The sequence below is a fragment of the Elaeis guineensis genome, chromosome 6 (assembly GCF_000442705.2).
Source record: "Elaeis guineensis isolate ETL-2024a chromosome 6, EG11, whole genome shotgun sequence".
Taxonomy (NCBI): Eukaryota; Viridiplantae; Streptophyta; class Magnoliopsida; order Arecales; family Arecaceae; genus Elaeis; species Elaeis guineensis.
In genome coordinates, this window is record NC_025998.2 from 37254452 (window position 1) to 37326540 (window position 72089).

A 72089-nucleotide genomic window follows, 5' to 3' on the forward strand; every position below is an offset into this window, starting at 1 on the left:
ACCCTTTTAGAACTTATGTAAAATAAGAATTTTAAAGTTTGACCTTGACGAGGGGAGGAGAGCAAAAGAGAAAACAGAAATTCCTTAATATCAAATTTGCTAAAAAGAAATTCTTTGGTCTCAAAAGTCAAAACGTACAGTATTTTTCCCTTTTTTTTTTTTTTGGGGGGGTGGTGAGCAAAAACATAAGTCAAAGTATTTGCCAAAAAAAAAAAAAGAAGAAGAAGAAGAATGACGTTGTTGTTGAATTCAACAAATTTACTAATATTTTTTTTTATTTTTTTATAGGAATATGGAGGAAGCAGGGACTCTCCCCAAAATTTATTTCAAAAAGATGTTTATAAGGAGCATAGCAAAAGAAATTGTTTCGGCTAAGAGCTCATAACTAGCTATGTGAGGTATTGTCTGCTTTGACTTATGAGCCTCACAGTTTTGTTCTTCAATATATGCCTCATATGGGAAGAATGGTTGCTTCCTATATAAGCTAAAGTCTCCATCGACTCACAACCAATGTGGGACTAATGATGCTCTCCCTTTTATACGACAATATAGCCCTCCAGTTAAAAAAGAGTTTGTGCATGGATGTAAGGAGAGCTCTACGGTTACAGAGGTGATCCCCTACCTGGCATGTCACTATTGCGGTTAAAGACTTATAGCTCGGCACATGTAGTATTGTCCACTCTGATCTATGGACCTCACGATTTTATCATTCAAAAGATATCTCACGTAAGAAGGATGGTGCCTTCCTGTATAAGTTAGAGTTTTCTTTGACTCACAATTAATATAAAACTAATGATGCCCTCTCTTCTATACCATCATAGAAATCATTTGAAAACTTAAGAAAGAATGGGTTCTTCAGAGTCTCTGCTTCGGTTGAAGAACCTAAAGTCGCTTAGCAATGAATAGATGACCCTATTTTATTTTCTGTGCAGACGACTTCCCATCGGCAAAAATCTGATAAGTGCCTTACATTGAGTGGAGTTAATGGAGCCTCGTTTCTATTCAAAGATACGAAAATTGCATTCTAGCCATATGTGCTAACATACAGCCAAGGCCAATTGATCCCATTCATTTCTCAACTCTTTCTTGATTTTCCTTGATCTCCAAGTTGTCCACACTCCTTGATATCTTTGGGCCAACCAGCAATGCTGAGGTAGAGTTTCAAAGGTAACCACATGCTCTTAGCAAATAGACATCGAACAAGAAGATGAGAAATAGTTCTAGTATTGGCACCACAAACCAACAACTAGAATTTGAGGCCCACCCCTTTTTTTCCAAAATATCTTGGGTGTTCAACCTATTTTTTAAAGCCAACCACATAAAAACTCTAATTTTTTCTGACACACCAGCATTCCAAACAGCTTTGTGGAATGGCCAAAGGAGGCTACTATGGTTGATGAACCTGTAGCAGTTGATTGTAAAGTTTTCATGACTTGGGAGTTTCTAGATCGGTCCGTCCGTAATTCTTGAAGGTTTGAGAGGTTCAATAGTACGAAGAAGGGTCTCCACTAGTCGAGATTCAAGATGGATCAAAGGGCCAAAAAACTCCAGAGACCAAAGTCTTTCTCCTTCGGTTCCATGATGAGGTAATTGAGATATTGGTTCTAACCACTCTTGCATAGATCTCTTGAAAAAGTAGTGCCAAAGGAAAAAAAAAAGGAATCAGGCTAGTCCACGCCTCCTCCTAAAAATGAGTATTGTCACCCTTTCCTAATTTGAAAGCTGTGCAATTCCAAAATGCATTCAAGTCTTTACCAATGCCTTTCCAAATAGGAGAGAAGGTAGATAGAGATTTTCTTACCTAAATTACAATCTTCTTCTAGAGTAGTAAGCACTTCTAATCTAATCAGGAGAAGGTGAAGTATGACCTGCAATTAATTTCCAAGCCCATTTTGCCAAAAGAGAGTATAATTTAAACTGCTGATGTTTTTAATGCTAAGGTCTCCCTCCTCTTCTTCACATTCTCCTAATTCACCTAATAGTTGAACCGTCAGCAGAATTCTTGTCTTTCTTTTTGAGAAAAATGAAGGAAGTAAGATGCTTCCATCGGTTACAGTATATTAATTAGTATAGAATGGTTGCTAATAAGCAAGGAGGCACATATTCTGAGGTGGGATCTCCACCATGGGTAATGTGATCCAATCTTTTTATAGAAGACTCATCCCACAAGCCTCTGAAAAACCAGTGCTAGAAGAAAAAAATACAGGCAGGCCAGTTTCAGACCTGCTGAAGGTCGTTTACAGACCTTACAAACTAATCCACTGAGGCTCTCCTGCTCATAAAGTATTCTTTCGAGTGTTGCTTACGATGAATAGGCAATCAATGGTGATTGTTCCTGTTTAGTTAACTGCTGAGGAGTATGATAATCCCCACTCGAGTAAAAGCTTCAAATAGAGGGTATTAGCAGAATTTTCACATGCGATATAATGTTTCGAATGTTGGAGAACAGTAGGAACAACTCAAATTTTGTGGTGGTGCATTTTACACAATCCTGTCTGGTTGCGAAGAGTGACATTTTATCTGCTATTTCCCACTCTAAAGAATGAGTTGGAGGAAAGCTCTAGCAGATTCCTTCTGGATAGAGATTCGAGGTCCTTTGTGTTGGAGGAGATATTCAGAAGAGTTGCCTAATTTTTCTATTTTTTGCTCCTACTGTCCAATCTTTATGCAGAGTGATGATTATTTTTTTGACTTCAGAGTGAGCTTTGGCCTCGAACGCAACAATTCTTTTGTTGCACTTATTCCATAAGTACCAACAGAAGATGGCAATTAGACAGTCCCTTGCTTGTTTTTCTTCTTGATTGGTCCCATAAGATCTCCATCGACCCCAAAGATCTTTGAAATTATCTGGTAGGCGGCCACGATTACAACCATGGGAGATTGACTCCTAAAGGTTTTGCAAAGATGTGCATGATGTGAATAGATGATCTATTATCTCTGGATGATTGCTGCACAACAGACAAAATTTTGATCCTTGAACTCTTTTTTTTCTTAGATTATCTTCAGTGAGGATTTTGTTGTGCTAACATAACCAAATGCAAGTTTTAATCTTTTTCGATTAGGGCAGTTTCCAGACTATGAGGCTGATAGGAGAGACAATTTCTCCATGTTTCAAAAAGTGATAGAAACACTTCGCTTGTCGACCATCTCTATGCCCTTGTGTCACTGTTGCCCATGATTATAATTTTGTTGAGGTATGAACATAGTGTTTATATTTCTACCAATGCTGAAGAATTCATTGGGGTCTTGAAGTTTGCAGATGGATTATGCTTTGAATGGAAGGCTCGCAAGCTTATATCTCTGCTAGTTTGGAGTAGAAATAAGAGAGGGAATAGTTTGTGTAGGATGTTGCCATTAGTCCAGTTATGAAATCAGAAAGAGATTTGATTCCCATCTCCTATGATTGAGTAGGAGCTTTGCTGAAAGATTTTAAAAACCTTTAGAATGTCTTTCCAAATTGGAGATGTGACTTGGAGGAGGTGTTGCATTGGTTCCGAAGGAAATTTTCTAGAGTAGTAAATTTGATTTATCAAGCTTTTCCATTGCCTGTCATGCTCAATGAAGAACTTCCACCACTATGTGGTTAGGAGGGCTTCGTTCATTGTTTTGATGTTAACAATTCCAAGACCACCATATTTTTTGGGTCTGCAGATACTACTCCAACTGGCCAGGTATTTTAACTTACTTATTGGATCAAGCAAAAATCGACAGTCTCCCCATATGAAGTCTCTATAGATCTTGTTAATATTGTGGATAGTTAGTTGGAAATTTTTAGAACCATCATTCAGTACACAGAGATTGCTCTCAACACCGAATTTACTAAAGTAATATGGCCCACCAATGTAAGAGAGTTTTTCTTCCAACCACTTAGTTTCTTAATGATTTTCTCATAGAGAAAATTTTATTAACTGGCTGGAAGAGGAGAATGATGCAGTGGCAAACCTAGATATTTTATGGGTAACTGGATGGTTTGACATTTCAGTATTTTTGATAGATTCTTCATTTTCGAGTCGAATAGATTGATCCCAACCAGCTGTGTTTTGTTGAAGTTGACCTTTAATCTGATCAGGAGCTCGAATGATAGAAGGATGGAATTTAGAATGTTTGCATTCCTTGAGGTCGTATCGCAGAATAAGATAGTGTCATCAGCAAATTGCAAGCATTGGCAGTGTTTTATTACCTCTAGATTGCCAATTCTATTTATGAGCTTGGACGATTGCGCTTGTTTCATTACCCTGGCAAGATGGTTAGCCACTAAAATAAAAAAGATTGGAGAAAGGGGGTTACCTTGTTTTAGACCCTTCTTATTGGAGAACCGGTTCTCTGGCTGCCCATTAAGGAGTATTGCAGATTTGGTTAGGATTGACGATATCCACGGGCACCATTTTGAGTCGAAGCCATGGTGTATCAGGAGGTTATGTAAAAAGCTTCAGGATACGCTATTGAATACTTTCTCAAAGTCAACCTTGCAAATAAAGCCTTTATTCCTTTTTCTTTTGCAAAAAGAAATGATTTTTGTGATAGAGACAAAACTTTCATGTATTAATCTGCCCAAAATGAAGGCACTTTGGGAAGAGGAGACTAACTTTTCTATCTTCTGTTTGAGTCGTTTACGGGCACTTTGGAGATTATTTTGATGATCCCATTTTCTAGATTAATAGGTCTGAAATCATCGACCGTCAAGCACTCTGTTTTCCTAGAAATCAATGTAATATAAGTTTGATTCAATCTGAAGACTTTAGTGCTTTGACTGTGGAAGCTGTCGAAGAGTCTGAGGAGATCAAGTTTTAGAGTTTCCCAGAACTTTTGATTGAATGATACAGGAAAGCCTTTCGGTCCGGACGATTTGTGTTTGGCTAGGTCAAAAACAACTTTCTTGATTTCTTCCTTTGAGAAGGGGTCTTCGAGATTTTTTAGTTCGGAGGTATTATCTTGATAGAGTTTATTCCAGTCAGCTTGAATGGTTTCAGGATGCTCTATTCCCAGCTTCCTGCTATAAAAGGTAAGGAAGGCATTCTAAATTTATTCTTGATTAGTAAGTGCAGTTCCCTCGCACTGGATTTCAGAGAGCAGAATCCTTGCCTTTCATAAAAAAGATCTTCTCAAGTGGTTAATTCTTTGAACCACCCTCGGGGAAGTTTGAACACAAACATAAAATAAGAATAGTAAGAGTAGAGTTTATCAAGGTTACTCTACCACCCATGTTGAGAAATTTACCCTTCTAAGAGGCCAAATTGAAACTAATTCTTTCAAATAAGTGGCACTCAAACATGTCTAGACTTTTTTGTCGCAAAGGGGAAGCTCGAGATAAGTGAAAGGAGAAGAACCTCATTTGCAATTCATCAATGCCGCCAAATGATTTGCTTTTTTCTTGTCCAGACCACATTTATTCAAATGAGTAAGATCTTTTGAAGTTGATCTTCAAGCCTGAGGCTAACTCAAAACTAAGTAAAGCATCTTTAATTGCAACAGTATCTTTTCTCCTTTTGGCACAAAAAGAAGTGTGTTATTTGCAAAATAAAAACTTCTGACTCATTGAACTGGCATACTTTAGAATTTTGGGTAACACATCGAGAATAAAGAGGCTCGAGGAAAGAGGATCATCTTGTCTAAGCCCCATTTATAGTTAATCCAGTTATTCAGTTCCTCGCTCGCAAGCATAGTAGTGGAAGCAGTGGTTAGAAGCCGCTCCACCTAAGAAATCTATTTAATAGGAAGACCTCTACTGCTAAGCATATCAAGAAGAAAACTCCAATTCACTTTATCAAATGCCTTTTCAAAATTAAGCTTGCACAAGATACCCGACACTTTGCCCTTTTGTAATATGCAATTATTTCATGGGCACACAAAAAATTTTCAATGATATGTCTTCCTTTAATGAAAACAGACTGAGAATCATCTACTAGTTGAGGAAAAATTTTCTCTAGCTAGCTTATAAGGATTTTGGAAATGATTTTGTGATGTTATTCAGCAAACTAGTTACTTTGAAGTCATGAATAGAAAGCAGCCCCTCCTTATTGGGAATAAGTATGATATACACAAAGTTGAATCTAGAGACAACAAGAATACTTTTGTGGAAGTCTTTAAGAAGTGGAAGGAGATCATCCTTGAACAGACACCAATACCTTTGAAAGAAAAATAAGAAGTCATTTAGACTGGAGGCTCTACTACTACTTACGGCGCTACATCTAGGGGTAGCAAATGGATCGGGTCGGTCATAAACAGGTCGGGTCATAAGCGGATTGGGTCAGAAAATGATCAATCCAAATCCGACATGTTTATTAAATGGGTCAAAAATTCAAATCTGAACCCGATTATTTATTCAACAGATAACTCGATCCGATTCGTTTAACCCGTTTATTAAATAGGTCAAATTAGATTAAACAGATTAAACAAGTTAAACGGATCAAGTTAAATGGGTCAGAAACAAGTTAAATAGATTAAACGAGTCTTAAATAGGTGAAACAGATGAAACAGATCGGGTTAAATGGGTCAGAAATAGGTTAAATAGGTTAAATGGATTATCTGACTCAACTTAATCTAAATATTAAACGGACTACATGTATTTTCTCGATGGTGAAGGGATCAACAAGAGTACGGCTATAACATAAACGGGCCTATTCACGAACAGGTCCAAGGTTGGCTCATTTAATTAAGTCTGATTTATTTTTTAAACATTAAATAAACAAATCCAAATAAATTTTTAGGCTCGTTTAATAAACGAGCCAGGTTGAGCAGTTCGTGAACTACTCGACGGCCCCGAGGCCCGTTTATTTTTATAGCCTTTGAAGGAAACGACATCGCTTTATACTTAGGGGGCATTTGGTAGCATATAATCCTGATAGGATTACATATAATTTTGTAATAGATAATCAGATTACACTGTTTGTTTTATTACCTTCATAGTAATGCTGCATTATATGTAATGCAGCATTACCTTAAAAAGAGATAATATGATTGCTTAGGGGGAGGTGGCTATGTGATTATATGTAATCTGATAATCCTGTAATCTTACAACAAGATAACTTCAAGACCAAAATACCTCCATTAAAATAAATCAAAATATATCAAAATAAATTATGGATAGTCCCAGTTGGTGAAAATAGAAAAGAAAATATAATGGATGATGTCACGAAAAATAGTTGGTCTTAAAATTAAGTTATCTCTCTAGAAAATAGACAATAATTAATAAGCAAGGATGATGATATTTTGAAAAAATTAACTTATATTTCATGTAATCTAAATTATATATTAAATATTATAATATAAATTTTTTTTAATTTTATCAGATAATCATATTTTTTCTGCAATTATATTACTATAATAATATTATATATGTAATGTACCAAACGTCATCTTAAAATAAAAACTTTTGGCCTTCCTATTCATGCCGTTCGTCTTCACTTTTAAAATCCAGTCTCCTGGCCTCTTCCTCCGCGAGGTTCCTTTTTCTTACCAACGAGTATTTCTTTTTTTTTAATTGAACATCGATCCATTTGAGGAGAGAGTCATCGAGGGTCACAAAACATGCAAAGAAGTCTCGTTAGGCACATCATAGAGCTTCTGTCTATTCAGCTGTACGGAGCCTTCATAATTTGTTTGACTTCATCTAATCTCTAGATCATGAAGACTTACTGTACCATATATGTTATATATAAGAATATGGCTACTTGGTAATCTTTTTCTTTTTCGTTCATGTCTTAACACAAATCCATATATGTTATATATAACTATAAGAATGTAAGGTTGCTTCACTGCTTTTCTGATTTCCTTCAATTTATTTGAGGTATTTTTAAATAAAAATGTGCTAACAAGACTTTTTTGTCCGTACAAAATTTGATTTTCTTTTTTTTTCAATTTGGGGCCTTGTTTCTTATTATTGGGTATAAAATACCCTCGGCCGAAGTTCTTCATGGGATTGACCCTTGCAGGTCTCCTCCGACTTTCGACTACTGATGGCGAACTCCCATCGCTCCGCCCAGACTCATACGGGAGCCGGACCCCGTCTTCAACTTCAACTGCTGGTAAACTCCATCCGGACTCCTACGGGAGCCGGGCCCCGTCCTCAACTTCAACTGCTGGTAAACTCCGCCCGGACTCCTACGGGAGCCGGGCTTCGTTCTCAACTTCAACTGCTGGTAAGCTTCGTCCGGACTCCTACGGGAGCCGGACTTCGCACCTGACTTTAATTGCAGGAAGACTCCGTCCAGACTCCTACGGGAGCCGGGCTCCGTCCTCAACTTCAACTGCTGGTAAGCTTCGTATGGACTCCTACGGGAGTCGGACTTCGCACCTTACTTTAATTGCAGGAAGACTCCGCCCGGACTCCTACAGGAGCCAGGCTCCGTCCTCAACTTCAACTGCTGGTAAGCATCGTCCGGACTCCTACGGGAGCCGGACTTCGCACCTGACATTAATTGCAGGAAGACTCCGCCCGGACTCCTACGGGAGCCGGGCTCCGTCCTCAACTTCAACTGCTGGTAAGCTTCGTCTGGACTTCTACGGGAGCCGGACTTTGCACCTGACATTAATTACAGGAAGACTCCGCCCAGACTCCTACGGGAGCCGGGCTCCGTCCTCAACTTCAACAGCTGGTAAGCTTCGCCCGGACTCCTACGGGAGCCAGACTTCGCACCTGACTTTAATTGCAGGAAGACTCCGCCCGGACTCCTACGGGAGCCGGGCTCCGTCCTCAACTTCAACCGCTGGTAAGCTTCATCCGGACTCCTACGGGAGCCGGACTTCACACCTGACTTTAATTGCAGGAAGACTCCGCCCGGACTCCTACGGGAGCCGGGCTCCTTCCTCAACTTCAACTGCTGGTAAGCTTCATTCGGACTCCTACGGGAGCCAGACTTCACACCTGACTTTAATTGCAGGAAGACTCCGCCAGGACTCCTATGGGAGCCGGGCTCCGTCCTCAACTTCAACTGCTGGTAAGCTTCGTCCAGACTCCTACGGAAGCCGGACTTCGCACCTGACTTTAATTGCAGGAAGACTCCATCCGGACTCCTACGGGAGCCGGGCTCCATCCTCAACTTCAACTGCTAGTAAGCTTCGCCCGGACTCCTACGGGAGCCGGACTTCGCACCTGACTTTAATTGCAGGAAGACTCTGCCCGGACTCCAACGAGAACCAGGCTCCATCCTCAACTTCAACCGCTGGTAAGCTTCGTCCGGACACCTACGGGAGTCGGACTTCGCACCTGACTTTAATTGCAGGAAGACTCCGCCAGGACTCCTACGGGAGTCGGACTCCGTCCTCAACTTCAACTGCTGGTAAGCTTCGTCCGGACTCCTACGGGAGCTGGACTTCGCATCTGACTTTAATTGCAGGAAGACTCCACCCGGACTCCTACGGGAGCCGGGCTCCGTCCTCAACTTCAACTGCTGGTAAGCTTCGTCCGGACTCCTACGGGAGCCGGACTTCGCACCTGACTTTAATTGCAGGAAGACTCCGTCCGAACTCCTACGGGAGCCGGGCTCCATCCTCAACTTCAACTATTGGTAAGCTTCGTCCGGACTCCTACAGGAGCCGGACTTCACACCTGACTTTAATTGCAGGAAGACTCCGTCCGGACTCCTACGGGAGCTGGGCTCCGTCCTCAACTTCAACTGCTGGTAAGCTTCGTCCGGACTCCTACAGGAGCCGAACTTCGCACCTGGCTTTAATTGCAGGAAGATTCTGCCCGGACTCCTACGGGAGCCGGGCTCCGTCCTCAACTCCAACTGCTGGTAAGCTTCGTCCGGACTCCTACGGGAGCCGGACTTCACACCTGACTTTAATTGCAGGAAGACTCTGCCCGGACTCCTACGAGAGCTAGGCTCCGTCCTCAACTTCGACTGTTGGGAGCCGAACTTCATCCCTGATCTTGATTACAGGTGGATCTTGTTCGAGCTCCTGCGGGAGCTAGACTCCACCCCTGGCTGTGACTGAAGGAAGACTCCGTCCGAACTCCTGCGAAAGCCGGATTTCGAGCTCCTCTCAGACAGATTGCTAACTACCTCTCTCCGCCAGATGCTCCAGCCGGACTTTCGCCGGCGAACCTTCACCCCCTGGCGCGGCGCAGTAACAGCTGCGATTCTGCTCCACTCTCTGTGGTAGATTCCACGCACCTCCATCACTCCACGATTCTGCTCCACCTCCTGCGATGGATTCCACGCGGCTCCATCACTCCCTGGCAGGCCGTAATAATGGCCACGATCCTGCTCCACTCCCTGCGACGGATACCGCACGATTCTTCCATTCTCTGGCAAGTCGCGACAACGGACGCCGCTCCGCTCCTCATGGCAGACTCCACACGGCACGCCCCGGTGATAGCCACGGGTCCACCCCACTACTCTCCGCAACAAACTCCTCCTGACTCTGGGCGGCCCACTACCAAACGGTTACAGGCATCGCTATCAGTTTGTTGCCCCCTCCGCCTATAAAAGGGAGAACCCCAGATACGTTATTCTATAAGCTCTATTTTCTATCCCAAAACTCTGCTAAAATTTCTGTTCGAGTACTCCATTCTTGTTGAGGCAGAGAACTGACTTGAGCGTCGGAGGGTCTTGCCGGAGCAACCCCACCTCCGGTTTAGACTTCTCTTGCAGGTCCCGGTGGCGACCGCGACTCCCTCGACTCCAGCTTCTCCGGCGCAGGTGGATTTTTGCACTAACAGGATTGGCGCTAGAGGAAGGGGCCTTGAACCTTCGCGGTGCCCTTGTTCTTAAAGGAGAGCTCAACGGGATTGCCTCCGGGTGTCTTTGCCATGCTCCCCTCCCCTCCGATAGTCCCCCACTTGGTCTTCGCCCGATGCCTCCCCGCAAGGCATCCACACGACGATCCACGGCCTTCGTGGCCAGATCTCAGGCTCCGGCCTCACCTCCAGTTTCCCAACCTCCTCCTCCTCCGGCGACGGCGGTCGGTGTAGAGCAATTTGATCTGCTGGCGCAGTAGGTCAGAGGCCTCACTGAAGCTGTACAGGCCATACATCAGCAGCAGCAGCCGCAGGCATCAGTGCGCCTGAAAAGGGTGTCACCGGAACGCCAGAATCCGATAGTGGGGCGGGCCATTTGGGCCAGCCGCCCCGTCTTTCCCGGGAAGATGAACCCGAGGGTGGAGAGCCCTCAATCAGATCATGACTCCACCCATGGAAGATCCCTGCCCCCATTCTGCCAGAGGACCCTCGAGACCCGGAGTCGAGAGGATTTCCTGGATCGGAGACTCCAGGAGATGAACCGGCGGATCGAAGAACTCCGCCACGCTCCCCCCGCTTACGGTGAGGATATTTGCACTGACCCTCCCTTTTCTCAAATGATCATGCAGGAACCGATCCTGCCAAACTTCAAACTCCCCAGTTCGAAAGCTACGACGAGACTTCAGACCCAGTTGATCATCTGGAAGCCTTCCGGACGATGATGTTGCTTCATGGCACACCTGACGGCATCCTGTGCCGAGCCTTCCCCTCCACCTTGAAGGGAGCGGCGAGAAATTGGTACTCGGTGCTGAAGTCGGGTACCATCTTTTCCTTCGATCAGATGAGCCACCAATTTGTGGCTCATTTTATCAGCAGCCGACGCCCCCGGAAGGGCTCGGAGTTCCTCATTAATATCAGGCAGAGGGAGGGGGAGTCCATTCAGGCCTACATCAACCGCTTCAATGTCGCAGTGCTGGAGGTCCGGAATTTGGACCAATCAGTCGTAATGGCCGCTCTGAAGGGCGGCCTTCAGAAGAATGACCTTTTGTTCTCCCTGGAGAAGAAGTACCCCAGAGATTTTGCTGATTTGTTGGCTCAGGCTGAAGGGTACGCACGAGCAAAAAAAACCTTCAAAATGAAGGATGAGGAGACCGCGAGAGAGCGGCAGGCAGGAGACTCGAGTAAGCCCGCAGTCGAAAAAAGGTCGAGAGAAGCTCGGCCGCATTCTCGATCCCCTCTTGGGCACAAGCGTGCCCATACTCCTCCCCGGGTACGTAGGCAGAGAAGTCCGGATCGTGGGGTTCGGCGGGGTTCTCCACCGGGAAGATTCCGCAACTACGCCCCCCTCAATGCCTCGAAGACCCAGGTACTGATGGAGGTCAGGGAGCAGCTCCCTAGGCCAGAGAGGATGCGCACACACCCCGGGAAGCGCAACCCCAACAAGTTCTGTCTCTACCACCACGACCACGGCCACGACACGGAGGAATACATTCAGCTCCGAGACGAGATCGAGGAGCTCATCCGGCGAGGTCGACTCGACAGGTTCATCCGACGTCGGCTTGAGGGTAGAGAAGATCGGCCAAGGACCCTGCCGCAACCTGAACCGCCAAGGAGGGAGGAGCAGCTTGGGGATCGGCCTCCAATCGGGACCATCGACTCCATCACCGGAGGACCTCAAGGAGGAGCAGACCTTCCACGACCATGGAACTGGGAAACCTGTAAATGTATCGCTTACGACTTTGCCCTGAATCTAAATTCCTTTCGACTTTGCATGTTCTTCCCATTTGGCATGGATTCGTTACGACTGGGGATAACCCCTTCAAACAGTTAAAACAAGGTTATGTTAGGAACAGGAGGAGAACCTCATTCTAACATAAATAAAATGAAGGCCCGGTTCTTTTAGACCGGATGGGGGGAGAAGCCTTACAACGCCCGAATGCGCCCCCACAACCATGTCAGGAACAGGAGGAGAACCTCGTCCTGGCATGAGCAAAGTCAAAGGTCCGGTTCTTTTAGACTGGATGGGGGGAGAGGCCTTACAACGCCCGAATGCACCCCCACAGCCATGTCAGGAACAGGAGGAGAACCTCATCCTGACATGAGCAAAGTCAAAGGCCCGGTTCTTTTAGACTGGATGGGGGGAGAGGCCTTACAATGCCCTAATGCACCCCCACAGCCATATCAGGAACAGGAGGAGAACCTCGTCCTAACATGAGCAAAGTCGAAGGCCCGGTTCTTTTAGATCGGATGGGGAGAGAGACCCTTGCGATGGCCCTTATATGCCCCCGCGGCCCCGTTGGGAACAGGAGGAGAACCTCGTCCTAACCTGAGCTGAGATCGACTACGTCAGGAACGGAAGGAGAACCTCGTCCTGACGGTGACGAAACCCGACCGGCCAACAAGATCGGATGAAGGGGAAAGGCCCCTCAACGGCACCTTCACACTTCTATGCAACCCCACAAAAAGCAAGGGGAGGGCCCTCACTCCAAAAAGAGGAGGAAAATTAAAAAAGAAAAGCGACGAACTACGTCGGAAACAGATGAAGGACAAACCACACCAAAGACCTAGGGAATCTCGTCTCAACAAAGACGGAAAGTTCCTACCAAACACCCCCGGCCTCTCAGAAGACTCTCGACACAGGTCAGGAAAACAGCGATGCCTCCGAGGTAATGCAGAGTTCGGACCATCAAGCTCGAGCCTACGACCATGAATGACGAGGAAAGCAAATCAGCGTATCGACGACTGGACACCTCCAAACGACGTCAACGTCGGACAAGTCGAACGATAAGAGAAATTCGGCGGACGACAATTTAATACAATATGCGAAGAGGTAACACAAAATCTCCTTTCATTCTATTTACGAAATATACACCACGAAGCCCAGAAGGCCAAAGAAAGAAAAGCAAAATGACAAAAGCGAGACAAAACAACAAAAGGGAAAATGTATACATGAAAAGACAGAAGGCCAAAAAGAGCCCTAGGAAAGCTCTGCTCCTTCTGACCTAAAATTATCTGCTCCACCCCTTATCCAGGACTGCCTCAGATTTTCAACTTCTTCTTCTAGCTCTCTCTTTTTCAGCAGCGCATCCTGGAGCGCCCGACGAAGTCGCTGGCTTTCATTCTCCGCCTCTCGATGCCTCTTTCTCAGGACCTTAGATTTCGCCTCCGCGTCCGTGACGGCCTGCTGCTCGTATGCCAGCTGGATCTTCAATTGCTGCAGCTCAGCCGTCCTTTCCCTGAGGGTGACAGAAAGCCCTTCGACGGCTCCTCTTAGGGATTGGAGTTCATTAGAGTCCCGAGAAGAAGCAAACTGAGCCCGGTCAGCCAGCTGCCTCTGAAGACGGGCGACTTCGTCGGCCGCAACCCTGAGTCTCCTTTTATATTCATCCACCTGCCTGTGCCGTACCTGGGCCAGCGTACCAGCAAAAATTTTGAAGGTTCCCTTTGTATCGTCCCGATTTGAAAAGACTCCAGCACGCGTGCATTTAATGTCGAAATATCTGAGGGCAGTCGTGCACAGGATTCAAGGGGACAACTTCGGCTGTGCAAACCTCTCTGTACTTCCTTCATTCGAAATTCAAACTCGGAAGTAGGGGGACTGGTGTTGGGTATAAAATACCCTCGGCCGAAGTTCTTGACGGGATTGACCCTTGCAGGTCTCCTCCAACTTTCGACTACTGATGGCAAACTCCCATCACTCCGCTCGGACTCCTACGGGAGCCGGGCTCTGTCTTCAACTTCAACTGCTGGTAAACTCTGCCTGGACTCCTACGAGAGCCGAGCTCCGTCCTCAACTTCAACTTCTGGTAAACTCCGCCTGGACTCCTACGGGAGCCGGGCTCCGTCTTCAACTTCAACTGCTGGTAAACTCCGCCCAGACTCCTACGGGAGTCGGGCTCCGTCCTCAACTTCAACTGCTGGTAAGCTTCGTCTGGACTCCTACGGGAGCCGGACTTCGCACCTGACTTTAATTGCAGGAAGACTCCGCCCGGACTCCTACGGGAGTCGGGCTCCGTCCTCAACTTCAACTGCTGGTAAGCTTCGTCCGGACTCCTACGGGAGCCGGACTTCGCACCTGACTTTAATTGCAGGAAGACTCCATCCGGACTCCTACGGGAGCCGGGCTCCGTCCTCAACTTCAACTGCTGGTAAGCTTTGCCCGGACTCCTACGGAAGTCGGACTTCGCACCTGACTTTAATTGCAGAAAGACTCCGCTCGGACTCCTACGGGAACCGGGCTCCGTCCTCAACTTCAACTGCTGGTAAGCTTCGTCCGGACTCCTACGGGAGCCGGACTTCGCACCTGACTTTAATTACAAGAAGACTCCACCCGGACTCCTACGGGAGCCGGACTCCATCCTCAACTTCAACTGCTGGTAAGCTTCGTCCGGACTCCTACGGGAGCCGGACTTCGCACCTGACTTTAATTGCAGGAAGACTCCGCCCGGACTCCTACGGGAGCCGGGCTCCGTCCTCAACTTCAACTGCTAGTAAGCTTCGTCCGGACTCCTACGGAAGCTGGACTTCACACCTGACTTTAATTGCAGGAAGACTCCACCCGGACTCCTACGGGAGCCGGGCTCCGTCCTTAACTTTAACTGCTGGTAAGCTTCGTCCGGACTCCTACGGGAGCCGGACTTCGTGCCTGACTTTAATTGCAGGAAGACTCCGCCCAGACTCCTACGGGAGCCGGGCTCCGTCCTCAACTTCAACCGCTGGTAAGCTTCGTCCGGACTCCTACGGGAGCCGGACTTCGCACCTGACTTTAATTGCAGGAAGACTCCGCCCGGACTCCTACGGGAGCCGGGTTCCGTCCTCAACTTCAACTGCTGGTAAGCTTCGTCCGGATTCCTACGGGAGCCGGACTTCGCACCTGACTTTAATTGCAGGAAGACTCCGCTTGGACTCCTACGGGAGCCGGGCTCCGTCCTCAACTTCAACTGCTGGTAAGCTTCGTCCGAACTCCTACGGGAGCCGGACTTCGCACCTGACTTTAATTGCAGGAAGACTCCGCCCGGACTCCTACGGGAGCCGGGCTCCGTCCTCAACTTCAACTGCTGGTAAGCTTCGTCCGGACTCCTACGGGAGCCAGACTTCGCACTTGACTTTAATTGCAGGAAGACTCCGCCCGGACTCTTACAGGAGCCGGGCTCCGTCCTCAACTTCAATTCCTGGTAAGCTTCGTCCGGACTCCTACGGGAGCCGAACTTCGCACCTGGCTTTAATTGCAGGAAGACTCCGCCCGGACTCCTACGGGAGCCGGGCTCCATCCTCAACTCCAACTGCTGGTAAGCTTCGTTTGGACACCTACGGGAGCCGGACTTCGCACCTGACTTTAATTGCAGGAAGACTCCGCCCGGACTCCTACGGGAGCCGGACTCCATCCTCAACTTCGACTGCTGGGAGCCGGACTTCATCCCTGATCTTGATTACAGGTGGATCTCGCCCGAGCTCCTGCGGGAGCCGGACTCCACCCCCGGCTGTGACTGAAGGAAGACTCCGTCCGAACTCCTGCGAAAGCCGGATTCTGAGCTCCTCTCAGACAGATTGCTAACTACCTCTCTCCGCCAGACGCTCCAGCCGGACTTCCGCCGACGAACCTTCACCCCCTGGCGCACCGCAGTAACAGACGCGATTCTGCTCCACTCCCTGCGGCAGATTCCGCGTGCCTCCATCACTCCATGATTCTGCTCCACCTCCTGCGACGGATTTCACGCGGCTCCATCACTCCCTGGAAGGCCGTAATAATGGCCACGGTCCTGCTCCACTCCTTGCGACGGATACCGCGCGATTCTTCCATTCTCTGGTAAGTCGCGACAACGGACGCCGCTCCGCTCTTCGTGGCAGACTCCACGCGGCACGCCCCAGTGATAGCCATGGGTCCACCCCACTACTCTCCGCAACAAACTCCTCCTGACTCTGGGCGGCCCACTACCAAACGGTTACAGGCATCGCTATCAGTTTGTTGCCCCCTCCGTCTATAAAAGGGGGAACCCCAGATACGTTATTCTATAAGCTCTATTTTCTATCCCAAAACTCTGCTAAAATTTCTGTTCGAGCACTCCATTCTTGTTGAGGCAGAGAACTGACTTGAGCGTCGGAGGGTCTTGTCGGAGCAACCCCACCTCCGGTTTAGACTTCTCTTGTAGGTCCCGATGGCGACCGCGACTCCCTCGACTCCAGCTTCTCCGGCGCAGGCGGATTTTTGCACCAACACTTATCTTTGTGTGAATTACTGAATTTGGTGTTTTATGATGGTTAAAACTTAATATTATATATGCTTAACTATATCTTATCTGTGAATTAATCATGACTCCTGAGTTGTGACTTGTGATTGTGATTGGGAATTGCGATATTAGCTAGTGGCATCTTAACTCCTAAGTCCTACTTATCCATATAATATGTCGTAAGTGATTCCTCTAGTCCTCTTGACTCCTTTTGGTACATCGCTGTGATTTTGATTTTACTAAAAGTGGTTATGTGATTTTGTAGGTTTATGTCATTTGAGGATTCATCTCCTACGGCAATGAGTAAAGAACCGATAGACATTGAAAAGAAAATTGACATGAATGATGACATGTCTAAGGAGGAGATCAATCTTGGTTCAGAAGATGGAGGGATAGAGGGAGCATCTACAGCCACAACCACAGAAGCAGATCCTCTGGATAAGCCTAAAAGGAAGCGAAAGAAGACTTGTCCGGTTTGGGAGGAGATGGTGGAAGTGCAAGGCATGAATGGCGAGAAGAGGATCCAATGCAAACACTACAAGGAGACTTTTTCAACTAAGGATTCAACAACAACCCACCTCAACAGGCATCTAAAAAAGGGCCCTGAGAGAGGAATGAGTAAGCAGAAAAATTTACAGTTGAAGAAAGTTGATGAATCTCAAGGTCAGCTCACAAACTTTACATAGGATAGTGATAAAGTTGAGACTGCTGCAGCTGACATAATCTTATATCATGAGTATCCCTTCAATATGATGGAGCATGTTTATTTTATCAAGTTTTTGAAAGAAATTAGCCCTCATTATGAGAAGATTTCTAGGGCTGCTGTGAAAAATGAATGCATGAACATTTATCATATGGAGAAGAAAAAGTTACATAACTTGTTGAAAGGGATTAGAAAGATTTGTATGACAATAGATTTGTGGAAAGTGGGCAAAAGGTTCAATACATGGTGGTGACGGGGCATTTTGTTGATTCTGAGTATGGATTACAAAAGTGGGTTCTTAAATTTTGTAATATACCACCTCTATACACGGGACTAGCTATTAGTGATGCATTGATTGCATGCTTTAGAGAATGAGGGATAGAGAATAAGGTGTTTAGTGTAACAATGGACAATGCATCATATAATGACACGGCTATTGGCAATTTGAAAGTGTATTTTGAACGTAGAAAGTTGCCTTTGTATCTTGGTAGGTCGCTTTTTCATGTGCGTTGTTGTGCACATATCTTGAATTTGATAGTTCAGTTTGAGTTGAGTGAAATAACATATAGTGGATAAAACAAGGGATGGATTGACGTATCTATCTGCTTCTGAGTTTCGGTTGCTCAATTTCAATGCGATTAGGAGACAACTGAATTTGCCATCAAAGCAACTAATTTTAGATTGTCCCACGAGGTGGAATGGGACATATAGGATGCGATGGAGTTTCAGTTTGTCTTTCCTATGTATCAACAAAGGGATATGGGATTTGACTTTGTTCCTTTAGATTCAGATTGGGTCAAAGTGTCTAAAATCCGGGAGTTTTTGGTTGTGTTTGATGTGTTAACAAGCTTGATATCCGGCACTGAATACCCTACATGTAATTTGTTTCTTGTGCATTTATGGAAGTTGAAGGGGCTCATAAATAAACATATTGTGAGTGATGTAGACTATATGTCTTCTTTGGCCAAGAAAATGAATGAAAATTTGAGAAGTATTGGGGTGGTTGCAACTTGCTCTTGACTTTAATATTGGATCTTAGGTATAAGATGTCTGTGGTCGAATTTTGTTATCCCAAAATTTGTAGTGATCCGGAAAAGAATATTAAGTCAGTTGAGACATCTTTATACTCACCCTTTAATGAGTATGTTAAAGAATACAATGAGTCTTTATCACATTCACATTCCAGCAGTGTGCCCTCATCCTCAAGTGTTAATATGGGGTTTGAGTTTGACAATGAAGCAATAACACCAGAGGAAGATGATTTTGTGGCTTGTCTAAGGACAAGGGATGTTGAAGGGGCTACAAAATCTGAACTGGATAGGTATTTGGATGAAGCAGAGCATGCTTGTGAACCTGGGGCTAAATTTGATGCTTTGAAGTGGTGGCAAGTATGTAGTTTCAAATTTCCAGTATTATCTAAGATGGCTAAAGGCATACTTTCTGTTCCTATGACTACTGTTGCTTCCGCGTCTACATTCAGTGCTGGAGGTCGAGTTATAGATGCATACATTGTGCATCTTTTAGAAAGGATACAATCCAAGCTCTTGTTTATGGATCTGATTGGGTGCGTGCTCGCCATAGGAAACAAAAGAAAAATGAAGATAGGTTTTTGTTAACTACATTGTTTCTTTCATTTTTATCATAAAAGCAAGCCTTTATACTAATCTTATTTGGCTTTGCAGGTTGAGGCTGAGGCTGATGAAGCAATAGCACCACATGAGGAGATTAAATTGCCAGATTGACCAGTTTGAGGTAATCGTTTTTCAAGCTAAACATTAGTATATTTTGTATGTTTTTATTTTGCTGGATGCACCTCCAAATTGCTTGCTTTTTTGTTTAACATGGCTGCGTTATGAAAAATTCTGTTGGAGGATTTCTGGTTTTAAGTTGTGCTGAATTTCTGGTTTTTCATGTGCAGACTTGAACATGGATGGAAATGTAGTGCTGTTTGCTTTAGTGTATTTTTTCTTTTCAATGACTTTTTAATTTCGGATGAAGTATAACTGTAGTACTCGATATTTTCAAATTATTTCATATTGGTCCATAACATTTGAATTTTATCCCTTCAGGACATTTTTAAAAAAAAATGATGTTTCTATTTAAAGGCTCGTTTAAAGGTTCATTTAAAGGTTTATTTAAATGTTTATTTAAAGATCCATTTAAAGGTTCATTTAAAGGTTCGTTTAAACGAACCAGATTTATTAAATGAATCTAATCATCTATTCTATTTAAATAAATGAACTCAGCCAACAATTCAAAGCCGGGTTCGTTTAGCCCGTTTATTAAACGAGCCGAACCTTGCCAAGGGGATCCGACTCGATCTGATTCATTTACAGCCCTAAACAAGAGTATGAAAATCTGAATTTTATTTTTCATAAAGAAGATTCCAATCAATTGAGACCTTAGATTTCCTCAGTGAAGAGAATAGCTTCTTGAAGAAGCCCAAGAGATAATACGGTATGCACCTTGGAGAAGTGATCTCTATACCGTCCACAGAAAGTAAAGAAATAGAATTTCTCCTTTATCTAGAGCAAGCAATGTTATGAAAAAGAGGTCGCATTTCTATCTCCTTCTTATAGCCAGGCAATTCTAGATCTTTGTCTCCAGTAGAGCTCTTCTTTCACTAAAATGTCCCTAAGAGACTGCTTTATATTGTTTCACGTAGCAAACTCCACCGGCTACAGGTCGGCAATTTTTTTTTTCTTTTTGTCCAAGATATCAATGTCATGAAGCAAGCTATCCTTTTGATTCTTGTTTGTAATCCTCTTGGCAGTGGCCCATTTCTTGAAGGCAGCCCTCAAATTTCTTAGGTTCTCCACCCAACATGACGTTGTATTTGGTGTGCTTCTAAACTGGCACCAAGTTCCCAATACTAGCTCATCAATGTCTAGTTCATTTATCCACCAACTCTCAAATCTAAAGACCCTGCTGATTTTGAACTTTAAGCTACACTCTAGAGCAATAGGAGTGTAACTAGAAGCATGGCTAATCAGTGCTTTTTGCAGGGAAGCAGGAAAGAGGTCCTCTCAATCCAAGAAGATGAGAAACTAGTCCGAACAAGCATAAGAAGGATGTTCATGCCTGTTGCTCTAAGTAAATTTTCTCCTTTTAAGTTTTGTTGGGATAATTCAGCTGACTCTCCGATTTCAACTCTCAATCGGTCTCATAAGCACAAATTGCCGACCATCAATCGGCTTGCCGATCAACAGTCGGCTATCCTCAGCCATCAACAAACTCCAACTATGACAGATTTCAGACTGATGACCATCGGCATATCAAAGTTACCGACCGATACTCATTCAGATTTCCACAACTACCGACATACGATAGACATATTTTAATTACCAACATATAGTCGGCTTATCAGAAACTGCCAGCGCAGAAGATACATATGGCTAGAACATGATTAATGACGGGTATAACCATCCATCCCACGATCATATAATACCGGAACAAGCGGCACCCACATGTCTAACCGTTATAGACGGTTACCAACTACTCGTCTATAAAAAGAAATAGATGAACAGCATTTGGTAAGGTCTCTTGAAAGCTGAAATTCTGCCTCTTTGAATATTCATCTACTGTTCGCCACTCCCCACTGACTTAAGCATCGGAGGATCTCCGTCTGATATAATTCCAATCAGTATAGATTTCATTTTGCAGGTGCTCTTCACCGATGACAGGTGCAATAGGGGATTGACCGCAACAGATTGACGCGCAGGTAGGGGAAGAATATGAACAATCATGACAAAGACTAGAGCTCAAAATTCTACAGGATCTGCGAGACAGTCTTTCCATCGAAAAGATCCCCCTCCTCCTCCATTGGCAGAGCCCAGCTCTTCGCATCCTGTAATCACTACGGACGCACAAATTGCTGCTCTAATGCAGCAAATGAAGGTGTTAACAGAGGCAATACACAGCCTCCAATAATAACAACAGACACAGCAACAGCAGCAACCACCGATGGAGGAGCCAGTGGCTCATTCAGTGCCATCCAGGCATAGCCGCCGTCATCCACAGTGCTCTCCTTTTTCATCTCCAGAACGACGATCGTCTCGACATTCTCATCGAGTCAAGCAATCGCATTCTCAAAATTTCCATCATGTCGCTCATCCTTCACAGCGATCTCCCTCTCCTTCCCGTGTACATAGTATCAAGAAGGAAAAGAGGCCGTATGTACCTTCTACTTCTCCATCCTCGAGTTCTTCAGGGGATTCTATCCCTGAATTTTTTCAGCAACGGCGGCTCGACGACTATGAGCGCAAGTTCAAGAAGATCGACCGTCAACTCGTCTGACTTTAAGTGGAAGGTCAGAAGTCCTCCAATGACTATGACTTCCACACTGTCCAACCTCTCTCTCAGCATATCCTGGACAAGCCGATCTCGTCTCGATTTAAGATGCTGCAGATGAAGCTATATGATGGCTCTACTGACTCAATTGATCATTTGGAGAGCTATAAGGCTTCATGATGATCCAAGAGGCAACCGACACCCTCTTATGTATTGATTTTTCGATAATAATTCAAAAAGCTACTCGAGTCTAGTATTTTGGGCTTCAGCTAGAAAGCATAAATTTCTTCGAGCAGCTCGAGCATTCCTTCGTGGTCTATTTCAGCACTAGTCGAAAGGTATCACAGATATCAGATAGTCTCTTCTCCATCAAGCAAGGCAAGACAGAAATATTGAAAGATTTTGTGGCTCGCTTTAACATGGACACACTTGAGGTCAGAGATCTCAATGAAGATATAGCCATCTCGACCATGAAGAGAGGTCTGAGGGGATCCAGATTCACCTACTCTCTGGATAAGACTCGCCTCCAGACCTATACTGAACTATTAGAGCGCGCATACAAGTATATTCGCATGGATGAGAGCACTTCTGATAAACACCAAACAAAAGAAAAAGATCAAAAAAAAAATAAAAGAAAAATGAAGCTCCGACCAAACCAAGTCGGTCAACGACTAAAAGCAAGCTTCACCCTGCCAACAGAGCCCAAAGCCGAACACTATGACAACAGGTATGACTCTTATACTCCTCTTTCTGCTCCCTGTGCGCAGATCTTACTGGAGATCGAGGGAGAAGAGTATCTTCGACATCCCCCGCCAATAAAAATGCCATCGAAAAGTCGCGACAATAAGAAGTATTGTTAGTTTCATCGTGACCACGATCACGATACCGAACAATGTATTCAACTCAGGGATGAAATAGAGGCCCTGATTCAATGTGGCTATCTCAAAAAATTTTGACGAGATTGTCCGACTCAACCTCCCACCATCAGCCTCAGCCACAAGCTGAAGAAATGATCAACAATCGACCAATGACGGGAGTGATCAATATGATCTCTGAACGATCGAAGGACTGGAGGGCAACTTTCGAAAAAGAGTTGACAAAGAAACGATGACTTGATAATGTAATTTTTTTTTCGCAAGATGATGTCTGGAGAATACAAACTCTCCATGATAATGCTGTCATTATCTCAATGATGATAGTAAACTATGATGTAAAAAAAAATTCTGATCGATAATAGAAGCTCTACTGATGTTCTCTTTTACTCAATTTTTTTTCGAATGCGACTACTGACTGACCGACTCAGAAGAGTCTCAACACCATTAGTCGATTTTATTGGAGATACAGTAATCGTGGAAGGAGAAATTACTCTCCCACTAACTATGAGAATAGATCCACAACAAAATATTGTTCTTCTGACATTCATAGTCATTCGAGTTCCATCAGCTTACAATGCCATACTCAAATGACCTGGACTTAATGTCCTGAGAGCAGTAGTCACAATATATTATTTATTGGTCTGATTTTCAACAAAAAATAGAGTCAAAAAAATACGTAGAGATCAATAACTTATCCGACGTTGTTTTATGGTCTCTACAAAGAATAATCAATCTAAAAATTTTTTGTCTGTCGATAAATTGGACTAAAGAGAAAATGAAGAAAGGAGTGAACCAGCTGAGCAACTGATTTCCATCTTGTTAAAAGAAGAAGATCTTGAGAAGACGGTCCAAATTGGATCACAATTGTCTAATCCGAAGCGACAGCAACTGGTGAATCTACTAAGAACAAACGTCGATATTTTTGCTTGATCGACAACTGATATGCCAGAAATTCTTCTGAAAGTAATAACCCACCGACTAAACATTGATCCTAAAGTTAGACCGATGAGACAAAAGAAAAGATCTTTTGCTCCTGAAAGATAGAAGGTCATCGATGAAGAAGTCGACAAACTCCTTGCGGCTGGCTTCATCAAAGAAGCTAATATTACCGATTGACTCACCAATATAGTAATGATAAGAAAAGCTAATGAAAAATAAAGAATCTACATCGACTATACAAATCTAAATGAAGTTTGTTCGAAAGATAGGTTTTCTTATCAAAAATCAATCAACTAATTGATGTGACTTGGGGACATCGACTTTTGAGCTTTATGGATGCCTTTATGGGCTACAATCAGATTCAGATGGTATCCGAAGATGAGGAGTACACTGCCTTCATAATCGACAAAGGCATCTATTATTACAAAGTAATGCCATTCGATTTAAAGAATGTCGGAGCCACTTATCAACGGCTAGTTAATAAACTGTTCAAAGTACAAATTGGACGAAATATGAAAGTCTACATTGATGATATACTAGTGAAAAGCTCTCAAACTTCTGATCATGTTCGAAACTTGGAAGAAGCCTTCGATACACGTCGACGGCATTAAATGAAATTGAATTCAACTAAATGTGTATTCGGAGTAACTTTCAAAAAATTCTTTGGATTTCTTGTATGACAACGAGAAATTGAAACTAATTCCGAGAAAATAAAGGCTATTATCAACATGAAATATTCAAGCTCCAAGAAAGAGATACAATAACTCACTAAAAAGATCGCCGCACTCAGTCGATTCATCTCAAGATCAGCAGAAAGATGTTTACCTTTCTTTAAGATCTTGAGACAGGCAAAAGATTTTTCATGATCGGATGAATGCCGATAGTCCTTCGAGGATTTGAAAAAATATTTAACATCTCTACCATTACTAACAAAATCGAAGGTAGAAAAAATTTTGTATCTCTATCTGATGACTTCGACAAAGACAGTTAGTTCGGTACTTATTTAGGAGGATGAAAATTGAATTCAACGATCGATTTATTACACCAGCAAGGTGCTTTACAATGTTGAAATAAGATATTCAAGAGTGAAAAAAATGATCTACACTCTGATCATATTATCACAACGACTTCATCCGTTCTTCCAAGCACATCCAATAGTCATCTTGACAGATCAGCCGTTGAAAGCAATTCTATACTGACTTGATACTTCAGGTCGAATGATAAAATAGATAATAAAACTCAATGAGTTTGATATTCAATATCATCTACGACTGTCAATGAAGGCACAAATTTTGATCGACTTTGTCGCTGAATGCACCATATCCGATGATAATCCTGAGGATAAACTTGATGACAAATCGAAGCAGATTAAAATTTTTGAGACTAACTTAGCATTGGTGTGGTTGCTACATATTAATGGAGCATCCAATGCACAAGGCAATGGAGCCGGTCTTATCCTCATCAATTCTGAAGGGATGGTAACTGAATATGCCCTTCGATTTAATTTTAAAGCCTCGAATAACCAAGCCGAGTATGAAACTCTTCTAGCCAGCTTGAAGATTGCTAAAGAACTTGATATTGACAACTTAAAGATCTTCATCGACTCATAATTGATCACCAGGAATTCAAGAACGGGTTTGAAGTTCGAGACTCCATTATGATGAAGTACCTTCAGAAAGTGAAAGATCTTGCATCGACTTTGAAATATTTTGAGATCTTTCACATTCTAAGAGCGGATAATGTTTGAGCTGATGCATTTTTTTGACTCACAACCACTTCATTCAGCTTGTTTGGTCAAACGTTCATCAAATATCTCGAACAATCGAGTATTGATAAAGTCAAAAAAGTACTGCAAATCAATGACGAACCAAGCTGGATGAATCTGATCTCTAGTATTTGACTAATGAAATTCTACCTGCAAATCCTTCAGAAGCCAAATGATTACGATGGATGGCTTCATAATATAATTTGATGAATGGATAACTTTATAAAAGGTCATTCTCTCTTTTTTTACTAAAGTGCTTGAGACCAACGAATGCCGACTATGCACTCTGAGAAGTTCATGAAGGAATTTGTAAAAATCACTTAGAAGATAAATCATTGGCTTATAAAGTTTTACGATAAGGATATTATTGGCCCACCATGAAGAAAAATATAACTGAACTTATCCGAAGATGTGAATCATGTCAGAAATATGCTAACATACAATATCAACCGGCCAGCCAACTGATATCAATTATTGCACCATGACCCTTCATACAATAGAGAATCGACAAACTAGGACCTTTCTCCCCAGCATCTGGTCAAAAAAAATTTATAGTGGTTGCCATTGATTACTTCACCAAATAAGTGAAAGCTGAGCCTTTGACATAAATCACCGAAAGTAAGATGGAAGACTTCATTCAGAAATCAATCATATGCAAGTTCGGTCTACCACATACCATCATCACTGATAATGGTCGATAATTCAACAATCAGAACTTTAAAGAGTTTTGTGAGAAATTTTATATTACGCACAAGTTCATCTCAGTCGGTCATCTACAGTCTAACGATAAAGTAGAGATAACAAACTGAACAATTCTACATGGTCTCAAGACTAGACTGAAGGAAGCTAAAGGCCTCTGGGTGAAAGAATTATATTCGATCTTATGGACATATTAGACAACTCTTCATATACCGACAAGAGAGTCGCCATTCAACCTAGCCTACGAAATTGAGATGATGATTTCACTTGAGATCGGATTGCCATCCGTAAGAGTTGAACAGTATAATGAGCCGAGTAATTCTAAATGTCGAAGAGCCAACCTAGACTTACTTCTGAAAGTCCGACAGCAAACTCAAATTTGGATGGCAGCATATCGACAAAGAATAGTTCGGTATTATAATGCAAAAGTCAAATCGAAGATCTTTCATCCAAGAGATCTGGTCCTAAGAAAAGCAGAAATTTCAAAACCTCTGGACCAAAAAAAATTATCTTCAAACTGGGAAGGACCCTACAGAGTAACCGAGATACTTCGACCTGGTGTATATCGACTAGAAACTCTCGATGGAACGACTATTCATCGAACTTAGAATGTCGATAATTTGAAGATGCACTATCAATAAAGTTGTTCACATGTATACTATTCGGAATGAAACATTGGGGTTCTAAATCTTGAAATCTTCAATCAACTATAAGTTATCTACAAAATAGTATCAAACTGACAAGTAATCGGTTAACTTGTACCGACTGTATCTCGATTTTCACTATAAACATCGACTTAAGTCGAATGATGACATTGAACCAATAAATAATCAGTCAGTTTGTACTGACTATATCTCGACTTTTCTACCGACTATATCCTAATTTTTTACTATAGAAATCGACTTAAGTCGAACGACAATATCAACAAATAATCGATCAGCTCATACCGACTATATCTCAATTTTTCATTATAAAAATCGACTTAACTACTCATACCAACTTAGCTTTAGCTAAGCGAAACATTATGCCAACTCGACCCCGATCGAATGATAAATATACTGATTTGACTACGATCAGTTGAAGGATATTCAGCTTATCACCGTCTATCAAATATCTATAAAGTATATAAGCTAAGTCGGCTAATACTGAACTAACAGATAAACTTTACTACATAATTGGTCGACATTCAATTCTCCGATGGATGATCGATAATCCGATTGTTAATCAATGACATTAACACTATAAGTTTGAAAAGGGATTCCATACTTCAGAAAATTTCTTTTCATTTATTGAAGAAAGATTACAAAATTGGACCCAATGTCCGAATATAAAATTAGGTTTAGTTCGATTATAAAAAGAAAAAAAGTATTACACCGATCACCGGTCAGCTTCTTCTTCACCTTGCTCCGGTACAACTTCGATGGTTGGAATAGGTTCTGATGCAGTCGGTGCATCTTCTCGATCGACGTGGTGGTCTTCTCAGCAACCTCTTCTCTCAAACTAGGGTGGACGATGCTACTCAGGTTCAAGTTCGGATATAATTTTCTGACTGCATCTCTATCGTCCTCGTATCCAACACAGTAGGAGGTGAATCCGCCCTCAAGAATTTTATCCTTGAATTCTTGTGATTCTTTGAAATTCTTGATGCCAAGACTCAGAGTACCTTTCGCCAACTCAGCTTCTTCCTTGACAGAGGCCGACTTTGCATCGACCAGTGCCAACCTCTCCATGGTGGCCTGATGCCTTCCGCACTCCATCTCAAGCACTTCTATGCATCCATCTCTCTTTCTCTAGAGCCGATTGATAGAATGTTTCTTGCTTTTGATCCGAGATTCAAGAGACACGATGATCTGTTGAGCTGATCCTAATTCGGCTTTGGAGGATTGTAGTTCGATCGTTACATGGGAAATCTCTTCCTGGAGCATCTTCTCCCATTCAGCTACCTGTGGTTGTTTGACAATAGTAGCTTTCTCGACGTTGGTGACCGCCATCTTGTCCATCCACCCCCGATGGAGCTCAATGATTTTTTGATATCTGCTCTCTGGAGCATACATATTGTGTGCCCACTGAAAGAAAAGGATAAATCAAGTCGGATAAAAAAAAAATATATCATTAACTTATCCCAAGCATCATCGGGTAAAATGAAGAAAATATTTTGGACCCTGTCCGATTTCTCCTGTTCTCCCTATCAATCAGGAGAAGTACAGCTTCGATGAATCATCTGGCTAATGATGGATTGAACAAGACTGACTCACCGACAGAGATTCGGATATCGAAAAGAGTGAGAAAATCTGTCGATGATCCATTATCGATAGAAGTAGCCAGTGCTTTTTCCCGCTCCGCAGTCGACTGTCGTTCACTTGAAATCATCACAAAATCGATGCTTGACTGCATCCGAGACTGAACTACTTACGGAATGGCTCACGCAGTAGTAGATAGTTCTGGTTCGACTGCAAATTTGACCCGAACCCCCGCAGATAGTGCCGCTGATGGTTCTGGTGCGGCATCTTCACCTCTTGCCATCTTAACTCCGACCAATGGCACCTCAGCAGAAAGAAGTATTATCAGAGCTGACAATACAATAACCGGCTCACTACTGAGAACTGTTACTGATGAAATGTCGACCTCCCTCATTGGTACCGACTCAATCTCACCCCAACTTCTCTTCAGCGATCCAGACGGTCCAGCATCAGTCACTGCTCTCTTCTTAGCAGTATGTAGTCGGATGTCGGCAGCTGAGGTGTGCACTATAGACCACATAGTTACAATCAAAAGACAAAGTTCAGTACAAAGTTCAGAAGCAAAAAAAAAAAAAAACGATCGATTATGCTATACCTAAAGAGGTTATCGAACCAAGTCTGGCATCATAGAGAGCCTACTCTATCATCAGCTCTCGTTGCACCAGGACTTCCATATCTTTTGGTCGGAGAAAATTTTCACGATCGATGATGTCAACCCGACTATGCTTATTGGGACCGATTCTCAGATCACCCCAACATGAAGGAAAGCCCTAAGGAGATGAAGAAGAAATGAAGAAAAATTGGTTCTTCCATCTATGAATGGACGATGAAAGATTGAAAATGAAAGAAAGACCCTTCCTCAGATTGAAAAATCACCAATCCTTGACTTTAGGGTAAGGACAAAGAACAAAAAAAGCTCAGAAAAGAGAAGGACGAGGATTGGTCGGGATCAGACGACACAACAGAGCAAAGCTAATAATCAATTGAATAGAATTCAGAGCCAGCTGAGCGGGACAAAGATGGTAATAATCAAAAAAATTTCAAACAAATTTCAAAATTGAAAATCGAAGACCGATCCGAAGGTACTCGACATAAAAGACAACCTGATCCGAAGAAGAGGAGTTCATCTGATCATTCGGACCAGGGATAAAGAGCTGATATTGCTTCGAGATACGGTACTGTTCTCGGAGCCGATCGACATTAGATCTGGACAAGGAATAAACCTCCGTCTTCGGACCCAAAAGAGAATCGTCGGTCGGATTCTCTGACCAACTATCTCGAGAAGATGAAGCTGTCACTTTCTTCTCCCTACTTGCCATTGAAAATGAAAGAACCTAAAAGAAGAAAAGAAAAATCTAGGAGGAAGAAACGAGAACTTGACCTGGAGCTAGAAAATGATGCAAACAGGGAAATGATGCGAACGGGAAAGCTCTTGGCACCTGGGGATAGAACTTTCTGTTGCAGTGAAAAATGATGAATGCAAAGCAGAAAGTCCCAATGAAAGTGACTTTGGATATATATGACTCCTCAACAGTCCGGATGAAGTTATTCAAATCAGAGTTTCTTCAGATTTCGATACGTGGCTACATTAAAATCGACCATTGATCGGATAGTTCGACGCACCTATCCTCAGATTACACCATCCCACCACTATCCGTGTGAATAGCATAGAGCTAATGATGTCTGGACACATCCAGTCAGAATCAAATCGTCCGAATTTATCAGACGCCAAATTATCTTCTCGAAGCGACACCCCAATGATGATCTCACAGTTATCAAAATGACAAAACGGTTGGAGACCCTTCGTTTTTCGAAAAAATCATTAATGTCTGCAGTCAATTTGGGGCTCAAGACAATACATGGCAACTTCCTTCATCCAACGTGTCAGACCACGTGACAACCTACATGTCAAACTACCTTGGATTTGGGAGTGGAGGGCAACTATTGGGACAATTCAACCGACTCTCCAATTCTGACTCTTAATCGGTCTCATAAGCACAAAATACTGACTATCAATCGGCTTGCTGACCAACAGTCAGCTATCCTCAACCATCAACAAACTCCAACTATGACAACTCAATGGATTTCAGACCGATGACCATCGGTATATCAGAGTTACCGATCGATGCTTATTCGGACTTTTACAACTATCGATATACGATCGATATATTTTAATTACCAACATATAATCAGCTTATTAGAAACTGCCAGCGCAGAAGGCGCATAATGGCCAGAATATGATCAATGACGGATATAACCATCCATCCCATGATCATATAATATCGAAACAAACGGGACCCACGTGTCTAACAATTACAGACGGTTACCAACTACTCGTCTATAAAAGGAGGTAAATGAACAGCATTTGATAAGGTCTTTTGAGAGCTGAAACTCTGTCTCTTTGAATATTCATCTGCTGTTCGTCACTCCCCACTGACTTAAGCATCGGAGAGTCTCCATCGGATACAATTTCGATCAGTGTGTATTTTATTTTGTAGATATTTTTTATCAGCAACAGATGTAATAGGGGATTGACCGTAACAAATTTCAAATCAATAAGACCAGGAGAAGTAATGAATTCTTAAGAAGCCAAATTACCTTTAATGCTTTAACCAATGCTCTTTCTATCTTTAATTGATTTTGTACTATTGAAGTCTCCCCCAATAGCCCATGGACTGAGAGATTATTTTTGACATCTAGCAGTTCATTAAAGAAAGATGTCCTTGAAGCTCTGTCATTCAGACCATAGACCGATGTCACAAAAAAGTTCTTCTACAATTGTGGATAGAGAAACTCAGCAGTAATAAAAATCTACCTGATAAATGAGTTCTTTAACACAAGTAGACATTGGTTCCATCCCAACAAACATACCCCCCACCCCCTCGGCCGAGAGCCCTACTACATCTAAGGAGAGCCAGCTAGTGAGTCTTCCAATACCCAAAGAATTTAAAAAAATGTCACATGGGATAGAGACTTTGGTTTCTTGAAGTAAGGCAACATCATAATTAGAAGTGATGACTAGCTTTTTAATCTCTCTTCTTTTTGCCAGTGCTTAAGCCCCACATACATTCCATGATAGGATAATCATCTAAAATAGTTTTACAACCTCTAAAGTAAGGCAAATATCTACAACAAACCAGGAACACCAAAAAGGCAAAACAAATATAGAAGAGATCAAAAAGCTATTTTAGATGGAAGAAAGGAGTATCCAAAGGGTCAAAATTCAATCTAACCATCTGATGGATAGGCTGGAGGTGTCTATAGCTTCGTATCATCAAATGAAACATATAAAAATAATCCGTTCGAGAATTAGAGGAGTATATCAAAATATATCCCTCCGTGCTGATTTAGACTTCAAGCGAGAGAGAGGACATATCCAAAGGGTCAAAATTCAACTTAATCATCTGATAGAGTACTGGCTGGGGATGTCTATAGCTCCGTATCATTGAATGAGACGTGTAGAAATAATTCATTCGAGAATCGAAGTAGTATATCAAAATATATCCCTCCATAAAAGTTTAGGCTTGAGGTGCATCAATTACAATAGTTTTACGGTTTCAATTAATTTAGTTCTAAAGTTATTAATAATATTTTATTTTTTTATTATAGGATATTGGAACATCTGGCTCTCATTAATCTACTGCTACAGAGGACGTACAGAAGTAGGAGGAGGAGGAGAAGGAGGATTTTCGTTGATTTTTTTTTAGTTTTCGTGTAATGTATTTGATATTTGAGTAGTGTTATTTATACAATTTAATTTTGATATAATATATAATATTAATTTTTTATTTATGATGCTGATAATTAATTGTTAGTTGTTATAATGTCCGTAAATATATATTGCTTGCTAATTTAATTATAATAGGTTTTAGTAAATATAATTACTTGTTAATTAAATTATAACATATTTTAATATATATAATTACTAAATTTTTTTAAAAAAATAATTATTAGCGACGGCTATTGTGATGGCATCACCGTCGCTAAAAAGGTATTAGCAACAGCTTATTAGAGTCAAAGAAACCGTCAGAATTTTTTTTTATATTTTTTAATTTTAAATCTAAAAAATATTATAAGCTACAAAAAGCGGTCACTAATTACCGTCACTACTACTCGTTATTGGCGATGGCAGAGGTGCCATCGCTAATATGCAGCTTTAGCATCGAGCTTTTTTCTGACCACTTTTTAGCGACAATATTTTCATTATTAGCGACGGCATTTGGCCGTCGCTAATAATCAATTTTCTCGTAATTCTTAAGCCTGGACCAATGTCCCAAGATTGAAAAGGAAAAGAATCACATATCTAATATTCCTTATGCAGGTGCAGTAGGAAGTCTGATGTATAGTATGTTGTGTACTTGTCCAAAAATATTCTATGCAATGGGGTTGATGAGTCGCTATTAGAGTTTGAACTACGACAATGTGACAGGTCCAGATCAGCTCATGTGTGGATATGATTTAGACCTACCCAAGCCCAACCCACCTGCATCACTATCAGCCAGGAACATGGGAGACGTCAGGGGAGGGCAGGTTAGATGAAGTGTGGCTCAGGTTCATGCTTGAACATTGATCCATATAAACGTACCAATACTGGATGAGCTAAACTTCTTTCAATCCAAAATATTTTAAAAAAATTAGGTAAGAAAAAAGATTATGAACTTCATAACAATTTATTATCAACAAGGTTAAAGGAAGTTCTCTGTTCTTCCATTCTATTTTGTCAAAAGGAAGGTCTCCACCTCGCCATGAATTTGGTTTATTATCATTGGTCCCTCACATCTCATCAGCATAATCTAGTAATTATCCCAAATGTAAGCAGTAAACTAAGATGGTAGACCACACCTTACTTCGAAAATCAGAGACGCCAACTTTAAACAAAAGGATGCCCAAAGTCATCGAGAACTCGCAAGCTTAAGGTTGAAAGTACTCAAACAATCACTTCCCTCAAAAGAAGGTTGAGTTCATGACAATGCCAGGCAATAAAATTTGTTTGAAAGATTATGTTTTTTTTATGGAAAAAGGAGATGCCAACCTGACATTGGAAAGATTATAACAATGCAGAGAAGTTGTCTTTGTGAACACGCACACTTGCAAGCATGTGCAGCTACAGCAAAGGAAGCACCTAAGGAAGCTTACTAGTTGCCTTATGTGAGATGAAATAATGGAGAAGCAATTAAAATGAAAACAGTGTGAATCAAAAGAGCAGCAGCTCAATTATGTTGACACGTGCTTGATGAAAACAGTGAAACATAAAAAACCTGAATTAAATTAAAAGGAAAACAAAAAGGACAGCCCACATATCAAATATAATAGAATTCTATCAAAAATCTCACTCAGACAAGATCCAATATTTGGAATCATGAAGGAAGATGGAGAGTTATAACCTATTAAGGAAGCTAGAAAATCATAAAATGTCGATGGAGACCTGTTACAGAGAACAATAACACTCATTTCGATATATGTCTCTTCTTAACTGCACCTTTGTAATTGTTATTTTCAGCAATGGATGTGAAAAATAGTTCAGTGGACAAGAATTTCCCATGGTACTTGCTGGGATCAATCTCAGTTTACCCATCACTGAAAAGCAAATTGTGGCAACCATTCTGACACCATATCAGTCATGTCCATTAGATGTAAGAAACAGTATACAGTATTAGAAACGATATGTCATGTGAAGAAGATTTAATTATTTATGCCATTGCAGCCGACTATATGTACATTTAAATCTTACACTTAGAAAATAATCCAGGAAAAAAAAAATCAAAGCGATCATAAATTTGTAAATTCAGCAACGAAATAGTAAAAGAATACCTGCATAAAATGCAAGCTTTAAGAGGACCATTGTTGATGAATATTGTGACTTGATGTTTCAAACATTCTTTTATGTGACCTTCCCCTTCCCCTATAACAAATCCTCACCAGGCTGCTGCTCCTGATGTTGAGGCTGTTGCTGCTGAATTGTCTGCTGCTGCTCCCAGAATTGCTGAGGCACGTAAGGTTGAGGCATTTGGGCATACAGCAAGTCCTGATCCACCCCAGGTTTATTCATGATCATTCCCAGACTCCCAACCTGAGGAGATGCATAATAATGTGCAAGAGAGTCATTAGCATTCACTTCTTCCTTGAGATCCTCTCTTGGCACAACATCCACCAAAAAATCAAAGACATCTGTTCTTGTAATTGCCCCAGCAATATCATTTTTATGCAGTGTTCTTCGCTTGTTGTCCTCTGTTTGAGCCCATGAACGGTAAGTCAGCTCCAGGATGAACATCTCGCATGCCCTCGCAAACAGCACAGGGGCCTCTGCTGCTATCATCCTCACATCCTCGTCTGCCTTCATGATCTTCTTAATCCTGGCCAATGGAAGGCTATGGTTCTTGAAATCTGTGGTTGCCAAGATCTCCTGATATTGACTTGCCCAGAACATCCGGAGTGTCTGGTCTAGTTGCTGCAGCTGCTGCTTTTGGATGCGTTGATAAAAGAGTTGGTGCTGGGCTAGCTGCACCTGAGAAGCAGCAGTTGTTAACTGGCTGGACGAGATTGGTACATTACTGCCCATCATTTGGTTATCTTGGTATGGCATGTCAATATAAGGTATGTGGACCGCATCTGTGACTGGTGGTTGCCCCTGCCCAGGATTATCCATCTTAACCTGCATATTTGTAAGCCATACTACATCCATAAAAAGAGTCCACCCTTCCTTTCCAATAGAACATTTCAGGGGTCCATATTCCATTTTTTAAGAATTTAATTATAGAAAAAAGGTATTGGATTTGTATTCTAATTTCATTAAAAGTTATGTTGGAACTAGTGTTTCCAAGACCAAGAGAAAATTGATGTGTTTTGTGAAAGAGGTATGCAACAATAGATGCTAGCATTGAGCAAACTAAAAATAATGGTTCCTGTTTGCTCATACAAATCATGTTTCTAGCTTCAGGGGTTAAAGGACTCATTTGGACAGGTAATGAATACCAGCTTACTACACTTGCAGTTTATGAATAATCAAAAGTGAGCATTACTAAGCAACTCTAAAGTTGGGGATACCAAATGCAGGAAGTAAGAAAAAAAAAGAGAGTGCAAATCCAAATTGATTGGCAATCAGCTTCAGAACCAAAAACAATGTGCACTGTAGTTGCACACATCTAACATGTTCTATCAGTAGACAAAATCATCACATCCCTTGAATGAGCACACGAAGAAGAGATGTACATGTTCAATTGCAGATAAGTGAGTAGGAACACTCGTACTCCATGTCAGATATGTAGGAACATGGACTTGCACAGTTGAGGGCTTAAAATCAATCTATCGGTGTGTTGTCTGCCATGTCTAAAATAAAATACTTTCTTTCACATTTATCGAGAGCCAAAAGACTGCAGGCAAACTACTAGTTAATTTGTCACCTTGTGTCAGCAAATGATATATCACAAACATAAACAACTGCCAAAAGAAAATGTACATAGCATTTCTACTGACCCTCATTGGATGATACCACATTGCATAAGTACAATGACCTTTAATGTAGCTTAAATCTCTATTGGAAAAGCAAAAAACCTTCGACTCTGTAACCATGTTCTTTGTCATGAAACCCTTGCTGGTATCCAACCTTTCATGCTACTCACAAACGCAAAATTTAGATTGTACCTTTTCCTCATCCTACAATGGGAATGCCACATCAAATTCCAAAGATGACCTAAAAAGTTTCCATGCAAAGCTCTATCCAATTCCAGTAACCGTCAACTTGATAAACACTCTTTGTTAAATTACCCTGTTTCTATCCAATCTCTTAAATTTGCTCAATATCACACAAGTTCTATATATGTTACCAGATTATTTAGAGTGTGAGGCCTTTAGTACTAATAGTTATTCTGATTTGACAGCTTTTCTCTCTTAGTTTATTATATCAATCATTTCTCTATAAAAGCCATAATATTAGGTCCACAAACTTCAGCAAAGAACCCATGATAAACTCTGAATTTAGTGATAGCATTATTACAATATAATGCATATGGCCCAAGACCACTACAGGTCATTGAATTGTTATAACGCATAATTATATACCCAAGAAACATTTTTATGTATATCATACTTGTTTTATAACAGCCACCCCAGCTGTTACACAGCTGACCGCCAAAAATAATGCTTCCTCAATAATAATTAATACATACATACATATATATGTATGTATGTATATTCAAGTTCCTACAAATTTTTGTTTAAGACAGAAAGTTCGTATTGATACAACTTAATTTCTTAATGAAACATAGAAAATGAGTATTGCAGGTCCTTACTAATTATTCTTCATTGACATTCTCTGACTTATCAATACCATTGATGTTTTTTTTCACCTCTTTAGAACAATAAAATTCAAGCAGAACCCACATACTGAATCACATTCTTATTAACATCGTGACCACATAATTTCTACTTGGCTCAAAAGCATTGTAGGCAGACAATGTTCATAACAGATCATTAAAAGGCTAAAGGCCTATAACAGCTATAATACATTTTATGTTGTATTGACCTACAGATAGTAACATAAGAACAAGAAAAATGATATTATGAATATTTCATATTAACAAAAACTTATTATATATCTACATAATAATTTAACATAATTATATCTTACATTCAATACAAGTAAATAGCAAACATTGAAACAATGGCAATGTTAAATCAGTTTGAGTATTATGTAACACCACTATGAAGATCAAAGCATTTTTCCTAAAGACCACTAGATATGTTATGTCCTAATGGGTGTGTCACTAACACACATGATGGTCATTGTAACATTATAAAAAAGGTCAGTCCAATGTGTGAGGCTCCCACCTGTATGGTTTGGGGAGGGTTAGATATACCCAGTCTTACCTGCACTTGTGGAGAGACTATTTCCATATTTCAAACCTGTGACCTCTAGGTTATAATTAAACAACCTTACCATCATGCCAAGGCTTGCCTTCTGTCATTATAAAATTATAAACAGCCATTTTTCAAAACCACATGCCAAATAGCACCTCTCTACTATCATAATGGGAACTTCTTGAGCCACCCATTCATGACCTATAAGTCACATTCTATATATACTCTATTAGAATCGCAACCCACTTGGTTCAATTTTCTTGGAAAAAGAAAAGAGAAGCACATGAAGCAAATATCAGAACGTATCAATATGATTATCTAAAAATATGAAACTTGATTTTGATAGAATCATAGCCATCGATCCCATTCTAAATCCTTCTTGTGTGTTCCATAGATGCTTCAAGCTGAATAGAATGTGCACTGCATGTCATCATATGCTTCCTCAACAACTAGCTGCATGAAGGTGCAAACTTGGTCCACAAACAGCCATAAACATGAGGGTGCCAAACTGGTACATTACGGATACCTTACATCATATTCAATTACGAGAAAGATTCTACAGTATCCCAGTTAGCCAAATTAATTTGCATAGAATCCAAAGCAGTGTTGGATCGTAACGCACTGCAATCATTTAAATTCATAGGCTCAGCTAAGTTTACAAGGTTGGATCTTAACCCATTGCAATCGTTAATTAGGATTGTAAGGCGTTGATAAAGGAAAATCAGGATTGTTCTACTAGTCTAAATGCAATAATGATTATCAATATACACTGTCAAATGATAGCAGGGTTTTAAGTTCATTTCCCAACTTCAGCCCCTTAATGTGAAACATGTAAAAAAACTCCTATCGATGATTACCAAGGATGAAAGATACAATTGCATTCCATTTTTTCCCTAGTGTCATTGTGATACATTTCTCTTACCAGTGAACACCAACCACTTTAATGATCTCCGCACTTGTGATTGTTGATCTTTATATCACAAGGTGGCTATAAAATTTTCAAGATAAAAATAATGGAGGATATGAAGGTGTTGGTTCCATAAACAAGTCTACTCAACAGATATATTAAAAGAATGTAGAGCACATATGGTGCAAAACCAAGGACTACCGATTCAACCTAACCAAGCAGTTTGGCCTACATTGAAGAGTATAAATGCCGACCTAAGATAATTTAGTCACTTAGTTTGGTTTGTTAACAAAATCATCCCCACCCTATTTATAAAACCCCCATTTGGTCGAAGTATCGAACCGGCACCTCTATCCTTCACATTCTAAGAGTTCAACGCCTCTCTTGCTCACACACTCTCTCTCCCCTCTTTGATGAAATTGGTGCATCTTTTCCCCTCTTCGGTGCCAGCTTCTCTCTTCTCTTTGATGTCGGTGCCTTTCTCCTCTCTCTGACACTTCAGATTCTCCAATCCTCCATGGTGGAATGCTCAAAGGCTAAGCCCCTCTTAAAGGCTAGTTTTTCTTCTGCACCCATCACCAGTAAGCCTCCCCCTCTCTCTATCTTCCTCCCTCCCTTCCTCTCTCTCTCTCTCTCTCTCTTGCTTCCTCTTTCGCCCCTCTCCCTCTTCCTCCCTCCCTTCATCCCTCTCCTTCAACCTCTCCCCGTCCCTCTTCCTCCCTCCCTTCATCCCTCTCCTTCAACCTCTCCCCCTCCCTCTTCCTATATCAATACATGGAGTACATCATGGTACGTTCCTGTATCGTACTGAACTGGTCACCAGTCAGTATGAGCTTGGTACTAATTTGGTAGATCTTGATGCAAACAATTTCAAATCCTCTTACTTGTCCCTTTCGGTTCAAGTCGAGGTAGGGCAATTTGGAAACACCATGAATCTCCTCAAGGATGGCCGACTAAAAGATATCCAAGGAAGATCTTTAGACCTTGTTATCTAGATTAAATAGAAAAATAGACGGTTTAGAGCTTGTTTGGTATCATTATTTCTTTTAAAGTTTTTGTTTCTCTCCAAGTTGTGAAATATGACATGGAGAATAATATTGAAGATAGCATTTGCATAAAACTTCTGTTATTCATTGCTTTAATTTTCATTGTTCTCAAAAGCAATAAATCTTTGCCACTAGAGTATTTAAAGACTTTGCGCCTATTTGGTATCACTTGTACTTCTTGTTTACTATTTTTAAAAATAAAGTAATAGAAATTGAGATGCAAACATGTTTGATGCTAATATTTTTATTTTATATTTTTAAAAATTACTTGAACTAATATCTTTTTTTTATATTTTAAAAAAAATCACTTTAACTATTTTAGAAAAAATGAAAGTAAGAAATCCTTGCTTTTAATATATTTAAAAATAAAAAACTGATAATTTTACCTACAGCATTGGTATCACCTCAGCCATTGATACCATTGTTACAATTGAAACCACTACCCCTACCATCGTCACAGCCTTCACCACACCACAACTACTATCATCACCATCCCCATCACATAGCTACAATCCCTTCTACCATCCCCACTACTGCCTCTATCACACCACCACCATCATTGTCATCATCTCTACCACAGTGCCCCCATTGTTGCCACCACCATTGCCATTGTCGCCACCTCCTTGATAATGCCTCGATCCTCACCACCAACACTATGGTACCTCCACTGCCCCGTACCATCACCTTCATCACTATCATTGCTATATTTCTGTTTTTAAAAATAATTGATTGTACCCAATATATTCATGTTCTAAAAAAAATTGAAAATAGAAATATAGAATATATATTTTTTGTTCTTGAAAAGAGAAAAGAATTAAAGTGATGCCAAACAACATCTTTAAGAATGGTTAAAGAAACAAAAGGCTTTCATCATCCATCTTGTATATCTGCAATTCATTCTTTTCATATGTAGTAGTATTTTCACGATTGTGAAATTCTATGATGAATACAATAACCTGGGTCATCTGGCTATGGATCAATCTTTTAACTTAGAGAAATTACCATATGACGTATGTTAAAATATCACTTACCAGAGAAAGGGAATGAGGGATTCGTAGCTTGCAAGTGAATAAGTAGACCGATGTGTGAATGATTTCAGATATAAACAACAAAAGGCAAAAAGCAAACCTAATGGCTTACTATGCCCCAGTTAATGAGCTGAAAAATAATGAAAAGCAAGCCCACAACAGGATGCATGATAATTTATTTTGGAAAACCTTTGCATGTCAAAGTGATCTTAGGGTATTCGTATCGTATTTAAACCCACAATTTCACAAGCAAGAAAAAAGGAAAGCTAGCTTACAAGAGAGAGATTACATTCTAATTATAAGCTCTCTGTGGAAGGTAATGCATTTTCAACCACATATCATCAAAGATTAAAAGTAAGATAGTACACTGACAAACAATTCAAGAACATTTGTTTTTGTTTTTTATAATGAAGTGAGGCACTTCCCTCTATTTATTACGATAAAAGAAGTCTGGAATTATTTACAAGAAATTACATAGAAGAAGAGAAACGAGAGAGTGCATAGAGAAGGACAAAACAAAGTCAATGTGAGGCAAGAAATCAGCAAGAAGTGGACTGGACCAAGGATGCCAGTTTGTTCCAAAGCTTCAAATGGCTATCCATCAATTTCTTGCGGCACAAGAACACAAGCTTCAAGAACATCATCTTTAATGGATAATTATATAGATTTTAATCTTTGTCCTTAGAATTGGCCAAAATACATTACTTCAAGAAAATTTAAGAATTCTATTAGGGTTTATATCTCTGACGCTAATCATGAAGAATAATCAACAATTAGATATCAGTCATTACTCGCCCTATACCTTATATTAAACGTTTCAAGGCTATGAATAAGCAGAATAATCTTTCTCAACGAGATGATCGCAGCATATAACTAAACAAACAAAAATAAACAGGAAACCAAGAGCAGAAAAAAAATACAGTAAGACAAAGAAAAGCCATATGAATTGGGAAAAAGGAACAAAAAAAAAGGAAAAGAAAAGGAAAAAGCCCAAGACAAGTGCCTGCTGGTGGCCTCCTGTGGACGATGGAGCTCTGCGATCGCTGCTTCGTGGCGTCGGCAGAATCGTTTTAGGCGAAGGAGAGACGGGAAGGCAAGGAACGACGAGGAGGACGGTTCGGCAAGCAGAGGTTGACGATTTATAAACCACCAGTGTTTATCACGTGAAAGGTGGACGGTCACGATCCTTCCTATCCATACTGAGCTCGGACCATAAATTACAATTGATAAAAAATAATGGACAGTCACGATCCTTCCTATTCATAGCTGAACTCTGACTATAAACTAAAATTGATAAAAATAAAAATAAAAATATTGTCATAAATAATACTAATTTTTAAAATAGTTAGTTTTATCTAAATATAAATTTAGTTTATTTGATAGTCAACATCTTCAATTTTTTTTGAAATATATTAAAAGTTTTGGTTTTCTTTACAAAAATGCTTATGTCTACTTGATAGATAAATCACTACAATAAGAATTTAAAAAAAAATAAAAACAGACTGAGGATAAAGAGAGAATGTCCAAAGGCCTACATACTCTTTGGCTCTTTCTATCCTATCCAAATCTCTATATTTGTACCTGTCAAATAGAAAGAAGAAGCATCTCCCAAACTCAAAAAAATTAGAAAAAAATCTAAAATATTCATAAAATTAAAAAATAAATTTTATTTATATATAAGTCATCAAAATATGTTAAATATATATAAATATATTAGAAATCACCATGCATAGAAAGAAATATTTTAGAAAGTCATGATCAAGTTAATTTTGAAAATTTTTCTTTCAAAAATATTTTCCTATATGCATGTAGAGGAGAAAAATGCAATAAATTTTGAATTTGAGTAGAACTCTTTTTAATTATTTTAGAAACAATCAAATTTAGAGTTTGTTTTAAAATCATTAGTTATTTTAGAAAATCATGTTAAAGTTAATTAGGAATTTTTTTTTTTAGGAATATTATCCTCCACTTCATAATTATTTAAGAAAAATTAATAACTATTTAGAGTCCATGCACAAAAAAAAAAGAAAAGAATTTAGAACTATTTCAAAAAGCTGTTAACTGATTCCATGCATGTAGAAGAAAAATTTTTGAAAGAATTTTTAAGTAAGTTCAAATTTGATTGGGACCCTTCCTAATTATTTTAGATCACCAATAACAAATGATTAGAGATCCCATGAAAGAGATCTAATATGATAGGAACAAAGCTAATTGAATGATTACATTTGAGCATATTTTTTGCATCATATCTCCTCCTATCCCCATGATAAATGTTCATGTCGATAATAAAATTACTGGAAAGACCGAGTTATACTCTTATTGGGTCTAAAGCTGAAAGTCTACAGGATATTAGGTCACAAATATCTTTGGAGAACTTATTATGAGAACCTTCATATAGACAATGATTAGGCTTTTAGTTAATCCTAATAAATTTTCTTGAAATATCATAGTACTTAGCACAAGATCTTTAATATGCATTGATTGCATAAGGCCCTATTGATTTATAATGTGTATGATATTTAGAAGTCTATGACAAAAGATCTAGTTCAAAGTCTAATCAACTATGGTTCATTCAGATGAATATAATGAACACTAACTTCAAGTGCATTGGGCACCTCATCATTGCATAGCATAAGTTGTTCAGATATTCTTATTTAAGATTTTAATAATCTAAATCTTTTATGGGATATTGTTGAAATTTTTTGATTGTTTATTTTGAGAGTGCATTGGGCACCTCATCATTGCATAGCATAAGTTGTTCAAATATTCTTATTTAAGATTTTAATAATCTAAATCTTTTATGAAATATTGTTGAAAATTTTTGATTGTTTATTTTGAGAGATTCAAAATCTTAAATAGAACTTTGGTTCTTTCCCTTTTAGAAAGATCAAAATTTTAAAATTTGATCCTTAATGTCCCACATTAGATGATCAAATGGAAGTACTCTTCCATTTATGGATATCTGAGTCTTTCAAGCCCAAAAGGGTTTAAGGATGGTGGGCTAGTGGCCATGCATACACACGCTCAGCTCCCCTCATTTTAGAAGGCCCGTCATGCCATGCACATGAAATGGCATGCCCATGACTAGCACACTTTACCAGATGGCCCATCGGATATAAATGTGAGTTCAAAATTGAAATTTAATTTCCTTATAAGCATTGCAGATCAATTTAAAAAATCAGATTATGTATGCCTTTAAAGCATTTATTGTTAGATTTGTTAAGGCCTTTATGGGCCTCTACGGCAATTATTTCGATTGAGCCTATAAAAGGTTCTAGCGTCCTTGGTCCTGTGTACAGACAACTTTCCATTACAACACCCAGAGAGCCCCCCATAGCTTGTGCAAACCGAAGGAGAGTCGGTTTGGGTCAAGCCTCCCATACGATCATACTCATGATTCGAGGATTCTGAGGACAAATTTCATTCTTAGGATAATATTTTCATATGCCTCAATCTAGACACATCTTTTTTTTTTTTCCATAATTAATAATAATATTATTAAAATATTATTGCTTTGCATGTATTAGTAATTTTTGGGAACCACACCTCCAACAGATGGCATACTAAGGATCTTGCCTACCACACATTTTGTTTCACTCGCAAACGGGGAGAAGCTTTGCAATGGTAAATTTTTAGGGTCTTCAAGTTTACGGATTCTAAGAAGTTTAATGGGGATGAAGTGGCTAAGGAATAAATCTGCTTCCATAAGCATGGATGATTTGCATTCTAACTTTGAACTCCTAAAAAATATGTTAACTAAGTGATCCCTTCAAAAACTAAGCATGTTTTGGTTCACAATTAGAATTCAAATCAAAATTGGAATGGGAATTTGAATGGCTGTATCCCTCGATATATTTGGTTTGTAACCAAAACCAAAATGAGCTTTGAATACTAAGTGAGAGTAGTGTTTAGATTTTAGGGGATTGAGGCATCCCTCAACTAGATGGCTCGAATGGGAGTCACTTATTTTCATAATCTCAATCCCATTCTAGAGATCATATCCATATTTGTTTTGTGTAACGAATGCAAATACAGATATGGATATTATTTAGATGTAAAAATTTATATCTATATTTATTTTAAATGAATATAGGTACAATTTAGATATTGAAAGTGTCACGCCCCCGATCCGAGATTTGAATCGAGAGTCATGGCAACCGCCGCATACTTATAGAATACCTTTTCCATAAGCATGCAAGGCATCTCATCATGATATCTTCACAAACAGTTAAATAAATTTTTCTGTATTTAATAATCAAATCTTAGTTCAAATAACAAATCAAAACTCAGTGTTCAAAAGAAAATAACTGTCTGACAAAGTCAGCACTAAAAAAAATAAAACTAAAAGTCTTGAATCAATTCTGAGAAAAATCCTAAATCAATGAGCTAACTCCATCTCTAATCGCTCTCCTAATCGAAATCCCGCATCACGCTAATTTTTTGGATCTGTAATAAAAAAAATATAAAACTCATCATGAGCTAAATAGCCCAGTAAGCAGTGTATACCTTTAACTGAATAAATTAGGCAATTATTTCTATACATATCGATTTACTGATATAATAAAATCAATATGTAATTTTATGAAATCATAATCATACTATCAATCATATATAAAAGTCAATTCATCGTAATTTCCAATTATGCTTTTCATCTTAAATTCATCAATTTCTTAAGTTCTTCTTACCAACCATGACTATGACCACATTATCCCTATGGTAGGGTCATAATACCGCGTATCTGCTTGCGGTGAGCTACGAATCATCTGGCGCTAAGTCCTTTGGAACCGCTGGTCTCGCTGGCGATTTTGTCGCTGGTCTATCTGGCGACATGTCGCTGGTCTTACTGACGACATAAACCCTCAGGACAGTCAATTGCCAACGTATATGCCCCCGTTGGCGGGGTCCTCAACACAGTCGGTTGTCAATTTCATATTGTCTTCCAATTTATATATTATTTTTAAAATAATATAAATAAATGATATTTGAGTCAAATCAACCATACCATTCTTTGTGATCATACATCATCATAACAAAATAACTTCAATCATAAATAATTTTCAATAATTAACTTTATCCATAAATAATTTCAACAATTATTTCAATAATTAATTTCAATCACAAGCATGCATAAATTTATTTAATTCATAATTTATCAGATAAATTCAGTAAAAGTAAACACTACTTATCTCAAAAGAAAGTCCAAACTAGAAATTCTAGGAATCTCGAAAATCCTTCTCTGAACCTGATATGTCAAATATCATATTTTAAATCAAAATTTTATCGAATTAAAAATAATTAAATTATTAAAATCTAATGTCCTCACGAGGATCAATTCGTCGACAGCATCCAGGATTTTCGAACTAATCTATGGATACCCTAATTATATTTATTTATTTTTATTTTTTTATTACTAATTTAATTAATTTTTTTTTATTAATTAATTCCATAAATCCTAAAATCTAAAGAGAGAGAAAGAGAGAGAGCAAAGAGAGTTTCTCTCTCCACCCCTTCTTTTTTTTTTTTCTTTTTCTTCTTTTTCTTTTCCTTTTCTTCTTTTTCTTCTTTTTCTTTTTTTCTTCTTCTTCTTCTCAGCCCTTCCCGCGCTGGAACAGAGGACCCTTGGTCCTCCGGCCTTGATCGGCCGTTCGGGCCATGGCCATCGCGGCGGAGGCCGGCGGCAGACGAGGGCCACTCCCCCGGTCACGGAGGAGCATGGATCGCCGGCGCCGGAAAATCCAAGGAAAAAGGCCCAAAAACAGGGTGTCTTTCCCGACCGAAAGATCGGCGACACTCGTCGCCGGCCACCTCAAGCAAAGGTACAGGAAGATAAGGGAGGAAGAGAGGAAGGAAAGAAAGACTCACTCCGGCCTCCGGTGACCTCACCAGCGAGAAATCACGGCGAGAAACAACAGTGCCCGCGGCTCTACTTCGGAAAAATCGGAGAGAAAGAGAGGGAGAAGAGGCCGATGGATCGATTCTAAAGAGAGGGGAGACCTTCTTATAGAGGGTCCTAGGATTTCGAGGGGTCCTAGGACTCCTAATGTGCTTGGGTCTCGCCGGAGAAGAAGACTCCTACCGGGAGTCTTCTTCCCGGTTTTTACTCTGTTTTTTTTTTTTCTGTTGGGCTTGGATCCTGATGCCGTGGGCTTGGCTTGGGCTATAACATTCTTCACCCCTAAAAAGAAATTTCGTCCTCGAAATTTTTCATACCTGTAGTCTCGAAGAGCTGGGGATATTTTTGCTTCATTTCTTCCTCTAGCTCCCAAGTAGCTTCTCTTTCTGAATGTCGACTCCACTGTACCTTGACATAAGGAATGTTGCGACGTCTCAGCACCTGTTCTTTACGGTCTACGATCCGTATCGGGTATTCTTCATATGTTAGATCCTTTCTGACTTGTACTGGTTCAAGTTCCACGATGTGACTTGGATCTGGTAAATATTTTTTTAACATAGAAACATAAAAAACATTATGTACTCCTGCAAGTGAAGGGGGTAAGGCAAGTCGATAAGCCATCTCACCAATTCTTTCCAAAATCTCAAACGGATCCACATATCTAGGATTCAATTTGCCACGAATGCCAAATCTTGAGATTCTTTTTGAAGGAGATACTTTGAGAAACACATGATCACCTTCTTAAAATTTTAATTTCCGTCTCCTGTTATCTGCATAACTTTTCTGTCTACTTTGTGCTGCCCGTAGTCGTTCTTTAATTAATTGAATCTTCTCGACTGCTTGTTGAACAAGTTCGGGACCCAATATTCTTCGCTCACCGACATCATCCCAGTGAATCGGTGATCGACATCTTCTACCATATAAAGCTTTGTAAGGTGCCATACCAATGCTAGCCTGATAACTGTTATTGTAAGCGAACTCAATCAAAGGTAGATGCTCATCCCATGAACTCTTCATATCCAAAATACAGGTTCTCAACATATCTTCTAAGATCTGAATAGTTCTCTCTGACTGACCATCAGTCTGTGGATGAAAAGCTGTACTGAAGTTCAATTTTGTTCCTAATACCTTGTGTAAGCTCTTCCAGAACTGTGATACAAATCTGGTGTCTCGATCTGATACGATGGTCACTGGAATTCCATGTAGTCTTACAATTTCTTTCATATATAACTTTGCTAGTCTTTCCAAGGTAAATCCAACTCTAATTGGAAGAAAGTGTGCAAACTTTGTCAATCGATCCACAATCACCCAGGCTGCATCATTTTTACTGGGAGTCTTTGGTAGTCCAGTTACAAAATCCATAGTGATATGTTCCCACTTCCAAACTGGAATATCAAGAGGTTGAAGTAGTCCTGCAGGTCTCTGATGTTCAGCTTTAACTTGTTGACACACCAAACATTGAGCCACAAATTGAGCGATCTCTCTCTTTATATTATTCCACCAGTACATTTCTTTTAAGTCTCTATACATCTTAGTACCTCTCGGATGAACTGTATAACCGGTCTGATGTGCCTCCTGAAGTATTTCATGCTTAAGTGCTGAATCATTGGGTACGCAAATCCTATTGTCGAACCTTAATGAACCATCTTCATGTATCTTGAATTCAGATTGAACACCAGCTTCCACTGAATTTCTTATTTTTATTAGTTGTGGATCATCATTCTGGGCAACTGAAATTCTTTCAATGAGTGTTGGCTGAACCCTCATGTTGGCTAACCGTACTGTTGAGTCATATATTCGGATGTCTAATTTCAATTTTCTTATATCCTTTAACAATTGACTTTGGTGTGTGATTAAAACCGCCAAATTTTCCACAGATTTCCTACTAAGGGCATCAGCAACAGCATTAGCTTTTTTCGGATGATAATGGATTGTTAAATCATAATCCTTTAATAGTTCTAACCACCTTCTCTGTCTCATGTTTAATTCTTTCTGTGTAAAAATATACTTCAAACTCTTATGATCTGTAAACACTTCACACTGCGCACCGTATAAGTGATGTCTCCAAATTTTTAGGGCAAAAATCACTGCAGCTAATTCCAAATCATGTGTCGGATAATTTTGTTCATATGGTTTCAATTGTCTTGAGGCATAGGCTACTACCTTACCATGTTGCATCAATACACAGTCGAGTCTCTTTTTAGATGCATCACTATATATTGTGAAACCTTCATCTCCTGTTGGTATAGTAAGGATAGGGGCTGACACTAATCGTTGTTTTAATTCTTGAAAACTCTGTTCACAAACTTCAGTCCACTCGAATTTAACACCTTTTTGAGTAAGACGAGTCAAAGGTGCAGCTATGCGAAAAAATCCCTCTACAAATCGTCTGTAATATCCTGCCATTCTCAGAAAACTTCGAATCTCAGAAATATTTGTAGGTCTGTTCCACTGCATCACAGCTTCCACTTTTGCTGGATCCACAGAAATTCCATCCTTAGATACGATGTGTCCTAAAAAGGCTATTTTGTCCAACCAAAATTCACACTTCTTAAATTTGGCATAAAGTTTTTCTTTCCTCAATATTTGTAGTACACACCGTAAATATTCTTCATGCTCCAATTTACTTCTTGAATATATCAAGATATCGTCAATAAATACGATAACAAATTTATCAAGATAAGATCTGAATATTCTGTTCATTAAATCCATAAAGGCTGCTGGAGCATTGGTTAACCCAAAAGGCATCACTAAAAATTCATAATGTCCATAACGAGTTCTAAATGCCGTCTTTGGTATGTCCTCTGTTTTAATTTTTAACTGATGATATCCAGACCGAAGATAAATTTTAGAAAAGACTTGTGCACCTTGCAGCTGATCAAACAAATCATCAATTCGAGGTAGAGGATACTTATTTCTGATAGTATTTTTATTCAATTCCCTATAGTCGATACAAAGTCTCATACTACCATCTTTCTTCTTCACAAATAAGACTGGAGCTCCCCAAGGAGATACACTGGGCCTTATAAAACCTTTATCCAATAAATCCTGTAATTGATCTTTTAACTCCTTTAACTCCATAGGGGCCATTCTGTAAGGAGCTTTAGAAATCGGACTGGTATTGGGTGCCAACTCAATGGTAAATTCAATTTCTCTATCTGGTGGTAGTCCGACTAGATCATCAATGAATACATCCAAAAATTCATTTACGATAGGAATATCCTGTAACTTCAATTCATCATGTTCTTTATTCTTTATTGATACTAGGTAACCTCTACATCCCTTTCTTATCATCTGTCTAGCTTGTTCAAGTGAAATAATACGGGGGGGGTAGTTTCTGTACTTCCATCAAAACTAAAAGTTAATTCTTCCGGTATGTGAAAGTTCACTCTCTTTCCATGACAATCCACAGAGGCATGATAAGTAGCCAGCCAATCCATTCCTAGAATGACATCAAAATCATGCATATCCAGGACCACCAAATCTGTCGGTAATTCTCTTTCTCCTATCTTGATACTACAGTACTTGCACACACTTTCGGTACTCAAAATACCACCTACTGGTGTCTCAACATATAATTTGGTTTTCATGGGTTCACAACCTATATCATGCTGTTTAATAAAAGTAGTGGATATAAAGGAGTGTGTAGCACCAGAATCAAACAAAACTGAAGCATGAATATCAGATACAGGAATGGTAACTGTCACCACAGCATTGGAGGCCTGAGCATCCTGTTGTGTGAGTGCATAGATTTTTCCTTGAGTTTTCGGCCTTTGACCTCTGTCCTTTGCTTGTGTTGATCTATTTTCATCCATCTACGGGCAATCTGCAATCTTGTGTCCTTTCTGGCCACATCTAAAACACGAACCAGTATTCCATGGGCAATTAGAAGTCTCATGCTCTCTTCGGCCGCATCTCGAACATCTAGCTGCCTCATTCTCACAATTCTTATCAGTTGCTGGCTTCTTTGCTGGAACTTTATTGTTCTGATTTCGTCCTTGAGTTCCACTAAACCTATTTCTCTTCTTCTGATTCCGTTCACACTCCGCATGAGCTTCATTTGCTTCTCTCTCAATTATTAGAGCTTTGTTCACAACTGAGGCATAGGTAGTTAGCTCATAGGGTACAATCTGTTTTCTAATTTCTGTCTTCAGTTCCATTTCAAATTTGTATACCCTGTCTTGCTCAATCTCAACTAGTCTCGAAACAAACTTGGCTAACTCCGTGAATTTGGCTTCATATTCTGCAACGGATCTGTTACCCTGTCTCAGGTGAATGAACTCCTGTTCTTTCTGTATTCTGACACTTCGGAGAAAATACTTGTCGAAGAATTCATCTCGAAATCTCTCCCAAGTGAGTGGTATCCCATCGTGCTCATATTTTTGTTCCAGTATACGCCACCAGTTGTATGCCTCGCCTTGTAACAGATATGCTGTATAGCGGATCTTTTCTTCATCGTGGCATTCTTGCACGGCGAAGGCCTTCTCCATTTTCATAATCCAGTTATCTACTTCTAGTGGCTCGATGGTCCCTTTGAAGGCTGGAGGAGCTAGCTTCTTAAATTCGATGATATTGTTTCTCTGCATCGGATGTTCTCCATGTCCAGGTATCGGTGAAAATTGCTGACGTGGCTATGCATGTTGTTGTTGAAGTAACTGTTGCTGTGTTTGAACTACTCCAATCAAAGTTTGCATTTCGGCTCCTCCTGTACTGTCGGAGTATTTTCGGTAGGATCATGGATTCCCTCCTACTGAGTTGTGCCGCTGTTTAATTGGGGAGTATTATCGCCAAGTGGATTTGATGTCCCTCCTACCGCTCCTTGAGTATTTCTTGCTCGTCGTGGAGGCATATTGACCTATGATAGATTTGAGATAATAACTTATCCTTAATAAGGTTATAAACTTTACTTGAGACATGTCAGCTCATAATCATCATAACTAACCTTTCAATTTCCTAATGTCTACCCATCACTCACTCACTTTATTCTATATGTCTCTATCTATCTACTTATGCTCTGATACCATATTAATTGTCACGCCCCCGACCTGAGATTTGAATCGAGGGTCATGGCAACCGCCGCATACTTATAGAATACCTTTCCCATAAGCATGCAAGGCATCTCATCATGATATCTTCACAAACAGTTAAATAAATTTTTTTGTATTTAATAATCAAACCTTAGTTCAAATAACAAATCAAAACTCAGTGTTCAAAAGAAAATAACTGTCTGACAAAGTCAGCACTAAAAAAAACAGAACTAAAAGTCTTGAATCAATTCTGAGAAAAATCCTAAATCAATGAGCTAACTCTATCTCTAATCGCTCTCCCAATCGAAATCCCGCATCACGCTAATTTTCTGGATCTGTAATAAAAAAAATATAAAACTCATCATGAGCTAAATAGTCCAGTAAGCAGTGTATACCTTTAACTGAATAAATCAGGCAATTATTTCTATACATATCGATTTACTGATATAATAAAATCAATATGTAATTTTATGAAATCATAATCATACTATCAATCATATATAAAAATCAATTCATCGTAATTTTCAATTATGCTTTTCATCTTAAATTTATCAATTTCTTAAGTTCTTCTTACCAACCATGACTATGACCACATTATCCTGTGGTAGGGTCATAATACCGCGTATCTGCTTGCGGTGAGCTGCGAATCATCTGGCAGCCAAGTCCTTTGGAACCGCTGGTCTCGCTGGCGATTTTGTCGCTGGTCTATCTGGCGACATGTCGCTGATCTTACTGGCGACATAAACCTTCAGGACAGTCAATTGCCAACGTATATGCCCCCATTGGCGGGGTCTTCAACACAGTCAGGTTGTCAATTTCATATTGTCTTCCAATTCATATATTATTTTTAAAATAATATAAATAAATGATATTTGAGTCAAATCAACCATACCATTCTTTGTGATCATACATCATCATAACAAAATAACTTCAATCATAAATAATTTTCAACAATTAATTTTATCCATAAATAATTTCAACAATTATTTTAATAATTAATTTCAATCACAAGCATGCATAAATTTATTTAATTCATAATTTACCAGATAAATTCAGTAAAAGTAAACACTACTTACCTCAAAAGAAAGTCCAAACTAGAAATTCTAGGAATCTCGAAAATCCTTCTCTGAACCTGATATGTCAAATATCATATTTTAAATCAAAATTTTATCGAATTAAAAATAACTAAATTATTAAAATCTAATGTCCTCACGAGGATCAATTCGTCGACAGCATCCAGGGTTTTCGAACTAATCCATGGATACCCTAATTATATTTATTTATTTTTATTTTTTTATTATTAATTTAATTAATTTTTTTTTAATTAATTAATTTCATAAATCCTAAAATCTAAAGAGAGAGAGAAAGAGAGAGAGCAAAGAGAGTTTCTCTCTCCGCCCCTTCTTTTTTTTTTTTCTTTTTCTTCTTTTTCTTTTCCTTTTCTTCTTTTTCTTTTCCTTTTCTTCTTTTTCTTCTTTTTTTTTTCTTCTTCTTCTTCTTCTCAGCCCTTCCCGCGCCGGAACAGAGGACCCTTGGTCCTCCGGCCTTGATCGGCCGTTCGGGCCATGGCCGCCGCGGCGGAGGCCGGCGGCAGACGAGGGCCACTCCCCCGGTCACGGGGAGCGTGGCCGGCGATCGATTCCGATCGCCGGTGCCGGAAAATCCAAGGAAAAAGGCCCAAAAACAGGGTGTCTTTCCCGACCGAAAGATCGGCGACACTCATCGCTGGCCACCTCAAGCAAAGGTACAGGAAGATAGGGGAGGAAGAGAGGAAGGAAAGAAAGACTCACCCCGGCCTCCGGTGACCTCACCGGCGAGAAATCACGGCGAGAAACCAACAGTGCCCGCGGCTCTACTTCGAAAAAATCGGAGAGAAAGAGAGGGAGAAGAGGCCGATGGATCGATTCTAAAGAGAGGGGAGACCTTCTTATAGAGGGTCCTAGGATTTCGAGGGGTCCTAGGACTCCTAATGTGCTTGGGTCTCGCCGGAGAAGAAGACTCCTATCGGGAGTCTTCTTCCCGATTTTTACTCTATTTTTATTTTTATTTTTTTTTTTCTGTTGGGCTTGGATCCTGATGCCGTGGGCTTGGCTTGGGCTATAACAGAAAGTATGGATATAATTGCATATACTAATTAAATAATCAAACTTTATGACTATAGAATCAAAGCTATTATTAAATAGATGATAAATCAAGTTAATAATATGTTTATATAGTTGTATATTTTTTTTAAAAATTAATAAATATTTTATAAAATTATATAATATTATATATAGATTTAGATATTCGGATATGGATCAGATAGCCGTCAGTTCATATCCATATTCATTTTTCTTTGATGGATATGGATACGGATATGGATATTATTCGAATCCTCAAATTTCTATTTATATCCAGATTAATTCGGATATGAAAATGAATCTAGATGAATAATATGTATACAACTTTCACCCCCAAGAGATCAATAATTTTCTTAACCAAACATGCGCTTCACGCTCGTGGCTTGTTATATGGGACCAATATTCATTTCTATATCTCTTACTAGATGTGCCGCTCACATTGCTATGAACAAATCAGTCTTGTCCTTATGGGTTATAGTTAATGATAAATTTTAATATACTTGTAAAATATTTTGTTTTCTCTATGCTGCTTCTTTTAGCTCTTATTAACTTTTTTGATACATTTTAAAGATTCTCATTTGTCGTGCCTGGCCTGTACCCCGATCCACTGTAGATCGGAAGGTCCACGGCTGGATCTGTGGACCGCGTGGGCGTTTCTCACGTATTTTACGCGGTTCATGGCACTATTCCGTAGACCAATCATGATCAAATGGTATGAATTGATCCTACTTTCGATCCAACGGCTGGAGGAGGTTATTTAAGATTTATTTGAGCCTAATTAGGATTTCTAATCCTAATCTTACTCTTGTTTAAGGCCTATAAAGGCTTGGGAACAGGAATAGTGGCCTGTGGTGGCTTGGTTTTACCTCACGAAAATCTGTGAGATCTGTGTTCCTACGGAAACCAACCCGAGAGAAGAAGAGAGAGGCGTGAGGTCACTGAGAGAGAAGGAGCAGGAAGCTTCTGGACAGTGGACGCCAGGCATTTCAGGGGTTTAGGAGATCTTCCAAGAGAGAGAGCTTTTGTGAGGAAAAACTTCTAGTGAGAGAGAATTGAGTGTACAAGGATTGAGAGTGAGGTCTCTTCTTGTAAAATTTCTTTTTCATAGTGAAGTTTGCATGCCCGTGGAGGAGAGTCTTTTTGTGGCTGATCCACGTATTTTGATTGTTTTTATTTTATTTCTTATTTCTTCCTGCTGCATCGTATGGTACTGATAAAGTCCTGAGAGATGATGTCCTGGCCAGACATCCACCCAACATATAGTATTGGCCAATGCTAGTGACACCGACCATGGAATTTTTCATCATTTCTGCTGTTGTGAATTGGGTCCTTTAAAGAGATGGTATTCGGAGGCAAGAGAGATGTATAAGCCGTATGTTACAAAATTTGTTGTTATACGAGGTTCTACTGATATATTTTCTGTAGGATCTTCCTCGTTTCTTGCCTCTTAAAAAAGATTATTATTCCCATATTATTGATCCTCCATCGGATGGACCACCTAGTCTGTGCTTGTTGTATTTGACTTATAAGATAATTTCAGGTTTTCATAAGTCATATTTTGGCCGTATTTAACTTTAAACACACTCAGCTGATGATCATGGACTGACTAGTTTCATGAGTTATTTGCGCTTTATGGGTCCTTGCCTAGAAAATTTTTGGTATTCATTGCACGTTGTCGCAAACACATTGAGGCTGATATCATTGAAGCATTCTGTGTTAACAACTAGAAATTACATCACAGTGAACCATCTTGCTAAGAATATATTTGTGACAAAACACCTAGGAACCCATGTGGAAAATCTTACCATGCTCTCTCCCTCTCGCTCTCTCTCCGGCCCCCACCCCCTCCGCGCGCGCGTGTGCGGTGGGAGGAGGGAGGGGTGGTAGCTATCCGTGAAGTTCTAGAAGAACAAATCACCTCGTCTCCCGTGCTGCAAAAATTTCACCCTCTGCCTCAATTTATACTCTACCGAGCCCGTTCGTGACTTGCATGCAGATTTCTAACTTTACCCCATCCAAGTCTAAAATCCTTCAGGCCTTGCATCAAAGCTGGAATCAAACGTTTCTTTTGTCTCCGTACCAAAAAAAAAAAACGTTTCTTTTGTCGGAGATGGTGATGCCCTCCAAAATGCCTGCAAGTTGTTTGAATTAAAAGCCATCGATGACGGTAATAGATAATTACTGAAAGATTACTACATTATGGAAATGAAGGTGATGGCTTTTATTTTTCATTTGAGTTTTGATAATTTTCCTTTGATTTGTGGTAAGTTTAGTTATCTTTGTTTGATTTTTCATCTTTTGAGTTATTTTCTTTATTCTTGATAGGCTGTATTGCCATCAAAGGGTCAGATGGCTTGGATGGATCGAATGGCTCAGTCTCTATGCTCGCGCGTGCAAGATATTGTCTGTTTTGACTTTATCATTTAAAAGGTGCCTCATAAGGGAAGAGATGGTTTTGATCCATATAAGTCATACTCTCTCTAGATTCACAACCTAAAGATGCCCACTATACATTGCAACAAGTTGGAACATCTAAAATGGCAAATGCTGTATTTTGGCATCTTGTAAAACACTGAGAGGCCTGTTCATTTGTGGGTAAAAAATTTATCTGAAAATCTATATTTTTTTAGATAAATACTTTTTAAGCAACATTTAGATAGGAAAAAAATTTATCCATGTTCTTTTATGTATAGAAAAGTGGCTTCGAAATCTATTATCCATATTTTTTTGCATTACTACTTTCTTGGATAAGTTACTAAAATTTATCCATATTTTTCATAATACCTTTATACTTTTTTAGATTTGGAGAAAGTGGATTATTGAATTATTGGGCATTAAATAATTGAGGTATTAGAAATAAAGATGGGATATTTTAGGAATAACTGAAATACCTACTTTACTGGCTGATGGAAAAATGATTTAGCTACCTCTTTGGTGAATAAAATTTTTTTCTCATTTCATAGGTAAATACAATCCATAGAAAGTAACTTACTTATCTTAAAAAATGTGAGAACATGGATAAATTGGTCAATAAAAAAGTTGATCAACTTTTCTAAAATATTTATCCACAAAAAAAAGAGCCCCGAAGAATATCACTTTGTTGTCGGTTCCTAGTGACTTGTAATGCCTATTTTTGGTGTAGCATCTGATCTTGGTTTAATTTAATTATTGTAATTTGTTTATCTTAGTGACCAGGTGAAAAACTTGGTAAGAAATTTTGGCTGCTAAATTTAATATCACCAAAAAAGGATTGGAGGATAGGAAAGTCTTTTGTTATTGTTTTCATTTTCTACTAATGGCCATGCATTATTTGCCATTTAAACTTTAGTCACTTGGCGGAAGTTATCTGCAGAGTGCACTGTTTAATCATGATTTTTTGGTTCATTGATGAGTTCTGCTGACCTTTCATTGAAATCAAGGTGGAATGCAAAGTTTTAAGTTGGAACTAGGCAGCTGGTTCTTAATTTATGAGCCATTTCCCTAATTTTTGACATGTAAATTCCCATCTTGATAATGAGATCTGAGTCCTGAGACCCAAAGGTGACTTGGTTTGGTTCAAGGGAAGCTAGGTTTAATCTAGCAAGGCCCAAGTTGTTGCAAGCCCAATGGCATGGTCTCTAATTGTGATATAAATAAAAAATAAGATTGTATAAAACATATTAAAATCTTTAATTGGAGTCTATGGATGGATTTACCATCTCAAAATTTCATCTGACAGCTCAGCTCGCCAAATCAAGCAACAACGTTGTCCAACAAATCAAAGGCCAATCAAATCTCCGAATAATCAGCAAATGGTCACAGCTCAATAGTGATCTTAATCCACCTGGAAAAACACATCATAACTAAGCAGTAGATAAAGAAAGTGTTTAAATCAGAATGCCAGAATTTCTACCATCCTGAATAGCGGGTAAGAAGGGAGCTTAATTACTCATCTATGAATATCATAATCTCAATCTCGCAAATTCACATATACTTGCCCCTATAAATACCAGATAGATCTGACCTTTAGATACAAGAAAAGAAACCTCTATACCACACTATCAAACTTTTCTCTTTTTTATATGTTCTATTTGCTCTCGAAACTCTGCCTGATTTAAGCATTAGATGATCCCTGTTGGATACTGTTGGGCCATATTTTGTCTGCTTGATGATGTGTCCAACACATAAAGATATGACGAGCACATGGCATTGTGATCTAGCAATCCAAACCATATGATCTAAACGATGTCATGTAGTACCTCAAAAAGCTCAACAGACTTCCGTTCTCATCTGACCATTCAAAGGAGGTCAGCATCTCCATGAGCTCCACATCATTGAATAACCGCCGATCTAACTTGGTCTCCAGTCCAGTCCTCCATGAGCTGTGTCAAGGCTTCGGAAGGCCTCTGGCATGTAGGATGTTCCGATCTGATAGCCGACAATATTGGTAGCTTTCTCTCACTCGTGGAAGGCTAGTTCCGTCAGAACTAGCTGACACCCACTACTCTAGCCCCTTTGATGGCTACCTCTCTGATGGAAGGTGACCAATCAACTAACAGTCCTCCCCTCATAAAAGGGATCAGGATCAACGCTATAGAGGGTTCCCTCTCATTGGCTCTCTCTCTTGCTCTCACTATCTACCTTCCTTACTGTTCTCCCTCTTCGATCGACATTAACTTGATCATCAGAGAGTCCCCCCCAAAGAATCTCTACCTTTCTCTTTGGTGTTTGCAGACCTTCCTTGCAGGTTCATGGTGCTCCGATCGTGGACCAGCTACTCCAGTGCAGCGACGGCTTCTGTCGCCCAGTCAGGCCATCCTATGACATCACCTAGTTAGAGAGATGCAATAACAGATTGGTGCTAGAAGAAGGATACGCACATTCTGCTTCTGAAGGATGGTAGTAAGAGCTTGGTCGCGGTACCAACTCATCACATCGCCCTAGCAGTCCTTCCATCATAACACACTTGATGCGAGGTGATAAGGGGTGACCTCCCCTGAGGAAACAGTCGGCCAACACCCTAACAGAGTGGGTCCAAACACTCACCCCTTTCTATAGTAGATGCGGCAGAGCACAGTGAGGGCTCGGATCTATCAGTGGTTACCCCTGACATGGCTACCGAACCCCCATAGATGGGTCAAGGTGAGAGCATCAACACCCGAACATAACTCAAGCCTCCTGCCTATGAGCATGATTGATGGAATGAGCTCTGCACCATTCGTTTGAGACCCCCCTAGGGATCGGGAAGAGGTGGTCCACCACACGACCGTCGGCCCCACCACGAGCCGGCACCAATACTATCCTCGACGAATGGGAAGGCTTGGGGTAGAGGTTTGAGAACCAGAGTGTCGAACTAACAGACTCTGGGTGGGGCTAGCCATCAGCAGGATGATGGCTCCAACCTCGAAACTCTACCACCATCCTCCAGAGAGATTTAGGGTGGATAAACTCTATGTTGATTCAAAATTTCATTTGACGAGCCTCACGACACACCCATCGACCTCTTGGATCATCAGGAGGATTGGAGTAGGTGGAATGGCATGCCAACAGAAAGAGACGGGATTCCTTGATGGATAGGAGAGCATGTGCGAACATGCATGCACGGCCCCTACTGGAGCGAAGTCCTCTCGATTGTGAAGGCACCTGAAACCTGAAGCCTACACCCCAACAGCTTCATTACAGTGGTGATGTTCCGAGTCCGATGCCCCTCCTTGCCTAGGGGTGTAAGTGGATTGGAGAAAATCCAAAATCCAAACCGAACTAGTGGATTGGATCAGATTTTTGGATTTTAGTTTTAGATTTGGAGATGGTTTCTAAAAATTTTGGACTTTAAACTTAGATTTGGATTTAATGTTATAAAACTCAAATCCAATCCAACATCCAAATTATGGGTCCGAATCAAATCCAATCCATTCTTCTAGTTTGGACTTTTGGATTTTACATATATATATATATATATATATATATATATATATATTTGTGTGTGTGTGTGCGCACGCGCGCGCGCACGCATGCATATGTATATGCATGCATACATACATACATACATATATATATACACACACATGTGTGTGCGTGCGCGCACGCGTATGTGTGTGTTTCTTTTTAATATTATAGAACTTATTATATTTTAGCAATATAGCTTTTCTTGAAACTTTAGAACTTATGTTTTTGATATGATACTATTATAGCATGACTTATTGAGATCTTTGGTATTAAAATTTATAATTTTTATTTCTTATCCATTACTATTATAATATTAGTTGTTAGATGTAGGGCGATATTATAAAGTACTTATAAGAAGTATATGTTTTAAATTCATATATCTTACTTTTGAATTATGATCCAAATTACAATCTAATATATATAAAAGTCTAAAAATCTAATCCAATCCAATCCGAACTTTTCGGATGGGATTGGATTAGACTAATAGAGCATTTAGTTTGATTTTGGAACCAAATTTTTTAGTCCAAAATATTTCGGATTGGAGTTGGATTTAGGTATAATCCAATCCAATCCAGTCCATTTACACCCCTATGTCCTTGGTTACGAGCAAGGAAAGTAAGCACATCGTCGATCTTTGCACGTGGGAAGGATCGGGAAGATCACTGCCAGCTTCGATCCGATGCCCTTCCTTACCTACGAGCAAGGGAAGTGAGCACATCGTCGATCTCCACATGCAGAAAGGATTAAGAAGATCATCATCAGTTTTGGTCTAATGCCTCTCCTTGTTTACAAGCAAGAAAAGTAAGCGCATCATCGACTTTCGTATGCAGGAAGGATCAGAAAGATCACTGCCAGCTTCAGTTTGATGCCCTTCCTTGCCTGCAAGCAAGGATAGTAAGCGCATCGTCGACCTCCCTACATGAGCAGGATCGAAAAGATCATCACCAACTTTAGTTTGATGCCCCTCCTTACCCATGAGTAAGGATAGTGAGCGCATCGTCGACCTCCACACATGGGAAGGATCAAAGAGATCACTGCCAGCTTTGATCCGATGCCCCTTCTTGCTCGTGGGCAAGTGAAGCAAGAGCTTCATTGACCCTAGAGGCTATCTTCGATCTTGATCCGATGCCCATCCTTGCTCATAGGTAAGTGAAGCGAGAGCATCATCGACTACGAAGATCGTCTTCGATTTTAATCCAATACGCCTACTCGTCCATAGGCAAGTTAAGAGAGAGCATCATCAATGATGAAGGTCATATCCAACCTTAGTCCGATGCCCCCGTTGAGAGAGAGCATCGTCGATGATGAAGGTTGTCTCTACCCTCAATCTGATGCCCCCACTTATCCATAGGCAAGTTGAGAGAGAGCATCATCGACGATGAAAGTCGTCTTTGATTTTAGCCCAATGCCCCCCTCATTAGTAGGCAAGTCGAGAAAGTGCATCATCGACACAAAACGATGTCATCCTAGGACTACACATGAGTAAGCCGCCCATGGATAAATGAGTTGAGGACCTTCCAGATGTCAGGCAAGGCAGAATGACAGCAACTATGTGGGAGTTGAAAGGAAGGCACACACAAAGGGAAGAAGAGAAAAATTTCATTCTTTGCAAGCCACATTTTCATTACAAAAATGGCAACAAAAAGGAAACCACGAAGAGGAGCAACACCGACAACTTTGCCAACAAGTCACACTGACAGGTTCAAGCTATGCCAATAGGCCACTGAAGGTCTCCGTGCGAGGATCGTCCCACCGATGAAGGTCGAAACCTCCTTGTAGGGTGCCTTAGTAGTCAGGTGGCCATCCTTCCTGGGAGTACATATCTCTCAGACATTCTTTAGGAGAAGCCTAGAGAGATGTGTTTGCCCACTGGATGCCTAACCAGAGATTGTGGAAGAAGCTATCTCTGTGAGGAGGGAGGAGTAGCCCATAGAAAGGCCGAAGACCTCTCCTTCGAGCACTACGCAGGAGCGGCCTCTGATGGCTATAGGTCCCAATCCTCCCTCAGTGCAATGGATAATTTTCAATACCTCCCAAGCTAAGCTGAACTCCGCATAATGGCACCCTTCTCTTGGACAACTGGTGGCAGCCCGATCGGAAGAACTAGCTCCCCTGGCTAAGAAGGAGATATCTGCTACCCACCAATGGTGGGAGGAATCACTCCATCGTGCCATGGAGGACCATAGGCAAATCTCTATCCCAAGGTGGTGAAGTATCCCCTACATAAAAGGAGCCGGGATCAAGCACTCCCCAACAACTTCTGTCGACTAACAATAGGTGTCAGCAAGGGAGTGGTCGCAGGGACTATCTCGATCGCCAATTAGGAATCCAAATCTTACGCCACTATAGAACCATTATTTCCTAGGAATGTGGCAATAAATGCCTAATATCTTTAGGATTCTGTGAAAACAGCTTTTTAGAAATGATTTTTTGAGACTCTCAGGACACTACTGACCTATTCAGTATGCTGGGGTCACTGAAGTCCCTACAGAGTCATAGTCACCACACACTTCGACAGTCAGAGATCGTAGCCAAAGATTGATGACGGCCTCTCTACGTGATAGAGAGAAAGCGAGCTATTAGGAGACCGCATGGTGCATTTTAACGTTGCCATGCCTGAAGTCCCACACCTTGACAAGTCTATTGCCATGGTGATAGGGAGATGAGGACTCGAAGATGAGCGCCTAGTTTCCTCCCCCAATGAGAACTTCACGAAAGATCAAACGACCTCTTAGTCTGAGCTCGAAAGCACGCTCGGGCCGAGGAAGGCAAAATACATCATCAAAAAGAGAAAGAGAGGAAGAATGGCGACAAAAAAGGAGCTCACAACCATGATTGCGGAGCTCTGGAAGGAGGAGATGAGCATCCCCAAACAAAGGAGGGGGAAGAATCCTCCATGTAGTTCTGACAATGAGGCTTCTTTCAACTTCACATGCCCAAACCCCCATGAGATTCAAGGGCAAAGTTTCATACACTAGAGATGAGGGCGCTCGCAAGCTGAAGGAACCCAAAAATCCCATCGCTTCCACCATGATTGTGGTCATAACACCAAGGAGCGTCACCAGCCAAAGGAGGAGATCGAGGATCTCGTCTGTCATGGATGCCTCAAAAGAAGAAAAAAGGAGCCCGATGGAGATATAACATCGGATTGCCGATGTGAAGATGTAATCTTGGTGAAAACTTGACAGTTGGAACCAAAAGGGCGACCTTAGAACCTGTCAGTGACAGGAGGGCAGAAAGTGAGAATGCAAAGGATCCTATTCGATAAGAGCAAGCATCCTCAACAACACCGAAACAACCAATCTCAACGACCAACCAAACTAACAAATGGGTCAAAGCCGAACACCCATTATAAGTCATTGGAGCACGAGCTCAGGGCTAGATGGCATCATGCAAGCAGTGAGCAATTAACCACTATTGCACCAACACTGAAGCTGATACCCCCAACTAGAAGAATATGCTCCCGAACATGCATGAACATCTAAATTTAAACCAAAAGCAAATCATCAAGATGGACCTGAAGACCATCAGAAGTTCCATACGACTACCCACCATAAGTGAATCAGATGAGGAGTGGGAATGGCCTCAGATGAGTTCGAAGGACTTCCCAAAGTAAAGTTCGAAACAACATTAGGTCAAATGCGAGAGACATAGACAACAAAATGAATATTTTAATAAAAGAAAAAAGTCTCATTGCAAGGCGACTTTGATCAGACAAAGTTTGTCACAATGGAAAAAGAAGTATAGGCTTTGTCGCCGTCGAGGCCCTCGATCAAGTTAGACCACAAAAATTATGGGATTCGACGATATCGGCCTTACACCATTGAGATGCGCTCACCTTCACGATGCACTTTGCAGAAGGGACAGAAGACAGCATGACCATCAGGGAAGGTTAAATGGCTCTTGAAAAGACCTAGGACCTTCCCTATAGAGTAGCATCTTAAGCCAACTCCGACGGTCGCCACTATGGCCCAACAGATACAGTGGTGAAGATTTTCAACACCCCCCATGCCAAACAAGGGAGCAACCTAATGTACTCCCCTCTGGCATGCTTCCTTTAGACAGATCCTGGCTGTGCAAGGATGTGAAAAAGCCACACCAAGCAGAGGCAAGCAATGACAGTGCTCCGGCAACCATGAGAGCAACATCTTGGGGAAGCAATAGGATGGTTTTGGCTTCAAGCGGTAAAGGACTCCACTTATAGAGGAGTCGTGCCTTAGTGTCTCCAACCACCCTGTTAGCCACGGAACATGTGTTGTCGGGGGAAGGCCTTGAAAGCCATGCCATCAGAGGTCAAGGTACCAGACATCCCTTTCAGTGCATCATGACCATTGTAAAAGCATCCGACATTAAATGCCTGGGGGGCACAACCCGTCAGCATACAAATCCGATTCCAACAAGGAGAGGACAAGAGAGAAAATATGAAAAGAGAGTAGAAGGAAGGTGTTCGGCACAACTACAGATAAGACAAAAGTACTCAAACACTCATGCAAACACCAACAGTCGATCGGTGCGCCAACTCCTCAAAGCCCAAATCTATGATTTTCTTAGGGAGCCTAACTCTTAAAAATATCATCTGAAGATGGAGATCTGGACGTGCACCAAAGTCCAAATCTATGATTTTCTAGGGGAGCCTAACTTTTAAAAGGTTCATTCGAAGATGGAGATCAGATGTGCACCGAAGCCCAAATCTATAATTTTCTAGGAAAGCCTAACTCCTAAAAGGTTTGCCTGAAGATGGAGATCAGGCGTGCGTCAAAGCCCAAATCTACGATTTCCATCAGAGCCTAATTCCTAAAAGGTTCACCTAAAGATGGAGATCAAATGCGTACTGAAGCCCAAATCCATAATTTCCTAAGGGAGCCTAACTCTTAAAAGATTCATTCGAAGATAACATGTGCATCAAAGTCCAAATCCATGATTTTCAAGGGTGGCCTAACCATCCGAAAGGTATACCCATTGAAGGAAACCAAACACATGCTAAAGCCTTCAATCCAGCGATTGCACAATCAAACAATGTCGGAGATTTTCATAGAAAAGGAAAAAATGAAGTGCGACCATGGAAGAGATACCTATAGTAAAAGCTCATCTTTTTATTTAAAAGAAAAAAATATTTACATAAAATCAGTGCCGAAAGGACATCGAACAACAAAGAGAGAGAAGGAGAGCAGCCGAACGAAGGCCTAATCTTCATCCAAGGAGAAGACTCCCACCTCTTCATCACTGTTCTCCAGATGGAGGCGATGCAAGTCTAACTACGGCATTATATACTTTATGTGGACTTTGCAATTTTTAAAGTCCTGGATGAACCCAGTAGCTGAAGCGTCGAGGAGTTCCCCCTAAAAGCCTCTAAGGCTTTGTACTCTGCATGCATTAGAGTCGTACCTTAGTGAAAGCATCGATGGTGGTGCCTTGGCAGGTCGCTCCTTCAGGAGTGGAGGACCCCTCGCCTTGGGCCCTCGGAGGAGATAGTGCCCGACCAATGGCAGAGGGTCCTGGAGACATAGCCCTTACCCTTTTGGGCCAAGGCTTGCCTCTCAGGAGGGCCGCCTTCTTCTTTGTGGCCTCCTTCACTACTGTGGTGTTGGCTCCATCAAAGCAAGGGGCAGGAGAGCAAGGAAGACTTCAATGGTGAATGCATCCAATGTTGAGGTGATGGCCCATTTATACAAGTCTCAAGCAACACACGCCCAACCAACTAGTAATCAGGTCATGCCACACATCCAATTTAGAAATGCAAAGCACCATAGCCATTAATTGTGCCCTTTCGTTACCAAGGAGTAGCCAGTGAAATGCTTCGTAACCCACTTCAATCCACCACGTGACAGTCTAGGAGTGACTTGGAGTGAATCCCCAGCTTATTCCCTTGGAAAATCCCACTTGCCATTATGATGGGTGGGGTTACGAGGCGCCCCATGGACAAGTGGCCAAGGTCTTGGTGAATGGACTAGCAAACCGACCCTAGCCAAGATAATGTCTACCGCTTGGAGCCCTCGAGCATATCCAGAAAGGCCTTAGTTTTATCTAACCGAAATCTTCGGATCGAGTGGATGCCCGTCAAGGCAACAGTAATCCATATCAAAAGATCTTCAAGAGTCGATGCCTCAAAGTTCGAAAAGATGTCAATCAACTTCTAAGCCTTATCCAAAGATGAGAGAGCCAAAGCTCATCCGACTAAGATATCGGCAAGCACGATGCGATAGACAACAGTTCAATGGCAAGAATTCACACTACCGTAGGCTCTGACAAGCTTTCGGGCTCGTGAGTGTCCCGTGACCACATGATCGAATCCTCCCAGCAACTACCTAACATGGGTCATCGATGGAGTCTCACAATGGCTAGGAAGCTCACTTCGGCCTGAAGTCCTCAAGACCCTTCTGATGACCTACTTCCCAGCATGAGATGCTTCAAACTAAGAAGTGAGGGACAAGTGTTGGGTTGTATTTTGTTCATCTGATGATGTATTCAACACATGAAGATGCAGCAAGCACATGGCATGTGACCTAGCAACCCAGATTGTGTGATCTAAACAGCACCACGTGGCACCTCAAAAAGCTCCATAGACTTTGGCTTTCATCTGACCATTCAAAGGAGGTCGGCATCTCGATGAGCTTCACATCATCGAGCAACTGCCGATCTAACTTGGTCTCCATTCTAATCCTCCATAGGCCATATTGAGGCTCTGAAAGGCCTCTGGCATGCAGGATGTTCCGATCTAACAGCCACGGTATTGGTAGCTTTCTCCTACTCATGGAAGGTTGATCTCATCAGAACTAGCTAACACCCACTACTCTGACCCCTTTGATGTCCACCTCTCCGGTGGGCAATGACCAATCAACTGATAGTCCTCCCCTCATAAAAGGGATCAGGTTCGATGCTATAGGGGGTTCCCTCTCGCTGGCTCTTTTCCTCACTCTCACTGCCCACCTTCCTTACTGTTCTCCCTCTTCAACTGACACTGACTATCGTCGGAGGATCCTCCACCGGAGAACCCCTACCTTCTTCTCCAGCATTTGCGGACCTTCCTTGTAGGTTCATAGCGCTCCGATCATAGACCAACTACAACGTGGCAGCGGCTTGTGTCATCTGATCCAACCATCTCAGCACGTCATCCAGTCGGAGATACACAGCAACAGATATGTTTGGCAAACTCCTGGTCATTTTTTATGATTATAGATTCACTCCAACATTGCGCCATGCTCTTCTAACTTCATCGAGCAAAGTAGATTGCCTGTTCATTTTGTTAGATCAAATTTTGGGCGGCAACAAAAGTATCATGGCCATTATGTGAACAAAAATCATATACAGCATGCAACATAGAGGATCATATGGTGAGGGACCTTTTTTATGCCATGTATTCTTTTTCTCTCATCTTAAAGAGGAAGCTTAGAAGTCAAAAATGGACAAGATGATTCCTACTAACTGAGTCTGTTAGTGCCATAACTTAAACAAAAGAAAAGGAAAGAAAATTGCACACACCAAAAGAGATCCTTTTGAGGAAAGACTGTCTATATCCTTTTTCTTGCTTATCAAGCATCTTCATTTATCCTCTTTCTCATCAAGCTATCTCTCCCATCTGTGAGGTCTTCCTCTTTAGTCTCTTTCTTCTCCTCCAAATCCTATGTGCTAAGAGAGATCCTTCATGAGGAAAGACCATCCCTATCTTTTTTCTTCCACATCAAGCCTATCCATTTATCCTTTTCCTCATAAAGCCATATCTCCCATCTATAAAGTCTTCCTCCCAAGTTGCTTTCTCCTCTTCCAAATCTCTTTTTCTATTCTAAGATCTTTGTATCTAAGAGTTTATAGAATTTAAAGAATGGTATATATACATGATTGCCATATGATGATAGATATGTATATATATGTATAGAATATTTGATTCAAATGGAAATGATAGGGTTATTTCAAAGATTGCAAAAATTTTGCATTCTTTTTGAAGTATAAAAATTAGTTATCTTTGATATGGAGCTTACAGAACATAATGTTCACTAGTAAATAGTATATAGCCAAGTAATCCATACAAGACGGCTTACTAATATACAATATAAGCTTTTTTCGTATGCACCCAATAGTGACCTAATACTTATATACAAGTAAATTAATATATAATTTTTTGAACATGATATTTATCGGTGCATACTATATGATCAGTTAATATATATCTAGTAAAATATTCATCTGACGTTTCAATATATATCTCTAGGTAAACTGATATATGGTTTCCAGAATAGCACTCACTAGCAAAATATGGTCCAATGATATGCACTAGATGACTTGCTGGAATACACTATAAGCATCTTTAATAAATATCCAGCAACAATCCAATATGTACCTATAGATATCGATATATAGTTTTCTGAATATGGTGTTCACCAATATAAGATATATGGTCAGTTGATACATACCTAGTAAAATATTAATCCAATGTTTCAATATACCATCTAATAAATCAATATATAATTTTTAATATATGGTGCTCACCAGTATATAGTAGAAGATAAAATGATATATACTAGATGGCTTATTAATATATGCTATAAGCTTCTTTAATATACTCAAAAGTGACCCAGTATATATCTATAAGTAAATCGATATATAGTTTTCCAACCATTATGTTCAAAAGTATATAATATATAGTCAGTTGATATATACCTAGTAAAATATACATCTAGCATTCTAATACACATTTTTAGATAAATTAGTACCTAATTTTTAGAATATAATGCTCACCTATATACAGTATACGGCCAAATGATACATACTAGATGGCTTGTTGATACATATTATAAGCTTCTTTGATATACACCTAACAGTGATACAATACAAATTAATTAATAAATATATATATAATTTTTAACATATAGTATTCACCAGTACATAGTATATGGTTAATTGATATACATCTAACAAAATATTAATATGACATTTCAAGTATACATCTTTAGATAACTAGATATAATTTATAAAATATGATGGTCATTAGTATTCAGTAAATTGAAAAAAATTTATGGTAGTGCAGTACATATAATTAAAAATTTTATCCAGTAAAAATAATAGATTAAATAATTTAATTCTAATCATAGGTATAAGATCTAATCTTAGACTACTACATCAGGATCTTTGATATAAAAAATATATATTTTAAATTTAAAAATAAAAATCACATCGATCTCATCGATGCTGAAATTTCTAGATCTAACTATTAGATCTACCATAGGAATCAAAATAAGTTAGAGATCGTTACCAAATAAATTTTGATCTTAATCTTCTCTAATCCAATAGTTGGAGAGGGTGGTTCTCAGATCAGTCATAGCCACATGAAATCATCTGGTCTCTATAAAAAAATTTACGCGAAGACTGGCGCAGATCAGAGGCTCAAATATGTTAGTCTGCGAACAACTTCGACAGCTGACCACTTTCTTCTTCTACAAGCACCTTGGATACTCCAAAATGATAGAAGAACTGGAGGAGGAAGAAAGGAGGTAGAGAAGAGGATCTAAAAATAAAAAATTTATAAGAGAATTGATCATGGGACATCCAAGAGAGAAGTCCCCTTTTTATAGACTAGGAATTAGGACTTTCCAAGAAAGGATGCCATGAATCAATGCCAAAACCCCTTTTTGGCATCCCCAAAAATTCCAAAAAAATCATTAAGATGTGAAAAAAAAATTTAAAGTCTCACACACCATAGGATTTCTTAAGAAAAATAAGAAAAAAAATAATATGACTCCAATAATATACCATATATGAAAAATTTTTTTCCTAGTCTGCATCTTATCTTTAATTCGGATCGCATTTGAATTAGACAAGAGATAATATTATGACTCATTAGCTATAGCGGACCACCCTTATTGGATCCTATCTCATGATGCCAAAAATCACAACCCAAATTCAATTAGGCATGGAGAAATTGATATGGTTCTAGGTGTGACACAAAAGATAAGGATAGAGTCCTAGTATGACTTGGACTCTTCATTTCTAATTCAATTCTAATCTAAATCAAATTTGGATTGAAACCACTAATAAAAATGAACCTAATCCAATTAAAAATTCAAATATCTCATCAAATTTCTAACTCAATTAAAAATTATCCGAGTCCAAATTCTGATCGAATCAGGATCAAATTTCTCTTGTAATCGGGTTTGATCATATCAATCCCAATCTGAGTCGAACTGAATCTAATTCAATTAGGCTTGTTTCAAATCTGTTTACTCAATAAAATTAAGTCAATTGATAATCTAATTATTAATTAATTCTCTATAAATAGTAGAATTCTAGTCTCAGTAGGACTCTCCCACAGAGTCCTAGTCCAAGTAGGACTCTTCACCAGAGTCACAATCCAATTATACTCTTCAACCATCAGATCTAACCAAATCTTCTAATGTGTGTGACCCCATAAGTTAGAATCTAAGTCGGTAGTATAGGAATAACTTTCTATATCAATCGATGTAACCATCTAGCAATGATGACCCGACAATCGGATAGGTCGAAGTGTTGCAGAGCAACCTTCTAGAACCTACTGACGTATGATTATCGTATAATTCATTCCTTTAACCCAAATGCTTAAGGTGACTTAAGGTTTAACTATCAACCCTAATTAAGTTGACCATATTATATTTCAATCTTTCAAATCTATCTCATGGATTATCCTGATCAAGATTTTACTAAATTAAAATACACTGATGCATATCTCCTACCAATTCAGAGGGGATAATTCCATCTTGACTCACACACTGACTTGATAAATACTTGACTGCATTTAGTATCCTTCCATCACTAAATTAGAAATTTAGATACTCTGATACTAAAGTACAGTGAGTTGCTTACAAGTCATCATGATGGTCTCAGATCGAAGGGACACTTATACCCATACTCTTCACAAGCTACTCTTGACAGCAGAGTGCTCGGCACATGATCATGTTCGATGTGAATGTACTCTTACATTTTATCTGTATGCTATAACAGTGTTTCTATACTCTTTAGTTAAGAGAACAACTAACTCATATGGCACACAATGACCTACACTTGATATCGCTATCGTCCTAGTAATAGCGTATCATTTGGTCGCGAATAATTTTAAGAACTTCACGACAAATCCTCCTTTGTCGATTAATATATATAGTTCTAAGGACTTTATTATAACACAGGAGTTCAAAGATGATCAATTTATAATAAAAATATCAAATAATTTTTATTAATAAAAATTCATATACAGTTTACAAGATGAGCACAATCGTCTAACGATTGGCTTTGGGATACATTTTTCAACAACTTTCACTTGGACTAAAGCCAATCGATTACAGTATCATATATCCATCTTCGATTTGTAGTCATCAAACTCTTTGATTTTGAGAGATTTAGTAAATGAGTCGGCCAGGTTCTCCCTTCCATTGATCCTCTGAAGGTCGATGTCACCTCGATCCACAATCTCTCGGATAAAGTGATAACGGCACAGAATATGTTTGGTGCACTGATGGAATCTCGACTCTTTGGCTTGAGTAATGGCTCCAGTATTGTCACAGTATAACAAGACAGGGCCATCAATGGAGGGTGCCACTTCGAGCTCACTGATGAACTTCCGCAACCATACAGTTTTCTTCGCAGCATTGGATGCCGCGATATACTCTGCTTCACAAATAGAGTCTGCCACAGTATTCTGTTTAAAATTTTTTTAGTAGATTGCTCCATCATTTTGGATAAAAATATAATTCGATACACTCTTACTATCGTCATGGTCTGACTGAAAGCTGGAGTCGGTGAACCTCACAAGTTTCAAGTCAGTTTTACCACACCCAAGCCACTGGTTCTTAGTATTTCTTAAATACTTAAGAATGATCTTTACGACCTTCTAGTGATTTTCTCCTAGATCAGACTGATATCTACTCACTACCCCTAATGAGTATGCCACATCTGATCTCGTACACATCATGGCGTACATAATAGAACCTACTGCTGAAGCATATAGAACTCTACTCATACGCTCTCTCTCTTGAGGAGTTGTCGGATAATCTCCTTTCGAAAGAGAAATTCTTTGGCCTATCGGAGGATAGCCTTTCTTGAAATTCTCCCTGAACCATTTCAACATAGTATCTATGTACGTGAACTGAGAGAGCCCGAGTAGCCTCTTAGATCTATCCCTATAGATCTTCATCCCTAGGATGTAGGCTGCTTCTCCCAGATCCTTCATGGAGAATTATGACGAAAGCCACACTTTTATTCCCTATAATGCAGGGACATCATTTTCGATTAAAAGAATGTCATCCACATACAATATAAGAAATATAATTATCAAACCATTTGCCTACTTATATATGCAGGGTTCCTCTCCATTCCTAAGGAAGCCATACGTTCTGATTATCTTATCAAAATGTATGTTCCAACTTCAAGGTGCTTGCTTCAATCCATAAATGGATCTCTGAAGCTTGCAAATCTTGGACTCATCTGTGGATATGAACCCTTCAGGTTGTATCATATATACCCTTTGTTTAGCTCTCTATTTAGAAAAGCTCTCTTCACATCCATTTGTTAGACTTCATAGTCTAGATATATTGCTATCGCAAGTATGATTCGAATGGATTTGAGCATTGTCACAGAAGAAAATATCTCGTCATAGTCAATACCATAATGCTGACGATAACCTTTAGCAACCAAACGGGCTTTATAGGTCTCCACTTTTTCATCTGCACCCCTCTTCCTCTTGAAGACCCACTTACACCCTATGGACTTTACCCCTTCAGGTGGGTCAACTAATGTCCATATATCATTGACCTTCATGGACTCCATTTCAGATCTCATGGCTTCAAGTTATTTATCAGAGTCTGATCTCTGCATTGCATCCATGTAGGTGATCGGATCTTCATCGTTC

The 72089-nt window shown here is 40.2% G+C and overlaps 2 protein-coding genes across 9 annotated transcripts; one reads left to right on the top strand and one right to left on the bottom strand.

Moving 5' to 3' along the window:
• The first annotated feature begins 17303 nt into the window (after positions 1 to 17303).
• Positions 17304 to 34471, top strand: LOC140858566 (zinc finger BED domain-containing protein RICESLEEPER 1-like). 8 transcript variants are annotated; one of them, XR_012142131.1, is made up of 3 exons: positions 17304 to 19216; positions 19294 to 19363; positions 34342 to 34471. XR_012142131.1 is itself a non-coding variant. In XM_073259486.1 (3 exons), exons 1-2 carry the CDS (start codon positions 18658 to 18660, stop codon positions 19319 to 19321), a joined length of 546 nt encoding a protein of 181 aa, XP_073115587.1. In that variant the 5' UTR covers positions 17304 to 18657; the 3' UTR covers positions 19322 to 19363; positions 34342 to 34471. The 8 variants fall into 8 exon arrangements, 3 of the variants coding, with proteins under 3 accessions (XP_073115587.1, XP_073115588.1, XP_073115589.1); XR_012142129.1 differs by having other exon boundaries at positions 17304 to 17571; XR_012142130.1 differs by lacking the exon at positions 34342 to 34471 and adding an exon at positions 32029 to 32159 and having other exon boundaries at positions 17304 to 17571.
• LOC105046832 (nuclear transcription factor Y subunit C-3) lies at positions 34120 to 41349 on the bottom strand. Its single transcript, XM_010925568.4, has 2 exons — positions 41260 to 41349; positions 34120 to 35071 (listed from the first exon to the last, which is right to left on the bottom strand). Exon 2 carries the CDS (start codon positions 35063 to 35065, stop codon positions 34322 to 34324), a length of 744 nt encoding a protein of 247 aa, XP_010923870.1. The 5' UTR covers positions 35066 to 35071; positions 41260 to 41349; the 3' UTR covers positions 34120 to 34321.
• Positions 41350 to 72089: the final 30740 nt, after the last annotated feature.

Bases quoted from the DNA above. Each gene is read 5' to 3' on its own strand.
- LOC140858566 (XM_073259486.1), top strand. From the start codon at position 18,658: ATGTCTGTGGTCGAATTTTGTTATCCCAAAATTTGTAGTGATCCGGAA. The intron at 19,176-19,293 runs GTGCGTGCTCGC...TTGGCTTTGCAG, and splicing joins TTGTTTATGGATCTGATTGG to GTTGAGGCTGAGGCTGATGA.
- LOC105046832 (XM_010925568.4), bottom strand. From the start codon at position 35,065: ATGGATAATCCTGGGCAGGGGCAACCACCAGTCACAGATGCGGTCCAC.